At 45.0% G+C, this 72,089-nt stretch overlaps 1 long non-coding RNA gene across 1 annotated transcript; it reads left to right on the forward strand.

Annotated features, from left to right (window-relative positions):
• Positions 1–3,016: 3,016 nt before the first annotated feature.
• LOC144608805 (uncharacterized) lies at positions 3,017–56,904 on the forward strand. The gene is made up of 3 exons (XR_013549238.1): positions 3,017–3,132; positions 4,370–4,567; positions 56,792–56,904. It is a non-coding gene; the product is annotated as an uncharacterized LOC144608805 (long non-coding RNA).
• The last annotated feature ends 15,185 nt before the right edge of the window (positions 56,905–72,089 follow it).

A 72,089-nucleotide genomic window follows, 5' to 3' on the forward strand; every position in this document is an offset into this window, starting at 1 on the left:
ACAGGATGCTCTCTACAGCCCCAGAGTAGAAGCAATGAAGGATCCTCAGAGACACTCTGAATTTCCTCAGTTGTCTAAGGTGGTAAAGGCGCTGCTTAGCCTTACCCACCAGTGCGGCAATGTGCGTTGCCCACGTCAGATCCTCTGCGATGCGGACTCCCAAGTATTTAAAACTGCTCACCCTATCCACAATAGACCCATTTATCTCCAGTGGCGTGTACGTCCTTGGATGTTTAGCCCTTCTGAAGTCCACAATCAGCTCCTTTGTTTTAGTGACATTCAAGAGGAGGTTATTGTCCTGACACCAGAGTGCCAGATCAGCCACCTCCTCCCGGTAGGCCTTCTCATCGTTGTTGGAGATCCGGCCCACCACCACAGTGTCATCAGCAAACTTGATGATGGAGTTTGAGCTGAACCTGGCCCCACAGGTACATGGATAGGAAAGGTTTGGAATGATATGGGCCAAATGTGGGACTAGTTTAGATGTGGCATCTTGCACAGCATGGATGAGATGGGCCAAAGGGCCTGTTTCCATGCTGTGTGACTCTATGACTTTATCCAAAGTGATTTGAAACAACATTAACAGGATGTAAGCAATAGCTAACATTGTAAAGAATGAATACGTGTTATTATGCCAGAAAAATCAATGGAAAAAGTGATCCAAACCGAACAAACAAGACAGGTTAATGACAATATTAGATCAGCAAACGATATACATGTTGCCAAAGAAAACAGTGAGCTTGTGAAATGGGAAATAAAAATCATCTTTCAGCAGGAGGACCAAAGCATTACTTCGGAAAAGGGAGGTAAAATATGAGGAAACAGAGAAACCAGGAACTGGTTTATAAAAAAAGACACAAAGTGCGTCAGTAACTCAGTGGGTCTGAATAAAAGGACATATTGGCTGCCTTTTTGAGGCAGGGCCTCTTGTAGATCCCATAGATCTCTTTGATGGCGAGGAAGTCAGTGTCTTGACAGAGTGAGCTTAGACTACTACTTTCTGCAGGGTCCTTTGTTTCGAGCTACCGAACCAGGTCATGAAGCAACCGGTCAGCTTGCTGTCTACCATACAAATTAAGTGATGCCCGGTTAGTGTATGAGAGTGACATTAGGATAAAAGATCAGCAATTATTTTATTACAATGGTGGAAGAGAACAAAGGTTGAAAGACCTACTTTGGTTTCTATGTCTTGTGTTCCTGTTATGATGGAAAATGCTGGAGTAACTCAACAAGTAAGGCAGTATCCCTGGGGAACATGGACAGGTAGCTTTTTAGGTCGGGGCCCTTCGCCAGACAAAACATCGTCCGTCCATTTCCTCCACGGATACCTCTTGACCCGCTGAGTCCCAGCAGTAATTTGTGTTTCATCAGCAAAGGGAGCTTTTCAGTCCAATGAGCATTAATACAGCAGTGACTGCTGTGACTGCTTGCAGTGGGGCAGTGAGGAAAGCTGGAAGGTTATGATCATAATTTAAAAGGAACGTGTAAACCATGTGGTCATGAATCTTTCCTTTCAACGTATAAGCCTTCGAGTAACAGTAATATGGTTTTCACAATTCCACCATTATGTGCTGATAATCCCAGCAAATTGTTTTTCTCCATTTGACTGAGTTTCATCTTATCAAAGTTCATGTGTTGAAATATCTTTTATCCATGCCTCTTTTATCAACCTTGCATTGTCCTCCAGATCAGCAGGGCTCTGTCTCAGTGTTAAGAACGGGGGCATTTGCCCAGATGGCCTCACGCCAGATTGTTGCTGAGGACACTCAACGGTACGGACTTTCATCCCAGGGTCCAATCAAGTTTTCTACCCTCCCTTCACTGGAAATTAGAGCGGTCTGTCAACGCATTAGAGCATTTTGTCTGCAGAAGAACACTGCTGCCTCCTGTCATATAAGAGTGAACTGGCTTCAGCACTCTCCCTCCTTCACACAGAAACGTCAGAGCACCAACGGAGACCATTCTGTCCATTGAATCCATGGCAGCTCTCTGAAAGGACAATGTACCCACGGTCATCCCCCTCTCCTTTCACAGCCTGCCATTTATTTCCCTTCATGTAACAAGAATGCAAGATCCCCTGTTGAATTGTTATTGTTTCTGGCACCATAACTCCTGCTAGACCCTCACCTGATTTTCCTCATGCCAGTCTTGTTCTCTCCTTCATTCTGTCTTCTCCGCTTTTGATCCTGACACTAAGAGGAACAGTTTCCCTCTACTTTCAACACTCTTCATGATTTTAAACCGGTCCATCAGATCTTGTCCCAACCTCCATTGCCCCTTCTCTAAGCTGTCTGTGCAAGTAACTGTGCATAGATGTCTGAAGAAGGGTCCCAACCTGAAATGATGCCTGTCTATTCCTTCCAGATGCTACCTGACCTGCTGAGTTCCTCCAACACTTTTGCATTTTGCTCAAGATGCCAGCATCTGCAGTTCCTTGTGTCTGCAACTAAAGTCCCTCATCCCTGGGTCGTTCTAGTACAACCCAGAAAAGCAGTCCAGAATCTTTTGTTATCACTTGCTAACCTCCAATTGGGCAAGAGATAGCAAGTATGCGGGAGACTCTAGGTCTCCCATCAACTCTGGGCAAGCTGACTAGAAGCAATGACTGGTGAGTGTAGTTGTACTTGACTGTGTGGGGATTGATGGACGCAGGCTGGCATGTAGTTGACAGCACGTCAGTACCTGTGAGGCAGAACACCACCACCCTGATTCACAAGCAGGCGCGGGAGAGGAAGGGGATCAGAAATTTGAAGGCTCTAAATGAGATATATTGCCAGTTGGGCCACACCTGCTCTGGGGGCTGGTGACTGCCCTGAGCAGCCGTACCTGGCAACAAGGTCTGTGATGGCCTTGAGCTACCCAGGCTACAACTGCCTGCGATTGTGTCCAGGGACCGGACACTTGCCTGGTTAGCCCACACCAGGAGATCTGTGACGGAATATCGCCCATACTACCCAACATGGCCTCTGGGGACAGAACAGAACCCATATCTGAACGTGACTGCTCCACACAGGCACCAGTGGCAACCATGTGAGTCAGACAGCATCTATGGAGGAAAATGGACAGACGATTTGGCCCAGCACCCTTCTCCTAATGTGAATTGTTCCCATTTTGTTGCAGAGAATACAAATGGTAAGGAAGACGGAGTTTATTTATTAGCTGTTTTATATTTAAACTCGTTTGTGGCTGTAAATATCTCCATGATAATATGGGGTGTGATTTTTGCCGCAATTGCAATGGACTTCTGGTCGGGTGCACTTGGCCGAAGGCAGCAGATTAATTATTTCCTTCCCTCAGATGTACCGACAGATTCTTCAAGCCAGGGCAGGCTGGTGTAGGATCAGAATCTGTGCGTGGCTGGTCTGCAGAGAGGAGATTATTGTACGGGTCTGGTGCAACTCCTGACTAACCCAAAGGCACTTTCTTTATGTATTTTCCTGATAAAGAAAGATGTAAAGAAAGGCTCCTTTATTATTTTGAGGTGGAGGCAATAAAAGGATTTTGTAAGAAAGGTCATTGCACAGATTTGAACGTGAAAGTTTTGACAATATCGAGGAATCAAACGCAAATGGACATGTTATACTGTGAGGATATAATTAGTCTGCAGTGTATCCCATCAGAATGTATTCACCTGACTGACAAATATCCCTCTGTTATTTGTGAGATTCAATCTGCCTCCTGTTGCCTCTAAAATTGCTCCATGTCTTTGAACTGCACAGTAGCCTGGTGTTAGCTCACTGGCACATCGGCAGTGGCTGGCAGCTTATGTTCCCAGAGTTAAGCTGCCAGCCACTGCCTCTGTGCCAGTGAGCCAACACCAGGTTACTGTGCCACACCTGCCCTCTCGCAACTGGCTTCTCAGAAATCTTCCTTTCTGTGCCCATCTCTTTTCCAGCTGTCACCACCTCTACTCCAATCAGTTCTAACCCAAAACTTTGTCTGTCGAGTTCTGTCTGGCTTTACATTGCACTCCTCCTCTTTTCTTCGTATCTGACACCCTTTTGTCTCCTCTCGCCTTTGTCCCGTACTCCATCCATCTGTAAATCAAGCCCCCTCCTCACCTGTATCCACCTATCACTCGCCAGGCTTTGCCCTGCCCCCACATCTCTTCTCCAGCTCTCTCCCTCCCTACTCCCGCCTACTGAAGAAGGAACCTGACCCAAGACATTGTCTGTCCATTTTCCTCCACGGATGCTGCCTGACCCTCCATGTTCCTCCAGCACTTTGTGTTTTGCTCGAGATTCCAGCATTTGAAGGTGACTTGGACATTGTGCAGCAATGAGACTCGACCCGTCCTCCACAACCAGAGGGAGAAGGTGATCCTCAGCAGGTAGTGACACTGGTGTTTGCAATATTTTGTTTTTTTCAGATAGCTTGATGTAGCCATACACGCAGGAGGCCAACAGGAGGAGGGCAATGTTGGGTACACTTTTCCCTTTGACATGAGGGACTTGTTCACCGTGGCCTGTTGTCAGCACCCCATCCTGGATCAACAGATGAAGCAGCTCGAGTGGGCGGCACAATGCCAGAGGGGTTGACTTGTTGCCTTGCAATGGCAGAGACCCAGGTTTGATCCTAACTGTGGGTGCTATCTGTACAGAATTTGTCTATTCTAGGTGTGATCGCGTGGGCTTTCTGCAGGTGCTCTCATTTCCTCCCAAGATGTGCCGGTTTGTAGGTTAATTGGCTTCTGTAAATTGGCCCGAGCGTGTCGGATAGAACCAGTGTACGGGTGATCGTTGGTGGGCATGGACTTGATGGGCCGGAGGGCCTGTTTTCATGAAGATGGACTTGAGATGATGCCGCAGGGAGTGAGGTTTGACAATAGACAATAGACAATAGGTGCAGGAGTAGGCCATTCGGCCCTTCGAGCCAGCACCGCCATTCAATGCGATCATGGCTGATCACTCTTAATCAGTACCCCGTTCCTGCCTTCTCCCCATACCCCCTCACTCCGCTATCCTTAAGAACTCTATCCAGCTCTCTCTTGAAAGCATCCAACGAACTGGCCTCCACTGCCTTCTGAGGCACAGAATTCCACACCTTCACCACTCTCTGACTGAAAAAGTTCTTCCTCATCTCTGTTCTAAATGGCCTACCCCTTATTCTTAAACTGTGCCCCCTTGTTTGGGCCACACTTGCGTCTGTACAGCAACACCAAGCGCACCTTGCACTTGATGACCGGGTTCTTGCCTACCATCCAGAGGGAGCGCCGCTCGCCAGGCCCAGCTTCAGGCTAACCTTGGCCCTCTCTCCAGTTCATTACAGTTACATGCCTCTGCCCCTCCCAGCCAGATGCCCAGCACCTGCAGACTATCGGACGGGTCTGGCTAATTGCTGAAGACCATGGCCTGGCTATTCCTGTGTTTGACTCCATCTCCTGATGCCAACGCAAACTGGTCGCAGATACTGACCAAGCTGCAGGCTGACCTGGATCCAAGGTAGACAGTGACATCGTCCATGTACAGGGTGCCTTGCATTGGACATTCCATAATGTTTACCAACTTATTGGAAGGATGAGTTGAAGGTTCCCAGGCCCAGGCTCTAACATCCTCTTTAAGTGGTTGGGAAGTTAAGGCCCTGTCCCAGTTCGGCGATTTTTTACACGACTACAGGCGACTAGGCTGTCGCCGCACGGTCACCGGGGTGTCCCGAGCATGGTCGTGAGTCGTCTCCAAAGAGTCGTAGCGTTATTCTGGTCGTCGCTGGATTTTGTGAAGGCTTGAAATTTTTCGCCGACTGTTGGTTTGACGCAAATGAGCGTAGCTTGATGTCTCCTGACGTGGGCGCTGTCGTAGGTTGTCGCCAGGTTGTCGCCTGGTGAAGTAGGTTCTCGCCAGGTTGTTGCCAGGTGATTAAGGTTGTCGCCGGTGCTGACTTTGGCGAATTCCAACTGTGGACTTGATCTGATCATCCATCAGTGCAATATAAGAAAATAACTGCAGATGCTGGTACAAATCGAAGGTATTTATTCACAAAATGCTGGAGTAACTCAGCAGGTCAGGCAGCATCTCAGGAGAGAAGGAATGGGTGACGTTTCGGGTTGAGACCCTTCTTCAGACTGATGTCAGGGGGGTGGGACAAAGCAAGGATATAGGTGGAGACAGGAAGATAGAGGGAAAACTGGGAAGGGGGAGGGGAAGAGAGGGACAGAGGAACTAGGCCAAGTGGACCCATTGGGCCCAAACCTCTCCTGGATTGGTGCAGCACCCTCCCCTCCCCCCCCCCGCTCCCCTCCCCACCCCACCCGCCCTTCCCCTCCCTCCCTTCCCCTCCCTCCCTTCCCCACCCCCCCTCCCCCTTCCCAGTTCTCCCTCTATCTTCCTGTCTCCACCTATATCCTTCCTTTGTCCTGCCCCCCTGACAGCAGTCTGAAGAAGGGTCTCGACCCGAAACGTCGCCCATTCCTTCTCTCCCGAGATGCTGCCTGACCTGCTGAGTTACTCCAGCATTTTGTGAATAAATCCATCAGTGTAATGTGTCCATAAATGATGTTAGGTTTTGCATGTTTTTGCACTTGTATTCTGTTTAATGTTTTGAATTTTAAAGTTTGAAGTTTATTGAAATTTATTGACGTTTATTACAATATTTTTTGTATGCACTGTTGTATGTTCTTATCAACCTCTTTAAAAATGTTGTTTGTATATCAATAAAGGAAATTCTTGACATTTTGACGGAAAATTGATGTATGAAGTTATGGTATTTCAGAGTAGTTTCTCATGGCATCACTTTCAAATAGTCATGATGCAGAATGATTGGAAACCCGAACCGTACACACACTTTTATGGGGAAAGTGGGTGAAACGTGAATTGTCTTCAGTTGTCTTCAGTCTTCAGGGTCATTGCTTGTCGCGGGTGGACATAGGTTGACTTCGGTTGTCGTAGGTTATCGCCTCTGTGGTGGTAGGTTGACGTAGGTGCGGTCGTAAGTGGACCTTCTACTTGCGACGATTGGGTCGCTGGTTGTCGGTAGCTTGACGTCGACTAGGTGGTAGGTTGTTGTAGCTTGTCGTAGACATTGTCGTAGGGGGGGGTCCAGTCACCGGTTTTTCGGCGACCTGCTATGACAGTCGCCGGCAGTCGCCTTAAAAAATGCCTAACTGGGACAGGGCCTTTAATTGTCTTGAGTAAGTGCTCCTGCATCAGCAATAACTAATTGGGAAAGTGAAGTGAATCTTAATGGCTGCTGGCACCAATTTGTTCTGGTCCTGCCCCAAAATGGCTCCAGATATGGAAGGTTACCATAGTGACGTGCAGTTGAACCCATCCTTTCCATGTTCTAATTGGTGGGTCTGACAAGGGGCCAGTGTCTGTGGTTTGACCTGTTGGGGGAAGCCAGAGTGATGCATTTTTTGCGTCACTCTCTGTCGGCCGAGCTTCCCACAAAGAGATCACAAGTCTGAAGCTCTCAGGTTTTCCGGGGTTTGCCAAAAGACACGAGAATTCCACGTATTGGCACTTCAATGAACTCGAGAGAATCTGAGATGAAACATTGCTGCCTCAGTGATCGTGATTTTCATGCAGTCAGGTAACTCCTGGTGCTTAAAGGGTCTATTAAGGCACAACAAATGTGTAGTAACAAGTATTACTGGTTTCTAACCAGATGCCACTCAAGCTGCTTAATAATCAGGTGTGACACATTCTCTCCGTGTATAAATATTGATAATTTCCATGTAGTTTCAATTTTAAATTCAACATTTTTGCAATGCGGGTCTATAATTTGTGGATTTCAGTTTTTTTTCTCTTTGAATCTGTGCCAGGAATATTGAAATGTAGTCGTGCTGGGGATGATATAGCACAGGCAGATCAAATTGCTCCCAAGTGAGTTTGCATTGACTCATGTCGAACAAGTAACTAAATCAAACTTTATTTAGTTTTCCCATGTGGGATTCCACACACACACATATACACATACATTCATGCGCATACACGCACGCACACATATATCTACACACACACACACACACACACACACACACACACACACACACACACACACACACACACACACACACACACACACACACACACACACACACACACACACACACACACACATCTACACACACACACACACACACACACACACACACACACACACACACACACACACACACACACACACACACACACACACACATATCTACACACACACACACACACACATATATATAAATACACACATTTGAGTGTATATATATATATGTGTGTAAGATTACACACACATGCATGCACACACACACAAACATATATGTACACACACATAAGTGTGTGTGTATATATATATGTGTGTATATATACATATATACATATATATGTGTGTATATATATATGTGTGTATATATACATATATACATATATATATGTATGTGTGTGTGTGTGTGTGGAATCTCATATATATATATGTGTGTGTGCATGTGTGTGTGTGGAATCTCATATATATATATATATATATATATATATACACAAAATGCTGGAGTAACTCAGCAGGTCAGGCAGCATCTCGGGAGAGAAGGAATGGGTGACGTTTCGGGTCACCCATGGGTGACGTGACGACCCGAAACGTCACCCATTCCTTCTCTCCCGAGATGCTGTCTGACCTGCTGAGTTACTCCAGCATTTTGTGAATAAATCGATTTGTACCAGCATCTGCAGTTATTTTCTTATATATATATATATATATATATATATATATATATACACACACACTAATACATGCGCAGACATGTGCATAAAAGAACACACGCATGAATACATGTGTGCACTAAAGTATGGGCGGCACTGTGGTGCTGCGATAGAGTTGCTGCCTTACAGAGCTTACAACACCATTGACCCGGGTTCGATCCTGGCTACGGGTGCGTGACTGTACGAAGTTTGCACGTTCTCCCTGTGATCGTGTGGGTTTTATCCACGAACTTCGGTTTCCTCCCACACTCCAAAGACATACAGGTTTGTAGGTTAATTGGCTTGGTATAAATTGTCCCCAGTGTTAATGTGCGGGGACCGCTGGTCGGTGCGGTCTTGGTGTGCCGAAGGGCCTGATCCGTGTTGTATATTTAAGCCTCTAAACCGAAATCAACATAATAATGCAGACACACAGAGAAGTGTGTACTCATACTCTGCATAAACAAGCCCAAACATAGGTGTGCATATATACAACAGTGTAAATAAATGCACACTCATAAATGCAAGTACATTCCATCCTTTGATCTACCTCTGCTATTCACGCACACACATACTAACATGCACACACCTACACTTACACATACATGCATATAATTGTTTCTGAGTTTTCTAAACTTTCTGTACAAATTTGCATACTTTGCTGTCCTGCTAATTTGCAATAGATTGCAAGAGATTACTTGCTTGCAATGCCACCACATCTTCGCCTTTTAGATAAAAAGTTTTTTTTTTATTGTGTAACCAGATAATTAGCGCTTTTGACGAGCTTCAGGTGGAGGATGTATTGAAGGGATATCTGTCAGCCCGTGTATGCAGATGGCATTATCAGAGCAATCTCAGAAAACTCTGAACTCATGTAGCTGTGATATTTACACTACAGATCTTCAGAAAAGAATCTGCCAGAAAATATGTCAATCCTGGACTGTTCAGAGGGAGCTTTTCCCTTCCATCTCTGGGTGGATATCTGCCTATCCAAAAGTCTTACAGAGACCATCATTAAAACGATAAAAAGTGAAGGCACCCTGTCAAATGTTTCATTTCAACAGAATGAAGAAAGGCGAACATCCCTCTTACAACCTCTGGAAGCCCTTGGCAGTGTTTGAAATACTTTTAAAGTGTTTGGTGTTGTCAGGAACATGGCAAACAGTGTGTGCGTAGGCCCTCAATCACCAACAAGATGGTGACCTGATCATCTGTTCTGCTGATGTAGGAATAAATATTGGACCCTGCGGAAAGATCGTAACATCAGATACTGTGCTATAAACAGCATTTAAAAGACACTTGGACAGGTATATGGATCGGAAAGGTTTAGAGGGATATGGGCCAAACATGGGCAAATGGATATAGCTGAGATGGAGCATCTTGGATAGTACAAATGAGTTGGGCTGAAACAAAGATACTAGAGGAACAAGATGAACCACTCCGCTGAAATTGCGTATACTGAAATGTAGTACGCAAAGGAGCGGAACGTCCGCCATTTTAGTAAGCAAAACCTGCCGTACGCTCTGCCTCTCGTAGTTTAATCAGTGTTTTGGGGGAACAATATGTGTGATGATACCATAAACATGTAGAAAATATCTCATCTATCAATTCTCAGATTTAAAAAAAAATGTTTCTGCAAGTTACTGCCTACTAAAATGGTGCCATGACATACTACGGTTTTTAGGGTCGAGTGGTCTATCTTGCTCTGCTCTATTATCTTTGGGCTGAAGGGCTTGTTCCTGTGCCGTGTGATTCATGACTCTATCACTCCTGGAGATGTTCCCTGCTGTTCTTTGAAACTATGCCATGAGATCTATCATAAGAAAGCAGAGAATACCTCAACCTGTTGACTCAGCGAAAGTTGGGGCTTGTTGGCACAGAGTGGCGAGGGGGAGAAGGGAGTGTGGCATAAATATTTACCCAGAAGGGACCGCCTATCACATAATTCAGGATGTATTTCAGGACCTGCAGATCAGGCAGGCGTTTTTATTTCAAAAGAAATTTAAAGGACAAAAACATGCAAATGCTCTCATTATAGTTTCCCTTTTATTTGTTGAGATGATATGTCAGATTGGCTACAATCGTACTTTTGGATCTGACTGGACATATACGAGAGCCAGCCGCAAGTGACGTTCATCACTCAATGGCCTCTGTGCGAATGTTATACATTCTCCATTAGTCTGTGACAGGCATCATCTTTGTAACATTGGAAATGTGGTGACCACTTTGCACACTGCAAGCTGCCACAGGTTGCAAGGTGATAATTCCAGTCAAAGCCTGAGGGATAAATGTTGATTTTGAGACCAAGGACTACTTTGGAAAATGCCATTGGATCACTGGGTCATTTCCACCATCTTGAAAGAGCAGTCTTACATCTGATTTCACAGGTGGCACGTCCAATGGTGCCATTGGATTGCCCCTCAGCACTGCCTGGTGGAACAGAGTCCAGTGCTGTTTGACCTTCCCTTCCTGGACAGTTCACATCACTGCTACCTGCTGCCCAGAGGCATCACTGTGGAGATTCACAACTGGACAGCCAGGGGCTACCTCCGTGCTGTTCTACAAGGAAATATTTTTAGTTTAGTTTATTGTCACGTGTACCGAGGTACAGTGAAAAGCTTTTGTTGCGTGCTAACCAGTCAGCGGAAAGACAATACATAATTGCAATCGAGCCGTCCCCAGTGTTCAGTGGGGCAAATATTTTCAGTCATGCCCAGCTCGAGGTGTAAAGCTTTTTGTTCTAACTTTTCTATCTGTCTTCCAATCAATTTTTCGATGTCTGCTTCTTTTGATTTGATTTGTATTTCTACGAAAATAATGTGAAGTTTGGGCTCTTTCTCTCTTGATACATGTTTATATCAATTGGGGAGACCGGTTCTTAAAAGGGAAAGGTTCAGCCGTTAACCTGGTTTTGTAATCTGAGAACATTGTCCGTTCCAACAAACGCAATGAAATCAGACAAGACCACATCTGTGGAGCCACATCTAATATCCCACACTGTTGGTGCTAAAGCCACTCTCCCACTTTAACCCAAGGGACCACAAAGCTGCCGATTACATTTATTTCGCAGGTATGTGTTCGCTCAAAAAACAACAACACAACCCATAAAACAAGCCCATCTGCAGGAATGAAGCTGAAATTAGATCGGCTTAAATTTGTCGAAGTTTTTCCTCAATCCAATTTTCTGTTTCTACCAATAATGGAAAATCCTAATCTGTTTATGTGTGAGCATGTCAGAACATGGCTTTTTCACTGCTGTTCGTCCATGGCTAATGAATGCTCTTTCTGTAAGGTTGTTGCTGTTAAGTCTGTATTACAGAGGAATGTTTCTTGTCCACCTTATTTTCTCTTCTCTCGGATGTCTCCTCCAAAGCTTTGGCTTGGGACTTGCTTTAAACTAAAAACAAGTAACACATACGACCCGTATTAGTCACACTGACAGTTACCAATTACTCACTTTGCTGGCTTTGAAATCTCTTTGGTAGCGAAACCAATAGAGTATTAAATGATTTTCCTTTGGCAGTTTCTGGTTTTTTTTGTTATTTTTTCCCCAAAGTCTCAGAATCCCAACAACGCTCCCACCTGCAAGAACAGAGCATCAGTGCATGGCTCATCACCAATCACAGTCTCATCTACCTGTCACACAGTAGATACACTCTTCACTGATTATTTTTTCAGGAAAGCACCAAGGTGAGAGGGGGAAAGTTTCATGGAGACGTGCACTGGAATTTAGAAAGATCAGAGGGGATCTTATCGAAACATGTAAGATTATCAAGGGGTTGGACACGTTAGAGGCAGGAAACATGTTCCCAATGTTGGGGGAGTCCAGAACCAGGGGCCACAGTTTAAGAATAAGGGGTAGGTCATTTAGAACGGAGATAAGGAAAAGCTTTTTCAGTCAGAGAGTTGTAAATCTGTGGAATTCTCTGCCTCAGAGGGCAGTGGAGGCCAATTCTCTGAATGCATTCACGAGAGAGCTAGATAGAGCTCTTTAAGGATAGCGGAGTCAGGGGGTATGCGGAGAAGGCAGGAACAGGGTACTGATTGAGAATGATCAGCCATGATCACATTGAATGGTGGTGCTGGCTCAAAGGGCCGAATGGCCTACTCCTGCACCTATTGTCTATTGTCTATTGTCTATTGCGGGGCAATTTATTTACACAGAGAGTAGTGGGGGCCTGGAATGCATTGGCAGAGGTGGTGGTGGAGGCGGATATGATAGCGGTGCTTTTAGATAGGCACGTGGAAGTGCAGGGAATAGAAGGATATGGATCATCTTCAGGTTGATGAGATCAGGTTGGACACAAACATTGTGGGCCAAAGGGCCTCTTCCTGTGCCACACTGTTCTATGTTCTTCCCAGTAGCGCAAAGTGGGGCCAACCCCATTCTACCGCCTTCTCCCCATAAATAACCCCTGAAACCTGCACTAATCAAGAATCTATCAATCTCAGTCATAAAAATATCCATTGACTTGGCCTCCACAGCCTTCTGTGGCAATAAATTCCACAAACTCACCACCTTCTGTCTAAAGAAATTCCTCCTCATCTCCTTTCTAAATAGACAATAGACAATAGGTGCAGGAGAAAGCCATTCGGCCCTTCGAGCCAGCACCGCCATTCAATGTGATCATGGCTGACCATTCTCAATCAGTACCCCGTTCCTGCCTTCTCCCCATACCCCCTGACTCCGCTATCCACAGGCACACTCCCACCTGCACCCTCCGCTCTGCCGCTGCCAATCTCCTATCCCCCCACATCCGGACCAAACTCAGATCCTCGGGGGACAGGGCTTTCTCCATCGCTGCTCCCACCCTATGGAACTCACTACCCCAAAACGTTAGAGACTCCTCCACACTCACCATATTCAAAACATTACTGAAGTCTCACCTGTTCAGTACTGCCTTCAACCACTGAAGGTCACCTCACCTTCTGTCTCCTTTCTCTGTTCATTTATTTATTTACTTATTTATCTATTTATTAATTTCCCTATGTTCTCAAAATCTCTGTAAAGCGTCTTTGAGTATATGAAAAGCGCTATATAAATAAAATGCATTATTATTATTATTATTATTCATAAGAGCTCTATCTAGCTCTCTCTTGAATGCATTCAGAGAATTGGCCTCCACTGCCTTCTGAGGCAGAGAATAAAGGTACGTTCTTTTATCCTGAGGCTGTGGCCTCTGGTTCTCAACTCTCCCACTAGTGGAAACATGCTCTCCACTCTACTCTACCCAGGTCTTTCACGACAAGTTCTCATTAAATTAACTCTCTGTGAGATAAAACGTGATTTAAAACACAAGCATTGGATTTCATCTGATTGGTGCCATGTTGAGCATTTCCAAAATGTTCTGTTTTTGGTTTGTATATCCAGTTGAATAAAGAAGAATATAAGAAAATAACTGCAGATGCTGGTACAAATCGATTTATTCACAAAATGCTGGAGTAACTCAGCAGGTCAGGCAGCATCTTGGGAGAGAAGGAATGGGTGACGTTTCGGGTCGAGACCCTTCTTCAGACTGATGTCGGGGGTGGGACAAAGGAAGGATATAGGTGGAGACAGGAAGATAGAGGGAGATCTGGGAAGGAGGAGGGGAAGGGAGGGACAGAGGAACTATCTAAAGTTGGAGAAGTCGACGTTCATACCACTGGGCTGCAAACTGCCCAGGCGAAATATGAGGTGCTGTTCCTCCAATTTCTGGCGGGCCTCACTATGGCACTGGAGGAGGCCCATGACAGAGAGGTCAGACTGGGAATGGGAGGGGGAGTTAAAGTGCTGGGCCACCGGGAGATCAGTTGCGTTAATGCGGACCGAGCGCAGGTGTTCAGCGAAGCGATCGCCGAGCCTGCGCTTGGTTTCGCCGATATAAATAAGTTGACATCTAGAGCAGCGGATGCAATAGATGAGGTTGGAGGAGGTGCAGGTGACCCTCTGTCTCACCTGGAAAGACTGTTTGGGTCCTTTGATGGAGTTGAGGGGGGAGGTAAAGGGACAGGTGTTGCATCTCGTGCGGTTGCAAGGGAAAGTGCCCGGGGTTGGGGTGGTTTGGGTAGGAAGGGACGAGTGGACCAGGGAGTTGCGGAGGGAACGGTCTCTGCGGAACGCAGAGAGGGGAGGGGATGGGAAGATATGGCTAGTGGTGGGGTCCCGTTGTAGGTGACGGAAATGTTGGTGGATGATATGTTGGATCCGCTGGCTGGTGGGGTGGAAGGTGAGAATGAGGGGGATCCTGTCCTTGTTGCGAGTGTGGGGAGGGGGAGCAAGAGCGGAGCTGCGGGATGTAGAAGAGACCCTAGTGAGAGCCTCATCTATAATGGAGGAGGAGAAGCCCCGTTTTCTGAAGAACGAGGACATCTCGGAAGCCCTAGTCTGAAACACCTCATCCCGGGCGCAGATGCGGCGTAGACGGAGGAATTGGGAGTAGGGGATAGACTTTTTGCAGAGGACCGGGTGGGAAGAAGTGTAGTCCAGATAGCTGTGCGAGTCGGTGGGCTTGTAGTAAATGTCCGTCACTAGTCTGTCTCCTGTGATGGAGATGGTGAGCTCCAGAAACGGGAGGGAGATGTCAGAGATAGTCCAGGTATATTTAAGGGCAGGATGGAAATTGGAGGTGAAGTGTATGAAGTCAGTGAGTTCTGCATGGGTGCAAGAGGTGGCACCAATGCAGTCGTCGATGTAGCGGAGGTAGAGTTCGGGGATGGGGCCAGTGTACGTCTGGAACAGGGATTGTTCGACGTACCCGACAAAGAGACAGGCGTAGCTAGGGCCCATGCGAGTGCCCATAGCTACGCCTCTGGTTTGGAGGAAGTGGGAGGAGTCAAAGGAGAAGTTGTTGAGGGTAAGAACCAGCTCTGCTAGGCGGAGGAGAGTGTTGGTCGATGGGGATTGGCTGGTTCTACGGTCGAGGAAGAATACCAGTGTAGAATATAGTGTTACAACGCTGTAGAGTCAGAGAGCGTCTGCAATGAGGTAGGTTGGAAGATTGGGACTGTACCCCAGCATGTGGGAGGAGCGTTCAGCAGTCTGATAACAGTGGGGAAGAAGCTGTTTTTGAATCTGATGTCAATGGCTTTCAAGCTTTTCTATCTTTTGCCCAACGGGAAAGAGTGGGGGGAGAAGGAATGACTGGGGTGCAAAAAGGTCTTTGATTAGGTTGGCTGCTTTCCTGAGGTAGGAAAGTGAAGTGCAAATGGAGTCAATGGTGGGGAGTCACGTCTGTGTGATGGACTGGGCTGAATCCACAATTCTCTGCAATTTCTTGTGGTCTTGGGCAGAGCTATTCCCAAACCAAGCAATGATGCAACCCCATGGTCTACTTTCTCTGGTGCATCTGCAGAGGTTTGTAAGAGTCATTGGAGACATGCTGAACTTCCTTAGTCTCCTGGGGAAGTTATTTTTTCCGTGTTGTGCATTTTCTATTAAGGTCCAACAATAATTACACATTAGCAACCCTCATCATTATCCTTGTATTTTAGTGCAGAAGGGTCTCGACCCAAAATATCGCCCATTCCTTCTCTCCAGAGATGCTGCCTATCCCGCTGAGTTACTCCAGCATTTTGTGCCTATCTTCCATTTAAACCAGCATCTGAAGTTCCTTCCCAAACAATCATTATGTTTTGCACCATAGTATGGTGCTGGAGAAATTCAGCGGCACAGGTGGTATCTGCGGGGGGGGGGGGGGGGGGGGAATGGACAGGCAATGTTTCGGGTTGGGACCCTTCTCCAGTGGGGAGAATGTGGGTGGAAAGAGGCAAGGCGAAGGGGCGAGGCAAGACCTGGCAGGTGGTAGGCGGATCCGGGTAAGTAGAGGTTGCTTGAGAGATGAGGCTGAGAAGGGTGGAGATGGTAACCAAGGCCGGAGGTGATGTGGAAATTATAGAATATGATAAGGAAGGAAAGTGGGGAGAGAAACATAGAATCAGATGATGGGGAGAAGGGAATAGAAATGCAGAGGAAAAATAGGGGGCTCGGGTAGGAGGGGTGGGGGGGGGGGGTCTGTGGACGGAGGAGTTGGGGATATATTTTGTATATTTTTTAGCGACCACACAGACTGAGCTGAATGGATTTGCAATCGGGACAGCATTGCCGATTTGAGGCGCATGGATTTTCAGCATTGACATCTGTTTCCAGAGTCACATCCATTTGTAGTGAAGTCATTTCTTCAATGTTACTGTAATATAATTTACGCCCTTCCTGTCATTTTGAGCGCGAGCAGTGATGTTTTATTCTCTCGCAGCCGCCCAGGATTGCCATCTGTTGATAGGTGGTGACAGTAAAGATTACATCATTCCCATCCCCACTGACAATCCCCTGCATGGGGGGGACGACGGGGGGGACGGACGACGATGTTTAATAACTAGGAGCTGCTCGCGTGAAGTGAGGCGGAGTAATCAAACTGAAAATACTGGGTGGTTCTGAAGCTTCCATTTACTTTGTGTGCATGACACAGCGAACAACAGAGGGAGAGAAACAGACACAATACTGAGATTACGCAGGAGTAATTGCCTTGAGCTGAATGATAACTTGTAGAATGCTGTTCTATAACATTCATTGTCAGTCCTCATTGGATTTTGGTGGTTGCACATTAGATATTAAATTACTCAAGTTCTCACTTCTATTTATTGTCATCCATACATTGACAATTGCTCCCTGTATGAAATTTGAAAGCGTATTATGCTTCTCTCTTTACTCAATCATTTTAGCTACTCATTTGATGGAAGTCACCAGTGTCATTGCAAAGTTCAGCGTTCCTTTGCGATTCCTGGTCCCCTGACTGTAGCATCTCCTATGTGACAATGCCAGGCTGGATGTGAAAGATATCCTCCACTTCTCATAGATAGTTTTGATCATCTGAGAGTGGGAAGCCTGCTCTTTCCCTTTTAACAAGACAAGCACCAGACGTATGTCTGCCTTGGGGCTGTTGACCTTCTGGGCGTCTTGGTTCATTAGTATTTGCAGAGTCCCAAGAAAAATTGGTGAGGAAATTTGCCTTTGACTGCTGGCCCTGAATGCAAGTAAGATGCATAGGACATGGATAGGACAGATTTGGAGGGTTATGGACCAAGCACAGGCAAGTGGGACTAGGGTAGCTGGGACATTGTTGGCCGGTGTGGGTGAGTTGGGCCGAAGGGTCTGTTTCCACACTGTATCAATCTATGACTCTCTCTACGTCATAGTGCCATAGAGTCATACAGTACAAAACAGCCCAACTTATCCATGCCACCAAGGTGCCCCATCTATGGTAGTTGGGTTTGCCTGCGTTTGTCCCATATCCCATGAAACCTTTCCCATCCATGTACCTGCCCAAGTGTCTTTTAAATGTTGTTACTGTACTTGCCTCTGGCAAACTCCTGTCTGCCCATCCCAGTACATTGGAAGAATGAATGTGTGGATGTCAGTGGATGTCATATACATGCAGCACACACAACCAAAGAATGCTTTTTTCCCCCCATTCCTTCAACATAATCGTTGGGGAAAATAAAAGAATTGAGTACAACCTGAAACAACTTGGGTGTGCATATGATCACAGACATTCCCACTATTCCCCCCATCTCCTCCTCTCTTCAAAACATACTTGCCTTCTCACTTTTGTCTTCATCACAGTTTTGATGAAGTATCCTCAATTCTGGCCCGCAGATGCTGCCTGACAAGCTGACTGCTTCAGGTGAATGGATAGATCGTTTCACTAGGAAAATTACCTGTTGAGAACATAAGAATTAGCAGCAGTGGTGGTGGTGCCTTTGGCCCTCTAACCCTGCTCGATTAGTCATTAAAATCATGATTGTCCACATACAGCCTGTCAATATCCCCTTGAAGCTTTTTTTATATCTCCATATTTTAATGCTCAGAAATATATCAATTCCTATGTCAGATGAACATAAAGGAATATGCCTCAGAAGGCAGTGGAGGCCAATTCTCTGAATGCATTCAAGAGAGAGCAAGATAGTGCTCTTAAGGATAGCAGAGTCAGGGGGTATGGGGAGAAGGCAGGAACGGGGTACTGATTGAGAATGATCAGCCATGATCAGATTGAATGGTGGAGCTGGCTCGAAGGGCCGAATGGCCTACTCCTGCACCAATTGTCCATTGTCTATAATAGAGTAGACAATTGCAAAGCAAAAAAAACAAAGTGCTGGAGAAGCTCAATGGGTCAGGCAGCATCTGTGGAGGGAATGAACAGACAACATTTCAGAGCAGTCTGAAAGAAGGGTCCAGACCTGAAACAGCACCTATCTATTCCCTCCACAGATGCTGCCGGACAGGAGAGTTCATCCAGCACTTTATTTTCTTGCTCAAGATTCCAGCATTTGCCACCTCTAGCCTCTAGACAATTGCAAAGTTTCACTGCTCTTTGAGTGAAGAAATTTCCCATCTCTGTCCTTAAAATGCCTAAATCTTGAACTGTCCTCCCTGACAAAGACGGCTCAGTTAAGGCCGACATCCTCCCACTGAGCCAGCCAAGCCCATCAAGGATTGCATGAATTCTGATGAGATGTCCTCCTATTCTTCGAAATGCTGGAGAATACAGTTCCGGTCTATTTCAAGCCAGTGAATCTTTGTAGCAGTCCCTTAATGGTACATACATTATATGGATCTCATTGATATGGAGACTAAAACTCTCCCTGTCCAAATGTCTTTTAAATATTGTTATTGTACATGCCTAAACTACATCCTCAGGCAGCTCGTTCCATCGACCCATCACCCTCTGAATGAAAAAGCTGTTTATCAGGTTCCTATTCAATCTTTATCTTCTCTGCCCTTGGTCTTTGATTCCCCTACCCTGGGCAAAATACTCTGTGCATTCCCCACCTGCTTAAACTGAGGCTACTTTCCTTTTTAGTTTGATGATTATTGTGATTAAGAAACTCCTGCCGTTTCTGTAACACAGAACACAAATGCTTCACCACTAAATCAATGCTCAGAACAAGCACTGAATTGCTTATCAAAATGTGCCAGTGAATGTATTGTTTGACGAAGGGAGCTCAAACGATAAAGGATGGTGTCTAGGAAAATAACTGCAGATGCTGGTTCAAATCGAAGGTAGACACAAAATGCTGAAGTAACTTAGCGGGTCAGGCAGCATCTCAGGAGAGAAGGAATGGGTGACATTTCGGGTCGAGACCCTTCTTCAGACTGATGTCAGGGGAGGGGGCGGGACAAAGATAGGATGTAGTAGGAGACAGGAAGGCAGTGGGAGAACTGGGAAGGGGGAGGGGAAAGAGAGGGACAGAGGAAGTATCTGAAGTTAGGAAGTCAATGTTCATACCGGCGTGTAAACTGCCCAAGCGAAATATGAGATGCTGCTCCTCCAATTTGCGCTGGGCCTCAATCTTGTGCTTTGTCGGGCAATGAATTCATGAAAATAAACCATGCTCACCAATAGTTTCACAGTTAGGAAATGTTTTGATGTTTTTGCAGTAATGAGAGCATAGACTTGACAGCAATAAGATTTAGATTATTGACATGATTAGTGGAATTAAAAATCTTCTTTAAGGGTATTGAAATCTTTTACTTGGTCTTTGCTTTCAAAATGTATTTAATCTCTCTTAACTACAATGCAACTCGTCCAATTACTTGTGTCTATCAGTCCATACAGAATGAATCCTCCCCTTTCCTGTGTCCCAATTGTATTCTCACCTATTTCTCCCCTCCCCTTCCTCCTACACTCTTTCCTCTGGCTTCACAATTTGCAACTCTTCCACCCGTCTGTCTCACACCTACTGCTTTTATCTCTGGCCTTTGTTCCAACAATCTACCTTGCCTGTGTCCACCTATTAGCTGCCACTTTGTCCTGTTTCTTCTCTCTCCCAGGTTTATTACTCCCTCCCCACCCCTCCTACCCACCCCCCCTCCCAATCAGTCTGAAGAAGAGTCCCAACATAAAACCCCAAAACGTCACCTATCTATTCTCCAGAGATGCTGCCTGACCCGCTGAGTCATTCCAGCACTCAGTTCTTTTCAAAATAAATCCATTATTGTCATTCTGGTGTAAGCAGATGAGTCTTCCTTTATATGGTGTACGCGCAGTTTCTGCATGTCCCTGAATGTGTGTGTGACTGAGAACAGCTTGTTTCATTTATGCGATTTAGTTAATTGGGAACAAAATCCTAAATTATTTCTTTTGTTCCTCGTGATTTCCTTCATTGAATTTCTGGTAATATGTTTCTTCAATCTGAAATCAAATTAAAGAAGAGTACACTGTCTCCCTGTCTGCAAAGGTCTTTACAATTAGTTTCCCCACTTCAACACTTTCCCCATGGCCCTGCAATTGCAAAAATATATACGATATATATCCAACCTAAAATCTTCAGTGAGGTTTGTTGGCAATCACAAAACGCACAACCTAAACACACAAAATACTGGAGTAACTCAGGCAACATCTGTGGAGCGGATGGATACCTGTCAGTTTTTAGTTTAGTTTAGAGATACAGCATGGAAACAAGCCCTTCGGCCCACTGAGTCCACGCTGAACATCGAGCACCCATTCATACTAGTTCTTATCCCATTTTTGCAACCACTCCCTACACACTTAGGGCAATTTGCAGGGGCCAATGAACCTACAAATTCGCACATCTTTGGGATGTTGGAAGAAACACGAGCACCCGGAGGAAGCCCATGCGGTCAGAGGGAGAATGTGCAAACTCCGCACAGATAGCACCTGAGGTCAGGATGGAACCCGGGTTTCTGGCCATGTGAGGCAGCAGGTCTACCAACATCAGGGCGTGCATGCATGCTGCGAGCTCCTTCCTCTTCATTGAGCACATTCCACAGCATTGTTCTTATTTAATATGGGAATGCATCTGAGACAATCCATTTACTCAAATTTATTAAATAAAATGACAAATAGATGGGATTTGAGGTAATATACTGGCAGTGTTTGTGGATTAGACAACAAATGATCATGATGAAGACCATGGATAAAGTGAAGGCTCACAGTATTAATCCTACCAGCAGACTCTCCGAATCTACCGCCCTTTCAAGCATTAAGTACCGGCCTCCCACCACCCACAGGGGGAAAAAATGTTTTATCTTCCCTCTAATGGTTTTCTCAATTAATATCGATATTCTCCAATGTTTGATATCTCTGTTCATGGACAATGACCATTCAGCTCACCCTCTCTTCATTTACGTTTCTAAACTTGAACTCCCCACAGTTTCCATTATCCCACAGGAAGAAATAACTCCAATCCGCCAGCTTCTCCTCATAACTCTAATCCTTCAGCCCTGGTGGTATCCATGTAATTGTCCCTTGCGAACTATCTAGTCTGATCATCTCTTTCCTCAGCCTGTTGACCAAAATTGCTCAACTGTGGCCAACCATTACAAACCTAGCAATACCTTCCTATTCATGTGGCCGACACCTTGGTCAAAAAGGCTTGTAATAAGGCTAGAATGTTGGAGACACAAGGAACTGCAGGTGTTGGAATCTAGAGCAAATCACAAAGTGCTGGAAGAGCTAAATGGGTCAGGCAGCATCTGTGGAGGAAATACACAGCCGATGTTTTAGGCCGGAAACAATTTGTGCCCGTCGCTTGCTGCAATGTATCTGTTGGGATAGCAAACTGCGAGTGAAGGCAATTGAGAACCGCGATGGGGAACAAAAATAAATCTGCCAGGCAGCTGACGCGCTACCATTTCATGGAGGTTTGCGGTAGTTAAACTGTAAAACTGCCTGCTTTAACTGTCACAGTGATGGTGCGTACCGTTACTGAAATCTCCACCCAAGGGTGAATGAGAACATTCACTTCCAACTTAGGAAGCAGCACCTGGGGAGGCATTTGCTACTCGATAGAATCTCGCATAGATGTAAAGTGGCTCAGTGGTGTTTGATTTTTTCCATCTCCCAACGTATTCTGTTCTTCGAAGGTAGACACAAAATGCTGGAGTAACTCAGTGGGATGGGCAGCATCTCTGGAGAGAAGGAATGGGTGACGTTTCGGGTCGAGACCCTTCTTCAGCCTAAATGGGTGACGTTTCGGGTCAAGACCCTTCTTCAGCCTAAATGGGTGATGTTTCGGGTCAAGACCCTTCTTCAGCCAGCCAGCATCTGCGGAGGGAATGGAACACACTCTCATCATTTTATATGCTTCTATCAGGTCTCCCTTGAAACTCCAGGATTCCAGAGCAAACACTCCAAGTTTGTCCAACCTCTCCTTCTAGCTAATACCCTCCTCTCTTCCTGTGCAAATGTTACCCCTTAGGTTCCTAGTAAATCCTTCTCCTCATTCCCTCTGGTTCTTGATCCCCCCTATCCTGGGGAAAAGACTTTGTGCATTACTCTATCTATTCCCCTAATAACTTTATACATCTCTATAGGATAACCCCTCATCTTTCTGCACTCCAAGGAATAAAGTCCGAGCCTGCCCGAACCTCTCCCTCTAGCTCAGGCCCTCAAGTCCTGGTGACCTCCTCATAAATTCTTTCTGCACTCTTTCCAGCTTAATGGCATCTTCCCTGCAGTGGGATGACCAAAGCTGAACACACTATTTCAAGAGCAGCCTCATCAACATCTTGTATAACTGATAAAAGAAAATTAGGTAAGAAAGCAAGTTGTAAAGTGAACTAGTGCTAGTGTTTAAAAATAAGTGGTCGCCCATGAACATGAACCCTTGGTCACCCACGGCAGTAATGAACACCCAGGAACGAAGAAGGTTACACAAAGTGGTGAACACTTATTTTCTTCAGAGGGTCATGATGATTTGGAACTCTCTTCGTCAGAGACCAGTGGGATCAGAGTCTTTAAATATTTATAAGGGAGAAGATGATAGGTTTTGCAAAGAGGGCGGTGATCTTATTGAACAGGATAGCAGCTTGTGGAGCCACGTGGCCTACCCTTGCCCTTCCTTTCCTTATTTATATGATGCCGCACATAATCATGAATACCAGTGCAAGGCACTACAAGAGAGTTGAGAGTGTTTAATTGTCATAAGCACCGGCAACAGAACAATGGAATTCTTACGCAGCAGCTTAACTGGCCCATAAATACAATGCACACAGATCAAATATAATAATCCAAAAAATCAATGAACTAATAACTGTAATATTAATCAGCCATAATAGTGCATAAACCAAAATCTGTAATGCAATCACAGACTGTACAGAGATCCATTGGAGAGCAGCAGGATGAGGGGTGATCTTATAGAGTAAGAAAATAACTGCAGATGCTGGTACAAATCGAAGGTATTTATTCACAAAATGCTAGAGTAACTCAGCAGGTCAGGCAGCATCTCAGGAGAGAAGGAATGGGTGACGTTTCGGGTAGACTTCAGTCTGAAGAAGGGTCTCGACCCGAAACGTCACCCATTCCTTCTCTCCTGAGATACTGCCTGACCTGCTGAGTTACTCCAGCATTTTGTGAATAAATACCTGGTGATCTTATAGAGGTGTATAAAATCATGCGGGGAATATATAGGGTAGATGCACAGAGTCTTTTACCCAGAGCAGTGGTATCAGGAACCATAGGTTTAAGGTTAGGGGGGAAAGATTTAATAGGAACCTGAGCTGCAATTTTACACAAAGGGTGGTAGGTATAAGGAACGAGCTGCCAGAGGAGGTTGTTGAGGCTGGTATCATCACAATGTTTAAAAAAACATTTGGACAGGACAGCTTTAGAGGGATATGGGCCAAAGGCAGGCAGGTGGGACTAGTGTAGACGGGGCATGTTGGTCAGTAAGGACAAGTTGGCCTGAAGGACCTGTTTGCACGCTGTTTGACTCCATGACTCAAAAAGTTCATGGTTTAATTTTAACCGGCTGCCATTGTGTTCAAAGATTTAACATTGCTTATGATAATTTTAATCATGCAGAAAATTAATGATTAATTACACAGTTCATAAAGTGTTGCCATTTATTTATGCATGCCCGTTTTATACCAGTGGCTCTTCAGAAGGTTTTCGACCCGAAACGTCATCTGTTCATTCCCTCCGCAGATGCTGCCTGATCCACTGAGTCACTCCAGCACTTTGTGTTTTGCTAAATTAATCGAGTAGTTGTTACAGAGTTTGAATTCAGTAGTGCATGCTTGCTTTATACCAGTGGTTGTTAAGGCATCTCCCCATTGATTCCCACTTTCTGCTCATCCTTTTGTGACAGGCAAAAATTAAAAGCAATGTGCAGGCGAGAAGATTAAATAACTAATGTATTTCTTCACTTATAATGGTAATGACATTCTGAGCTTCTGGCTGAATTTCCATTACAGCACCCCATGAAGAAATGATAATGGGCTCCAGTACACAGACAAGTAAATGAAATGAAAAGTGTATTGTGTTCCATGTTAGATGGATTTGTCAGCTTTGAAATCAATCTGACATTATCAGTGCTATTCTCTTCTATTTCTGTCATATCTTAGGATAAATTATTCACAGCATGGCAGGTTTATAATAAATATTAAAATGTTTTAGTTGTGACAAATATTGAGGAGAGACTCTCATTGAGTCTCATCTGCGCTGGGTGCCAGGGTTGTTCATGTTGGCTATGTCCTGTGGAACAGCCTACAACTGACAACAGAACAGAATCCAGGGTACTTCTGTGTTGCATTTTCTCTTCAACATCCGAGCTTTCGGGCTTTCCCTCTGGGCATCAATTTTTAAACATTTTTCTTAGAATAAAACATCTACCATTCATGTAAAGGGAAGGAAAAACCCCCTATAATGAGGGATATTACACATAGATACCCAGGGAACGGAGGGATATGGATCATGTGCAGGCAGATGACATTAGCATCATGTACAGCACAGACATTGTGGGCTGAAGGGCCTGATCCTGTTCTGCACTGTCTCATTTAGCAGGATTGCCTTATGGTGGTGTTCGTGATTGATGTTATCTTAAACATATCTCTCACTCTCTCTCTCTCTCTCTCACGCACATGCAGAGAGTTACAGGAACACTGTTAGTGCTTTATTGAGGCATCGTATTAGCAATTCCCGTGTTAGGACAGTTATAATGAATTGTACTCTAGTTTCTCGACGACTTTTCTTTTTGAAATATTGTAAATCAGAAATACATTAAATTGGCAACAAAATAACAAAACACAAATTCAATAATCATTTTTTCTAATTTCTCTTAATTGTTTAATCACATTGGTTATAGTGCGTCTTAGCTAACCCATGTCTAATCGTGTCTGGAGAAACAAGGAACAACAGAGATGCCTGTTTACAAAGAAAGACACAGAGGAAGTGGAGGGTTGTGGATCACGTGTGCAGGCAGAGATGACTTTAACTTGGCATCATGTTTGGCATGGACATCGTGGGCCAAAGGGCCTATTCCCACGATGTACTGTTCTATGTTCTATGGTGAGATGAGCTAATGATTGCGCAATGTTCAATTGCATTCTCGACTCTTCAGCAACTGAAGCTGCCCTTGGCTGCGTGTAGCAAGACCAAGACAACGTTCAGGCAGGGCTGATAAAAGTGAGGGGCATTCATGTCACAGAAGTCCCAGGAAATGACCAGCTGGAATTTGGCCACCGATCCTTGATATTTCATAGCATTACTAAAAACCTGACACGGCCATTGACCAGAAACTCTACCAGCTGCCTCACAGCGACCCAGAGACCCGGGTTTCATCCTGACCTCAGACACTGTCTGTGTGGAGTTTGCAGGTTCTCCTTGTGACCGTGATGGTTTCCTCCGGGTGCTCCAGATTCTTCCCACATCCCAAAGATGTGCAGCTGTGTTGCTGCCCCGGTGTGTTCTAACGTAGAACAACACAGTGTTCCATGTTATCCCACTTTTGTAAATGCGAAAGTGGGATAACATAGAACCAGTGTAAATGAGGATTAGATTTAGATTTAGAGATACAGCGCGGAAACAGGCCCTTCGGCCCACCGGGTCCGCACCGCCCAGCGATCCCCGCACATTAACACTACCTATACACACTAGGGACAATTTTTACATTTACCCTGTCAATTAACCTACATACCTGTATGTCTTTGGAGTGTGGGAGAAAACCGAAGATCTCGGAGAAAACCCACGCAGGTCACGGGGAGAACGTACAAACTCCGTACAGATGGCGCCCGTAGTCAGGATCGAACCTGAGTCTCCGGCGCTGCATTCGCTGTAAGGCAGCAACTCTACCGCTGCGCCACCGTGCCGCCCACGGATTGAAGGTTGGCGTGGTCTCTGTGGGGCGAAGGCCTGTTTCCATGCTGTATCGTTCAATCAATTAGTCAACCTTCAGCACTGGGCCTACATCCTCAGACTCCCTGGCACCAGCCACATAGGTTCAAGATGGTGGATCACCCTGGCCTTCTCCAGGGTAATAAATGCTGACCTTTCCAATGATGCCCAGATCACAAAATATAACTGAACTAAAGTTCCCACTATGTGCCACTTTTTGCCCCTACTTTGTATTCCCCAGCTTGGTCCACAGTGCTGCCTGTTCTCAGACTCCATATGGTCTGCCTGTTACTCAACATGATTTATATCATGAAGCATGATTAATGTGTATAATAAAACTTTACTTGGTAATCTGTATTATCAATAGATACATAATACTGTATGTGCCTGAGATAAAGAGCAATCTTATTTTGTTTATTGATTCATATTTCATTTTGTGAAGGACTTGTCGGTAAACTCAATTACCTGTGTAGTTTTTCTCTCCAAGTCAAATAACCATATGCTTGTAAATTTATCCCAGGTGACGCGTAACTCTGAGGCCAGGCTGATCCTGATATATTTAAAGTGGTCGGGAATCATTTTGACCTTGGATGATCACGTGAAGTGACAATATAGTATAAGACAATAACTGCAGATGCTGGTACAAATCAAAGGTATTTATTCACAAAATGCTGGAGTAACTCAGCAGGTCAGGCAGCATCACAGGAGAGAAGGAATGGGTGACGTTTCGGGTCGAGACCCTTCTTCAGATGTGAAGTGACAATATCGACTTGACCTCCCATGGCAAACAAGCTCCAAGTGTTTGTGGCCGGAATAGTGAAGATGAGTTCACCAGATTGTCCAAACCCCAGTTGGTGCACCATTGATCTTCAGGGGAGCGAATAGAGTCATAATCAGGACTCGAGGGCCTGAGCTGTAGGGAGAGGTTGGGCAGACTAGGAGTTTAGTTTAGTTTAGTTTATTGTCACATGCACCAAGCTACAGTGAAAAGCTTTTTTTGTTGCGTGCTATCCAGTCAGTGGAAAGACTATACATGATTACAATCAAGCCGTCCACAGTGTACAGATACAGAATAAAGGGAATAACGTTTATTGCAAGATAAAGTCCAATAACGTCTGATTAAAGGTAGGCCGAGGGTCTCTAATGAGATAGATGACAGGTCAGGACCACTCTTTAGTTGGTGATAGGATGGTTCCTTATTTCTTGGAGTGCAGGAGGATGAGAGAACATCTGATAGAGGTGTTTATGACCACAAGGAGAATAGATAGTGTAGATGCACAGCGTCTTTTATCCAGAGTAGAGAAATCAAGAACCAGAGGACATAGGTTTAAGGTGAGAGGGGAAAGATTTAATAGGAAACTAAGGGGCAACCTTTTCACACGGAGGGAGGTGAGTATATGGAATGTGCTGCCATTGGAGATAGTTGAGGCAGAAACTGTAACAACATTTAAAAGGCATTTGGACAGGTTCGTGGATAGGAATGGTTGAGAAGGATATGAGCCAAACGAGGGCAGGCGGAACTAGTGTAGTTGGGGCACCTAGGTCAAGCTGGGCTGAAGGACCTGTATCCGTGCTGTATGACTCTATGACTCTATGGGAGCGGATTTGCCAACTATGCCACGTCTGCCAGTCTGTTTGGACAGAACTACTCAGCTCCAGGCTCCAACTCAGTCTGTTACCAAAGATGAGAGTGGTTGACTCTTGATCACCCATTGAAATGGCCCAACCATATTGAAACATATAAGATAATTAGGGGATTGGACACATTAGAGGCAGGAAACATGTTCCCAATGTTGGGGGAGTCCAGAACAAGGGGCCACAGTTTAAGAATAAGGGGTAGGCCATTTAGAACGGAGATGAGGAAGAACTTTTTCAGTCAGAGAGTGGTGAAGGTGTGGAATTCTCTGCCTCAGAAGGCAGTGGAGGCCAGTTCGGTGGATGCTTTCAAGAGAGAGCTGGATAGAGCTCTTAAGGATAGCGGAGTGAGGGGGTATGGGGAGAAGGCAGGAACGGGGTACTGATTGAGAGTGATCAGCCATGATCGCATTGAATGGCGGTGCTGGCTCGAAGGGCTGAATGGCCTACTCCTGCACCTATTGTCTATTGTCTATTGTCTAACCATCTCACTGCCTACATTAGCCTCTTTTCTCTGAAATTGTCATGCTGCATCACTAAGAGGTACATTTTGCACTCTTGTATTTTTCTCTTCACTCTGCCTATTTTACTTGAGTTTGGCCTGATTGTATTAGTGTATAGGATTTATCTGATTTGACTGGGTAGCACGCAAACAATCTTTTCACCGTACCTCAGTACACGTGATAATAATAAACCTAAACCTAAACCAACTAATTCTGGGACCACAGACGACAAGTTTAATTCTTGTCCCCGGCAGTGATTTTGGTGAAGAATTTAAAAGATGCGTTCCGTTGAAGTCAGATTATGATCAATCCAACAGATCCACCTGCTGCCAACAAGCCACAGTTTGACCTCTCCAGACAAAGTATGTCCATGCCTATTCTATGCGCAGAATAGGCTCCTGTTTGAAGTTTATGGTACCAATTCTTTGTTCAGATGACAAGGGCCCACTGATTGTCACTGGAATTAATCTGGGAGAAAGAAGTACCAACTTGAATCTGACCACTAAAGCAGAGGCTTCCATCAATGTTCCCGAGTCATGCATTCAAGTCTCACTATGGCAATGGGGAATATAAATAGAGCCGGAATAAAGAAGGTCATTCTTCCAGGTCATTCCCTCTTCTCCCTTCTCTCGGTGGGAAGAACTTAAAAAAAGGTTGAAAGCACGTACCACCAGATTGGGGACCAGCTTCTGTCCCACTGAAATCAAACTATAGACAATAGACAATAGGTGCAGGAGTAGGCCATTCGGCCCTTCGAGCCAGCACCGTCATTCAATATGATCATGGCTGATCATTCTCAATCAGTACCCCGTTCCTGCTTTCTCCCCATACTCCCTGACTCCGCTATCCTTAAGAGCTCTATCTAGCTCTCTCTTGAATGTATTCAGAGAATTGGCCTCCACTGCCCTCTGAGGCAGAGAATTCCACAGATTCACAACTCTCTGACTGAAAAAGATTTTCCTCATCTCTGTTCTAAATGGCCTACCCCTTATTCTTAAACTGTGGCCCCTTGTTCAAACTACTGAACGGACCTCTCATAAACTAGGACATATTCCCGACCTTCCAACCTACCCCATTGTGGACTTTGAACTTTCTCTCTGTGATTGTAATGCTATAATGCTGCAACACTCTACTCTGCACTCTGGTATGTTTCTCGGCACTATCTGTTGTACGTGCATGGCTTAACTGTACTCATGTACAGGGTGATTTGGCAGGATGTCGTTCAAAACAAAAAATTTCAATGCTTCTTAGTAAATGTGACAATACTACTACCAAGATATACTACTGGTGACTTTAAACTACTGTATTTTCATTGTAAAAAGTTAACTGATTAATTCATGTCCTGAAGGGAAGAAAACGGTTGTGTTTTCCTGATCTGATCCATATGTAACTCTGGATCAATATCTGGATCATGGTTGAATTTTTAAACGAGCCTTTAATGTGATAGGGGCAGAAATGGAGCAAGAGGTCCCAAGAGATTCTCTTCCGTGAGGTCTCCGTTTCCAGACCGCCCAATTCGGACCCAACCCGGACTACCGTCTCCAACAGACCATCTGCCACTTCTCTGAAGCCTAACCTGCTGAGTTACTCCAGCATTTTGGGAACAAAAAGCTAACTGCTGGAGGAACTCAGTCGGTGGAGCAGCATCGAGGGGTGGGAATGAATAGTCGACTTCTTAGGTCTCAACTCGAAACGTCGGCAATTCCTTTCCCCCTCCACAGATGCTGCCTGACCCACTGAGTTCTTCCCACACCTTGCGATTTGCTCCAGAATCCAGCACCTGCAAGATCTTGTGCATCCGTGTCGATGTAGGAGTCTGTAACAGATGAAATTATGACTTAGTTTTAAAAACCTTTCCTTTTGTTGGGAAACTTTGGCGTCATTTGAAACGTAAGGAGAATACACGCTGGGAAATGATGAAAAGTGACCTTTAAGAACAATAGCAAGTATTATCTTTGTAACATTTAAGCACGGCTCTAAAATTCTTGTACTTTCTCACCAGATCGTGAAATGAGATCAAATGCCACTCTTTCATAGGTCATGACGACTGTTATATTTTTCCTTAGGATTAAAAATCACCTTAATGTCAACTCTTTTGTTGCAAGTGAAGCCTGTCCTGCATTTAGTTAACTGGGATGAGGCAGCACTGGGACAGGCCCTTCAGCCCACAATGTCTGTTCCGAACAAGATAAACTAATCTCCTCTGCCAGTATGTGATCCGTATGCCTCTAGTCCTTGCATATCCCTGTGCCCATTGAAAGGTTTTTATAAAAACCACTGTTGTATCTACTTTTGCCAGCAGTATGTTCTAGGCACTCACCACCCTATTTTAGTTTTGGTTTAGATACAGTGTGGAAACAGTGTGCTAACTTGCCCCGCACAGCTCCTTTAAACTTTCTGCCTCTCACCTTAAGCTATTGCCCTCTAGTTTTCAATGTTGAAAAAAAGTCCTGACTCTCTGCCGTATCTATGCTTCTCTTAATTTCCTACACTTCTAACAATCCCTGGCGCTGCAGAGAAAATAATCCAAATCTGTCCAACCTTTCCTTGTAGCCAGCATTCCGTAATCCAGGCAGCACTCTGCACCCTCTCCAAAGCGTCCACATTTTTTGTGTAATGGGGCAACGCCAACTCCACACCGCTACTCCCGATCCAGCAGAAACAATGTCTAGTGGAGCTGATTCACGAGTTCCTGAAATATGGTCACAGCTACAAATTATGGGGGAATTAGTGAAGGGTGGAGTATAATGTGTCAGCTATCGAGGGAGGCTCACTGCATGTAGCTCCCTTTATAATTAAGGCCCAAGACACTGGAATCTTGTGGAATGCTGTCATCTTGAGCAAAACACAAAGTGTTGTAGGCAAGTGCTCTTGCCTTTGTCACTATCTCCGTGCATCGATCAATCGCCACCCCTACATTTGTTTTCGCCTATTATTTGCCAGGCTTTGCCCAACCCCAACCACTCTGCACGCTTTTCACTGCATCTCAGTACACGAGAAAATAATAAGACAATATCAATAACAAGTGGCTGAAGTTCAACCCTTTGAAGTTAGACTGCTTTCAGTGCTGCAACATCACCACAGTTTGCAAAACTCCACCTAACGTACCTTTGGGAGCATGGTATGTGATGCGAAAGGCTATTATCGTTGCAAGAGAGGAACTTTCAGTTTTGGGGGAAAATCAATAGTTAAAGTAAAACAAGCCGAACAACCGCGCCGCCGACCTGAACGACGACCGGAACGCATCCCGGTCGGCCCGACTCGCCTCCCAGGGGACTGCGGTGAAGCCGGGCGGCGAAGCCTGTCTGGGCTGAAGGAGCCTCAGAGGTGGCGGCGATGTGAGTCTCGGCAGGGGCAGCGGGATTCTTGGCGGCAGCAGCGGGACCCTTGGCGGCAGTGGGGCCTCACCAGCAACGGTGGCAGTCGGGCCTTGCTGTCGATGAACGTGAGGGGTAGGGGAAGACAATGGAGACCCGGTGTGGGGGGGGGGGGGGACCGCTGTGAAGGGTGGTGGGAGAACAAAGGGGGACCCAGTGTGGGGGAGGGGGGGCACTATAGTTTTAGAATCCTCTGTCCAGGGGATGTCTGCGTTTGTTTGTTCGTTTGTTCCGGTGACGGTGTGAGCACACGCAGCCAGCCAACAGTCGCTTGTCTTTTTCTTTTTGTTTTCAGTTTTAATTTCAGGTTTTTGTGTACCTTGTGTGTTGTGACTGTCGGCAGACCAATTTCCCTCTGGGGATGAATAAAGTTTTATCGTATCGTATCGTACCAAATATTGAAGGTCACTGAATTCATCTTGTACTTCATTTACTCAGAGCCTTGAATGTTTTGGGAATTGATTTTCCGCACAGGGACAAAGAAACATTGGATCTTGCAGACACTACGCCTTTGATATTGTCCCACTATTCCGTAAGGTGACAGCCGAGATAACTTCATTTACTGAGGTTTTATTGTGGTTTGTTAATACTTTTAATATCAACATTTGTCAAATTTAAAATTGACAATTGTCCAGGAATAATCTGCTATTTGTGTCAAAATATTTCCTTGCTTCACTTCTGAAGAATTCGGTTCAGATTTTTTGAGTTTGCCTCAGTGGCGGAGATTCCTCACGAAAGACGAAGAAAGCTTATCAGCGCCCCTACATTCTGAGAAGATTCGGTATGTTGACAAATACTCTTATCAATCTTCTGCAAGTATAAGGTAGAGAGCTTGCCAACTGGCTACCATGGCCTGGTTCAGCAACTCGAGCGCCCAGGACCGAAGGAGATGACAGATAGTGTGGACATTGTATTCACTTCCCTATGTTCTTTAAATCCCTGTAAAGCGTCTTTGAGTGTATGAAAAGCGCTTATATAAATGTAATACATTATTATTATTATTGCTCAGCTCATCACAGGTACTGACCTCCACATTATCAAAGGGATCTACATGAAGCACGGCCTCAAAGAGACAGCCAATATCATTAAAGGCTCATGGCCATGCTCTCATTACTACCATCGGGAAGAAGGGATGGGAGCCTAAGAACTGTTCCTCCAGGTTCAAGAGCAGCATCTTCCCAACAACAATCAGGCTCTTGATCTCTAGTTCAATAACACTTGAAATGGCTGCTGTTGAATGCAGCAATCAAGGTGTTTTTTCACAATAGGTAAAATGTCCCCGTTTTTCAGTGGACCCCTTTGAGTCATGGAGTCACACTGAACGGAAACAGGCCCTTCAAGTTCAACTCATCCATGCCGACCAACATGCCTCACCTCAAGCAAGTCCCATTTGCCTGCGTTTGGCCCCCACCCCCCTAAAGCTTTCCAATCCGTGGAACCTCTCCAAGTGTCTTTTAAATGATGTTATAGGACCTGCCTCAACTAACTTCACTGCCCATTTTTCTCACAAAGAAGAATGAAATTCGATGTCGATGTTTACGCATTTTTTTTCAGACTAATGTTGTTTACAAGAATTGGCAAAGAGTACGGGATGGACATATTGAGCATTATGTAGTTATCAGAGCCAAATTGGAACTTCACCAGTACATTTTTCACAGCATTTCAAAAGATATTTGACAGAGTAGAGCAGTCAACTAATCCCCAGAGACTGGCAATAAAACCTTTCTTGGCAGTTTAAGGACCCATAGGCTTCAGAAGAGCATGATGCCCTCCTGTCCATAAAAGTTAATATTCCAAATGAATCTAGTTTGATTTTCACATGTCCATGTCAATATATATATGAAATAAAATCAGATCTTATTTCTGTTGAGGCATTGGGATAGATTTTATTTTGTCTTCTGGACATATAATTGGTGTTGTGGGTAAGTACCCATGATAGAAATGGATCGCAATGAAAATGAAAGTCATGTCATTTCCATAATGAGCACCTTTTTGTAAGATAGACACAAAAGGCCTCCTCCATTGTCAGAGTGAGGCTAAATGCAAATTGGAGGAACAGCATCTCATATTTTGCTTGGGCAGCTTTACAACCCAGTAGTATGAATATTGATTTCTGTAATTTCAAGTAACCCTTCCATTCCCTCTCTCTCCATCCCTCTCCCACCCAAGTCGTACCAGCTTCAAGGTCATCTTGTTGAGTCTCATTGTCTGTACTCGTTCTCCCCAACAAACAGCTAACAATGGCCTGTTTCCTTTATCATCGTTACTTTTTTTGCATATCTTTCATTCATCTGTTCTATAATCTCTCTACATCACCGTCTATATTTCTTGTTTCCCTTGTTTCTGACTCTCAGCCTGAAGAAGGGTCTCGACCCAAAATGTCACCTATTCCTTTTCTTCCGAGATGCTGTCTGACCCGCTGAGTTACTGCAGCTTTTTGGGCCTATCTTCGGATAAAACCAGCATCTGCACTTCCTTCCTACAACTTATCTGAAGTTATGTACCAGCCCGCGCCTGGAAAGCCCTACCAGGAACCACACATCACGGTGAAGGGGCAGAATCTACAGGCAGTCGACAGCTTTACCTATCTGGGTAGTACACTCTCGCGAGTGGTGAACATTGACGCTGAGGTCAACAACAGGTTTGCCAAGGCCATCGCTGCCTTTGGGCGACTCCGTGGGAATGTTTGGGAGCGGAGAGGACTCAGTCTTACCACCAAGCTGAAGGTCTACCGTGCAGTGGTACTCACCACTCTTCTCTATGCCAGTGAGACCTGGACTGTCTACAGCAGACATGCCAAACAGCTCAACCACTTTCACTTGAGCTGCCTACGCAGACTCCTTCACATCAGGTGGCAGGACAAAATTCCCGACACAGAGGTCTGGGAACGAGCCGGAATCCCCAGCGTCCACACCCTCCTACGGAAAGCCCAAGCCAGATGGGCAGGCCATGTCGTCAGAATGCCCGAGAGTCGACTGCCAAAACAGCTTCTGTATGGAGAACTGTGTCAGGGCAAGCGTTCAGTAGGAGGACAGAAGAAAGTGTTTAAGGACTGCCTCAAAGTGTCCCTCAAAGACTTGGACATCTACCTCAGCACTTGGGAGTCTCTTGCTCTGGACCGTCCAACCTGGCGTAGCAAGCACACCACAGGAGCCTGTGCAGCAGAGAACAGACGCACTGCAGAGGCCCAGAGGAAACGCACCGCGCGCAAGGCCCGGGCTACCTCCACTTCCATTGCAGCAGCCATCCACTTGTGTCCTATGTGTGGGCATGCCTTCCGGGCCCGGATTGGCCTCACCTGTCACTTCCGGACCCACAGTGAAGTCATGGTCATCTTCGAACCCGAAGGACGAACAACAACAACAAGGTCAGTTTTTGACAGCGTTGAATATCCAAATGCAATGACGATGACTTTTTCTGGTTAATGTAATCAGAACAACATTGCATATTCCAAATTTAATTCACTAATTTCATTCATAGACTTACAGCACGGAAACAAGCCCTTCTGCCCAACTCGTCCATGTTGTCCAGGATCTCCCAATCTAAGCTAGTTCCTTCTCGTTTCTGGCCTACATCCCTCTAAACCTTTCGTATGCATGTACTTGCCCTAATATCTTTTAAAATGTACATGCCTAAAGGGCCTGTTCCACTTAGGCGATTTTTTAGGTGACTGCCGGGGACTGTCAAAGTCGTAGCAGATCGCCAAAATTTTCTTTTATCCGATGACAATGACCACGACAATGCCAAGTCAGGTCGAGATTATACCGTCTTCGGAAACATCGCGAAATTCCCACGCTGTCAATGCTTCTCCGGCGCCCTAATTTTCACTGAAATTACTGACGTCGGTAAGTACTTGAGAGTTTTGAAATATAACATCTTGCCCGGGTTACTTGAAAACCAAGCTTCACGGTAACAAGGCATAAACTGGATTGACTAATAGCAATATTAAGAAATTTAATTTTAAAAGTGGTTAAATGGATTTTTGTGATGAGCGTGGGCATTCTTTGAAAATGTACGGGAGATGCATATCTGGTTTCTGGGTTGCATATCTGGGTTGGGATCCTACTTTAAATGTAATCGCTGATGTCCATAAACATCGCGAAAATTCCCACGCTTACCTGACCGTCAAACTGTCGCCTCCAATCTACCTGTCAAATATCCTGACAGTAAATAAATTGGTTAAACACAAGTGTTTTATGGTTTCTTCAAATGACTTTACTTAATTTAATATTATGTGCTTCTAAATGCATCTAAGAGAACCTAGCAAACCTGGGGACAGCAGGCGACAGCGCCCGCAATAAGCAACGATACCTGGCGACAAGCCAGCTGTCGCCGGGAAATTTCATACCGGTTGATTTCTCAGCGACGCGCCGAGATCCACTACGATTCTTTGAAGACTCCTCACGATCATGCCCGCGACACCCCGGCGAACTGTCGCCGGTCAGTCGCCTTAAAATCGCCTAAGTGGGACAGGCCCTTAACTATCTCCTCTGGCAGCTTGTTCTCTGTGTGACAAAGTTGACCCTCAGGTTCCTATTAAATCATTTCCTTCTCACCTTAAGCCCTTGTCCTCTGACTTTTGATTCCCCTCCCCTGGGTAAAAGACTGTGTGCATTGACCCAATCTATTTTTAAAATGTTTTTTCTTTATTTTATTTATTTTCCTTGCCCATCTCCTGCAGCTGCAGCTTTGCACATCAATGACCACTTTGGTTTCTGAGGGACCCTGTTCTTTCGCTAGTTACCTTTTTCCCTTTAATATTATACTTCTTAAATCTCTTTGTTCTCTCTGTAATCTTATCTGTCAGAGCTATCTCATGCGCTCCATTTGCCCTCCTGATTTCCTTCTTAAGTATACACCAATCAGCCAAAACATTATGACCACCTGCCTAATATGCTGTTGGTCCTCCATGTGCACCCCCTTACGCAGCAGGGTGTGATACACTGTGTATTGTGACACATTCCTCCCGTGACCACCATTAAGATTTTCTGTGACTTGTGCCACCGTAGACCTTCTGTCGGTTTGGACCAGACGGGATAGCCTTCGTTGCCTTCGCGCATCGATGAGCCTTGGGCGCCCAGCACTCTGTCGCCGGTTTGTTGTTTGTCCCTCCTCGGACCACTGTCGGTAGGTACTCACCACTGCTGACCGGGAGCACCCCACAAGCCTTGCCGTTTCAGAGATGCTCTGACCCAGTCGTCTGGCCATAACAATTTGGCCCTTGTCAAAGTCGCTCAGGGCTTTACTCCTGCCAATTTCCCCTGCATCCAACACATCAACTTCAAGAACTGACTGTTCACTTGCTGCCTAATATATCCCACCCCTTGACAGGTGCCATTGTAACAAGGTAACCAAGGTTATTCACTTCGCCTGTCAGTGGTCATAATGTTTTGGCTCATCGGTGTACTTCTCAATCCTCTAAATGTCTCCAGGGATACATTTGATCCCAGATGGCTTTCCCTGACCCACGCCTCCATCTTTTACATGACTAGAGCCTTAATTTCCCTTTTCAGCCTTATCCACCCCTTGCTACAGCCTTTAGTGTTTGGTTTTCTTTCTTCGTACTCCGCCTTACAGAATGGGTAGAATTTCAATAAACTATCAATTTTCACCATCAGCCTTTCTGATTTGTATTTTCATTGTACATGTTTCCTCACATTTTGCACACCAGATTAATGGTGCCGAATCCTATTTGCATTACTACTTGCCAATTCTTACCTTTAGGCATTCAGCCTTTTTTATTGTCACTTCTATTCTGCGCACTTTTGCATCTGCTGCAAATTTAAAAGTGCCCCGAATCTATTCATACTAATATGCATTGAGCAATGTTTTGAAACTGGTACATAAATCATATTTTGCAGATGTAACTCTTCAAATTCAATAAAAATGTGCATTTGTTCCCCAGATTCCCCAGTATTAGTTTGCATTTCAATAAAGCTAATTTATTTCAAAATCTATTATCTTTACTCAAGAGGTTTCTCATGTATATTTATATTTTTACACTATTTGGTACACTGTACTTTTATTAACAAAGTATATATGTGAAGTTGCATTTACCAATTCGTTTCCTTGAACTGTAGTTCTGTCACATCCCGAGAATACAAAACCTGTTTGCAAAAAACACAAAAATAATATTTAAGGCAGCATAATAAACATTTCTTCATGGAAGAGGACATTTTAAATAAAATCATCACACTTGTTAGCAGCACCTTATTGAAAACTGCACCTGGCATTTGATTGTGGGTTGAATAATCTACCACAATTAAAAGCAGTTAAGTGAATAGGCAGAATCAAGTATTCATTTCATCAAAGCAGTATGTGCCTGGAAGTTGGGGTGATGTGGTGGTTTTGCCGCCAGTGTTTTGTATTGGAGAGACGCAAGAGGCTGCAGATGCTGGAATCGTGAGCAAAACACGAAGTGCTGGAGTAACTCAGCACATCAGGCAATGTAAGTGGAGAAAATGGACAAATGATGTTTCAGGTTTGGACCCTTCTTCACACTGGGGTCTGGGGTATCTTGTGTCTCTAGTACTTGACTCTGAAGGAGGGTTGTGAAGGGTCTCGACCCAAAACATTGCGTGTCTATTCCCTCCACGAAGCCGCTGATTTACTCCAGCACTTTGTACTTTGTATTGTATTGTATACGTGTTGCATATTGTATAAGTTGCTAAACCAAAGCTCAATGTACATGGTGCGAAAAGGAATCACGGCTCCAGCATAGACCATTATCAATAAAGGACTCTGATGTTGGCTGACCTCAATAGTTGCAGTTCCCCAAAAATGCTGCAACCTTTTCCAATAGCTGTTACTGTCAGACATTAGTTCATGTGCTTTCCCCCATCAATTCCGAGCTGGGACCTCATCACACTGATTGCCCGGCAAATCAGTGAAAAGAATTCTTCAAAATAACAAACCTGACACCAAACTACACAATTGCAGGTATGTTAGAAACTCATATCACAGGGCTTGCGTGCACTTGAAGAATTCCCAATGTGATGTATTTGTGGGTGAGGTATTTTGTTAATAGTTAGTTTACTGCTGCGTGAAGTGCCAAATGTGAGTAGATTATTGTGAAGGAATTATCATAACTCAGATAATCTTAATAATAGCTCACCTTCATTGGCCTTTCTGCACCTCTTTCAAACACTCCCTGTAATAGTTCCACTCACTGGAGTGTGATGAACTATTTTTGCCGATATATGTGGGCCTCTGTATTACCGATGGATGGTTGGACATAACTCTCATCTGTTTCAGAATAGAACCCAAGTTGATTATGGAGCAGGATGTCTGGCTTTTAATACACAATTTCTGAAATTACAAAGACGTAATGATTCTAGACAGGCAGATCCTTTCTCTCAGGGTGGAAATGTCAAAGATGAGAGAGGGCATAGCCTCAAAGTGAGAGGGGAAAACTTTAAAGGAGATGTGTGGAGCGAGATTTTGTACACAGAAGGGTGGTGGGTGATGTCGGGGGCACTGGTGGAGGCAGATAGGATAGGGACATTTAAGTAGTTTTTGGAAAGGCACTTGTAGATATAGGGAGATATGGGGAATGGATGGATATGGATCTCTGCAGACACAGGAGATGAGTTAAATTGGCATAATGTTCGGTATGGACTTGTGAGCCAGTTCCTGTGCTGTACTGTTCTATGTTCCAGAGTTATGTGACACATAACAGCTGTGGTTATACAATACAATACAATACAATACATCTTTATTGTCATTGTACAGGGGTACAACGAGATTGGGAATGCACCTCCCATATGATGCAATAATTTAATTAGCTAGTCAGTATTCATTTAAACAACAACAACCCAACGAAACAAATTGTAACAGTTTTAAGACAGAATAAAGTGCAAGTAGATCTGTGCCGGATCACTGTGCGTTTTGACCATCCGGCTCAGCAGGACCAGTTCATAGCAGCTATGGCCCTGGGGAACCCACATGTGATCATCTTTTTATTCAATTAAACCATTAGTAACTTTGGGGTTATCATTTAGGTGTAGTTCAACACAATCCTTATACTGTTGCCAGTGATCCTGAAAATGTCCATTGCATTTGCTTGCAGTTCAGAGAAATCACCGATCTGAACCAGGCATTTATGAAGGAGTCTCACGACAAAATACATGATTTCATCGGGCATTAATGTATTATAAAATATAATTTACTGCACAACTAGTTATCCGAAGCTGACCAGTGAATTTTGTCTGCATTGTCTTCCGGCACGGTGGCGCAGCGGTAGAGTTGCTGCCTTACAGCGAATGCAGCGCCGGAGACTCAGGTTCGATCCTGACCACGGGCGCCGTCTGTACGGAGTTTGTTTGTTCTCCCCGTGACCTGCGTGGGTTTTCTCCGAGATCTTCGGTTTCCTCCCACACTCCGAAGACGTACAGGTATGTAGGTTAATTGGCTGGGTAAATGTAAAATGTAAAAATTGTCCCTAGTGGGTGTAGGATAGTGTTAATGTACGGGGATCACTGGGCGGCACGGACTTGGAGGGCCGAAAAGGCCTGTTTCCGGCTGTATATATATGATATGATAATATTTTACGAACATTGGCAGGTCCTTGAGGCTCGGGCTGGTACTTGGCAGGGGATTCGTTTGACAGTGGCCATTGGGAAATGTCATTGGATTGTTGAGGTCAGCTGTCAACCAAAATCTGACGTTTTGAAAAATCAAACTACAAATGCTGGAAATCTGAACTAAAACCCAGAAAAGGCTTTCTTTCCACAGAAGCTGCCTGTTTGTTCTTTTTCCATCATGTTCTGTTTGTCTTGGAGTCCTTGCTTGAAAATAGCTTTTCACTGGGGTTGTGATTTCTTGCTGAAGAAAACCATCCTGTACATGTGCATTAGGGTTAGAGACCCATTAAGTATCTCTCCTGACCTCGTCTCCTGCATTCGGTGCTATCGATGTGGCTTCCCCTGCATCGCCAAGCCCGAGCATCGACTAGGCAACCATTTTGCCGACGCGAGCACTCTGTCTCCAATAGCAATCTCGAGGTTCCAGTTACACCTCATTTTAACCTCCTTCCCTTTCCTTCCAAGACCTGACGCCTCGGCATTCCCCACTGTCACTGTGAGACCAACTGTTCTGTTGACACGTTTATTGTCACGTGTGCTGAGGTACAGCGAAAAGCTTTTGTTGCGTGCTGACCAGTCAGTGGATAGACGATGCAGACTACAATCGAGCCATTTACAATGCATAGATACATGATAAGGGAATTACGTTTAGTATAAGGTAAAGCCAGCAAAGTCCGATTAAGGATAGTCCGAGGGTCACCAAAGAGATAGATGGTAGTTCAGCACTGCTCCCTGCAAACTAGAAGAACAGCACCTTACCGTTCAATTGGGCAGTCTACAACCCAATAGCATGAACATTGAATTTCCAACTTTAAGGTAACCCCACCTCCATATCCTATCCAAATCCTATCTATGGTTCATATGGTTCTTGCTTTCTTTGTTCACCTTTTTCATTCCCCCCTTAACATTACCTAAAAATGTTACCTGGTTCCATCAGTCTATCACCAACTGGATATCCACCTGGATTTCTTCTCCCATTGTTCACCATTCCTATCCTCCCCACTATCTAGTTCCATCTGCCCATCATCCCCTATTTACCTGTTTCCACCAGCCCCTTCCACCTACATTCCTACCTCTACCTTTACAATTCACACTCTTCAATCCTTTTGTCTCACACCTCTGTCTTTCCATCTCTGCCATTGGTCCAGCATGTCTATCAAAACAAGCCCCTCGCTGATATCAACCTATTAACTGCTCGGCTTTGTCCTGCCCCACCCCTCTTCTAGCTTTCTCCCCCCCTATATCAGTGTGAAGGGTCCCAACCCAAAATGCCATCTATCCATGTTCTCCAGAGATGTTGCCTGATCCGCTGAGTTACCCCAACACTTTGTGCCTTAGTCTGTCTCTAAACTTCTCCCTCCCCCTCCCCCTCCTCCACCTGTCACCATCTTCCCATCGACCCCCACCTGTTTCCACCTATCATCCATCAGCCCCAGCCTCACCCCTCCCTCTCATTTCCTTATACCTGCCATCTTCCATCAGCACTCTCAGTCCTGATGCAGGGACTCAAACTGAAACGTGGACACTCTCTTTGCTACCCCAAATGCTGCTTAACCTGCTGAGTACTTCCAGCCGTTGGATTTGTGCTCCAGATTCCAGCATCTGCAGTCCCTTGTGTCTCCATGCATCTTTATTTTGGTTGTTTTGTACAGAGTTTAATTTGATTTTTGCAGATTATTGATTCAAAGAGTAACTTTATACCCAATGATGAAGAACAATTCTGATATAGGTTTCATGCAACTTTAGTTTAGTTCAGAGGTACAGGGCGGAAACAGACCTTTCGACCCACCTAGTCCGCGTCGACCAGCGATTCCTGTACACACTAGGGACAATTTACATTTTTTATTGAAGCTAAATTAACCTACAAATGTGTTCGTTTGTGGTGTGAGAAGAAACAGGAGCACCCTGGGAAAGTCCATGTGGCCGTGGAGAGAATGTGCAAACTCCGTACAGACAGCAGCCATGGTCAAGTTCGAACCCGGGTCTCTGGCGCTGTAAGGCAGCATCTCTATCACTGCACCACCTCTAAAGTACTTTGATGGTTCCAACAACAATTGATAACTGTGGACTGTTTGATTGACACTGCTGCACCTATGATACAATGCCCTTTCTTGAAACTTAATTTTGCATTGCCTTCTCAGGATGAGATTAATGAACTAATGCCAATTAGTGCCAAAGTATGGATATATTCCCGCGGTGAACATTATGATTTATTTAGCTGCACCCAAGAGCAGCCAGCTGAGAGCCCTATTGTTATTTTCCCTTCAGTGGCAATAATTCAAATCTAGTCTCAAGAGCTGAAAAAGCCTGTGTTCCTTCATGCTGCCACTCAGCACAGGCTGGAAGCATCTGCAATTAAAGGTCAATTGAAAAGGCTGAGAGTTTTGAATGATTAGTAAGACCAATAAAAATTAAATCTGCATTCTCGCCAACCTTCAGCTGAGTGGCACCTGAAGGGTTGTCGTGTTTTCTTGAGAGGGAGCCGGCCGGTGCCTGGTGTAGCCTTCCTTTGTTGACCATCCACTCTCCAGCTTGCTGTCGTTTAGCAGAGGCTGCACACACATTCAAATAAATCTCCAGCTGTTTCCCAGTTGCCGACTGCTGTGTATTTGCGACAAAATGAGGTCAGACTGCAGGTCCTCCGCCCTTCCCCAGACATCAGCGAGCAGGCTGACTCATGTCACCTTGTCACTTGCCTGGTGTCACCAAGGAGATGTGGGGGGGGGGGCATCAAAGTGACTGATGGTTTACCCTTCTGTATGTGTAATGAATTGCTGTTAAAATAAGCACCAACAACTAATCATTAGTTATTCCTTGTGATAAAATGATATAACAATAATAATAATGCATTACATTTATATAGCGCTTTTCAAACACTCAAAGACAAGGGATTACTAGAACATAAAGAAGAAAATAAATAGATAAATAAGTAAACGAACAGAAAAAGGAGACAGAAGGTGAGGTGACGGTCAGTGGTTGAAGGCAGTGCTGAACAGGTGAGACTTCAGTGATGTTTTGAATGTGGTGAGTGAGGAGGAGTCTCTGACGGTTTGGGGTAGTGAGTTCCAGTGGGTGGGAGCAGCGATGGAGAAAGCCCTGTCCCCCCAGGATCTGAGTTTGGTCCAGATGGGGGGGGGGGACAGGAGGTTGGCAGCAGCAGAGCGGAGGATGGAGGTGGGAGTGTGTCTGTGGAGGAGGTCAGTCAGGTAGGATGGGGCCAGGTTATGGAGGGCTTTGTAGGTCATGAGGAGGATTTTGTACTGGATTCTCTGGGGGATGGGGAGCCAGTGGAGCTTGTAAAGGACAGGGGTGATATGGTCACGGATCGGGGAGTGGGTGAGTAGACGGGCAGCGGAGTTTTGAATGTATTGAAGTTTACTGATGATTTTTGAGGGTGAGCCATAGAGGAGGCTGTTGCAGTAGTCCAGACGGGAGGTGATGAAGGCATGGATGAGGGTTTCTGCAGCTGTGGAGGAGAGGGATGGACGGAGACGGGCTATGTTTTTGAGGTGGAAGAAGGCTGTCTTGGTGATGTGTTTGATATTCCATTGATCAAAGTGAAGCTTTGCTTTGAAGATGTTTCTTGTTACATTTCTTGTCTTGATCAAAGGGTAGAAACAAGAAACTGCAGATGCTGGACCACCTAGGAAAGACACAACATGCTGGATTAACTCAAGGGTGTCAGGCAGCGTCCCTGGAGAACATGAATAGGTGATGTTTTGGGTCGGGACCCATCTTCAGACTTCTTGCATGGGTGGGAGAAAGGGTAATTGTGGAGGGGGTGTTTCTCTTGCTGGGGGTCTCTGTGACCAGAGGTGTTCCACAAGGATTGTGCCAGGATATCTGTTGCTTAAAATATATATTAATGATTAATGATTCTGATGAAAATGTAGATGATTTGATGAGTAGGTTTGCAGAAGACGCAAAATTTGGTAGAGCGGTGGATAGTGAGGAAGATTGTCAAAGGATACAGCAATTGGAAATTTGGGCAGAAGAATGGCAGATGGAGTTTAATCCAAACAAATGTGATTTTTTTTCACTTTGGGCGGTCAAATGTTGGAGGAAAGTATACAGTAAGTGGCAGAACCCCACAGAAAATTAATATACAGAGGATTCTTGGGGAGAAGATAGAAACGAAAAGCTGGAGTAACTCAGCGGGACAGGCAGCATCTCTGGAGAGAAGGAATGGGTGACGTTTTGGGTCGAGACCTTTCGTTCACTTGTGTGGACACTTTCAGAGAGTTGTAGACTTTTGGGGAGAATATCCTTAACTCTCTGAAAGTGTCCACACTTGAAAGTGGACAGGGTGGTGTAGAAGGCAGATACTGTTTTTATCTTTGTGGAGTGGAGCATTGAGTATAAAGTTGGCAAATTAGGTTGCAACGTTATAAAAGTATGTTTGGGCCCCATTTAGATTATTGTTGGCAGTTCCGTTTGGTCCTCCCCAGGAAGGATGTGGAGTCTTTGGAGAGGAACAGAAGAGGTTCACCAGAAGGTTTTTTGAACTGGAGTTTATTAGCTGTAAGGAAAGGTTGGATAAACTTGGATTGTTTACTTTGGAGGTTGAGGGAAGACCTGATCCAAGTCTTTGCATAGATAGCAAATCAGAATCTTTCTCCCAGAGGGCATAGCTTTAAAGTAATCCTTTGAGGGGGGAAAGAGTAAAGGAAATTTGTGAGACACGTTTCTTTTACAAGATGGAAGGTGCCTGGAACATGTTGCAAGGGGCAGTGGTGAAAGCAAATATGTCAGCAATGTTTAAGAGACATTTAAACACAAACAGGCAGGAAATAGAGGAATGCAAACCCTGAAGAAGGATCCTGACCCAAAATGTTGCCTGTCCATTCCCACTACAGATGCTGCGTAATCCGCTGAGCTACTCCAACACTTTGCATTTCACACAAGATTCCAGCATCTGCAGAGTGTGCAAGTTGATGGGATTAGATTAGTCTGGCATCATGGTCGGCGCAGATAATGGGTTGAAGTGCCTGTTCTTAAACTGATCTTCTCTACGTTTGATATCCCATAGCTAACACAATTGATATTAATTGCTGAATGCTTTGGGTGCTCTTGAAGCTCCTGTGCTTTCACATTCATTCTGCTTATTGCATTGAGTTGCCAGAGAGTTGTGAATCTGTGGAATTCTCAGCCTCAGAAGGCAGTGGAGGCCAATTCTCTGAATGCATTCAAGAGAGAGCTAGATAGAGCTCTTAAGGATAGCGGAGTCAGGGGGTATGGGGAGAAGGCAGGAACGGGGTACTGATTGAGAATGATCAGCCATGATCACATTGAATGGCGGTGCTGTCTCGAAGGGCCGAATGGCCTACTTCTGCACCTATTGTCTGTTGTCTATTGTCTATTGAAACCAGAAACATTCACACCAGTCTTGACAAGGTGGATATTGGGAGGATATTGCACCTGGCTTGAGAATCAAGAATTCATGTGCACGGTATTAGTATTGGTTTATTATTGTCACTTGTACCGAGGTACAGTGAAAAGCAAATCAGATAATACTATACATGAATGCAATCAAGCCTAACACAAGTACAACAGAGAAAAATACGAGAGCGCAGAATATAGTTTCTCAACCTTGTAACATTACAGCTCCAGAGAAAATGTCCAATGTACAGAATGAGGTTGGTTGGATAATCAGGACTATACCTAACTTATGGAAGGACCATTCAGAAGTTAACAGTGGCGAAGAAGCTGTCCCTGAGAATGTTAGTGCGCACTTTCAGGCTTTTGTATCTTCTGCATGACGGGAGAGGGGAGAAAGGAAATGACCGGGGTGAAAAAAGTCCTTGATTATGTTGACTGCTTTCCCAAGACAACGTGAAGTGTAGATGGAGTCAACAGTGGGGAGTCTGATCTGTGTGATGGGCTGGGCCACATCCACAACTCTCTGCAATTTCAGGTAAGCCATTTAAGATCAGATTGAGGAGAATTATCTTCACTCAGTCGTGAATATTTGGAATTCTTATCCTCAAGAGCGCTGTGTATACTCAGTCTCTGAATATATTTAAGACTGTGATCAAACAAAAATGATGCTCTAAGAGAATGAGAAAGGTCTGCCATGGGACTGAATGTGGGGAGACTCAAGAGACAAAATGTCACACTCCTGCCTCTCTTTCTTCTTTGTTCATAGTTTAAAGCTTTGACAGTGATAATATTTGTGGAGAACATATCAGGAGAAATCAAACATCTTGGCTTCAGAACTGGCTGCCCATCAACTAGAGCTTTGGTTAGATATGTACAGTAATCTGCAGAACTGTGGGGTAAGAGCAGAGGGAAGGGACCAATATGATGGCTCTTCAACGAGATGGGCTAGACTGGATGGACTGAAAGGCTTCCTTTCAGGTTTCTATTCTCTTTTGCGTCCATTTATTTCAGAGGAACCTGCTCCAGCATTCAATGAGATTGTGGCTGAGAAGTGACCCAGCTCCTTAGACCTGTTTTTGGTCCATGTCCCTCAACGCATTTCGTTGACAAGCCAGTGAACATAGCTTCCAAATTAACTATGTACCTGTCGTTATTGTAATTTATGGAAGTAAGTTCCAAACTCCTACCTCCCTCTGTGTGTAAATGTATTTCCTCACTCGAGTCTGAAGAAGGATTCCCATTCAAAATATTAGCTGCCCATTGGCTCCACAGATACTATCTGACCAGCTGAGTTACTGTAACACTTTGTGTTTCCCTCCTGAAAGACTGTTTCTAATCTCTAATTAAAGCCTCGGCTCTAGACTTCTTGAACCTTCGATACTTGTTTCTCTTGTTTCTGAAATTGAATGTGAAAGAAAACTGACTAGTAATATTACAACAAAGAGCAAGGCAACTAATCATAGATGAATAGGAAGAAGGGGTCTAGGTTAAGTGTGTGCACTTTGGAGGGTACGGCTGTTCGTAACAGGAAAGAAGGAAAATGGTGGATAATTTACCTCAAGACTTTGCATCAGTCTTCACAGTGCAGACACTGCAAATATCTCAAAGATATGTGTAGGGCAAGTTTCAAACAATGCGGAGGAACTTGGAATAAGGTACAAGATATTGGAAGGACTAAAGGACTAAGGGCAGACAACCAAAGGGGCAACTTTTTTGCACAAAGGGTGGTAGGTATATGGAACGAGCTGCTGGAGGAGGTTGTTCATAACATGACAGTTACCATAACAACGTCTGAAAAACATTTGGACAGGTGCATGGTTAAGTTAGGTTTAGAGGGATATGAACCAAATGCAGGCAGGCGGGACTAGTGTAGATGGGACATGTTGGTCGGCGTGAGCAAGTTGGGCCGATGGACATGTTTCCACGCTGCATGCGTCTATGACATCACCAGGACCTGATAGGTAGTTCTGAAGAGGCCCAATGGATGTGGCTACAAAGATTGTAGTGAAGCCACAGGTTGAATGTTATCAATACTCAGAGCCCAGAAAGTTGCAGTAGACCACAAGTATGTCTTCATGAAGGCAGAAAGGCAAAGAGAAGCACAGTTAATATCTGTTATTGGCAAGATGATGGATTTTATAATTAAGGAAGCAACAGTTCATCATTTGGCGAAGCATAATGTACTCAAACCAAGTAAACATGGTTTTCTGAAAAGTAAATCATGTTTGACAAATTTGCAAGAGTTTGTCAAGCTTGTAACAGGCAGGGTTAATAGAGGGAAAACTGTACAAATATTTGGATTTCTGGAAGGCATTTGACAAGATGCAATGAAGGTTGGTGCATAAAGAGAGAGCTCTTGGCAATGGGAGTATTGTGTAGATCTAAGACTGCAGATGAGGGAGTTGGAATAAATGGGTTTTCTCAAAATCAAAGGATATGGAGTGCTCCAAAGAACAGGTCATAGAGCCATACAATCACAGTCACAATCACAATAATACTTTATTAGCCAAGCATGTTTTGCAACATACGAGGAACTTCATTTGCCATACAGTCATAACAATAAAAAACAACAGGACACACAAAATACATTTTAACATGAACATCCACCACAGTGACTCCTCCACATTCCTCACTATGAAGGAAGGCGAAAAAACAGCACGGAAACAGGACTTGTCAGGATTCTAAGACTATCAGTCTTAGGTTCAACTCAAGTGACAGGAGTAAGCATCAGACGCAGGAAGCAGGGACACCTTCAGGCTCTGCAAAGAAGCAAGGCAACTTCCTCTGCCAGAGAACTCCCACCCCTCCCACAATCTGACCTCCAAACCCCTGGCCTAAATGTAAACTGACAGCTACCCACTGCCTCTTAAAGACCCAGGCCCAACTGTGTGTTACAATGTTGGCTTTTATAACTGGATGGTTGGTAAGTAAAAGGGAAGGCATTTTTTTTGCCGCCAATCACACAACACTCTAGAGTACTGAGGGGTTTTAGTTTTAGAGATAAAGCGCAGTAACCGGCCCTTTGGCCCATCGAGTCTGTGCCAGCCAGCGACACCTGCATTTAAAAAAACCCCATTATAAGTAGATGGTGTCAGTTTAATGATGGAGGCCAGTACAACAACAACATTAAAAAAGACATTTGGACAGGTACATGGATAGGAAAGGTTTAGAGGGACATGGGCCAGGCAAGTGGGACTAGTTAATTTGGGAACCTGGTCGGCATGGAAGAGTTGGGCCGAAGAGCCTGTTTCCATGCTGTAAAGCTCTGTGGGCTCTCAGTAGAGTGTGCTAGTTGAAGATAAGCTGAAAAGCAAAATGCAAAAAGCTGGTGGATCCCCGCCCAAGGAACAGCCAAAGGGAAGGTATATATCCAGAGGATCCATTTCATTTATTAACATAGAAACATAGAAACATAGGTGGAGGATGAGGCCATTCGGCCCTTCGAGCCAGCACCGCCATTCATTGTGATCATGGCTGATCGTCCCCAATCAATACCCCATGCCTGCCTTCTCCCCATATCCCTTGATTCCGCTAGCCCCTACTCTATCTAACTCTCTCTTAAATCCATCCAGTGATTTGGCTTCCACTGCCCTCTGTGGCAGAGAATTCCACAAATTCACAACTCTCTGGGTGAAAAAGTTTTTTCTCACCTCAGTTTTAAATGGCCTCCCCTTTATTCTGTGGCCCCTGGTTCTGGACTCACCCAACATTGGGAACATTTTTCCTGCATCTAGCTTGTCCAGTCCTTTTATAATTTTATACGTCTCTATAAGATCCCCTCTCATCCTTCTAAACTCCAATGAATACAAGCCCAGTCTTTCCTCATATGACAGTTCCGCCATCCCGGGGATTAACCTCGTGAACCAGTCATACCAAAAAAGCAACAAGACACACAACTACATAAAAATTTGACATAAACATCCACCACAGCGGCTCCCCCACATTCTCCACTGTGATGGAAGGCGATAAAGTCTTATCTTCTTTCCTCCTTTCCACCCGCGGATGGTAAATCGCATATTGGCCATCACAGCAGGAGGATTGGAGTTTAAAAATGGGGACATATTGCTGTAACAGTGCACCGTGTTGACGAGACTGCATGTGGAGTTAGTCTCCTGACTTAAGAAAGATCTACTGCCATTAAAGGCACTCAAAAAGAGCTTCACTTGGCTAATTTTTGCAACAAGTGTGTTTTTCCTTCATGAGCAGCGAAAGAAATAATATCTATATTATCAGTAGTTCAGAAGAATGAGGGGTGATCTTATTGAAGTGTGTAGGATCCTGAGGGAACTTGACAGGTAGATGTGAAGATATTTCCACTGGCAGAATCTTGAACAAGGCACATAGTTAAAGATCAGGGTTGGTCATTAAATCTGAAGTGCACACGGACAACTTGCCGGAGCTGTTGAATTTCTGGAACTTGTTTCCCCAGGGGGCCTCTCATAACTTTCTAATCTTCTCTCAGATCCCCTCTAAAAAAACGTTGACTTTCCTGAGAAAACAATACAACTTTGTCCAACCTCTCCTTTTAGTTAATGCTCTCTAATCCAGGCAGCTTTCTGGCAACCTCTTCTGCACCTTCTCCAAACCTCCACATCCTTCCTGCAATGGGGCAACCAGTTCTACACACAATAGCTAAGTGGTCTGATAACAGTAGGGAAGAAGCTATTCCTGAATCTGGTAGTACGTGCTTTCAAGCTCTTGCATCTTTTGATGGGAGAGGTGATAAGAGTGAATGACCAGGGTGAAAAGTGGTCCTTGATTATGTTGACTTCTTTTCCAAGGCAAGGGGGTGTAGATCGAGTCTATGGGTGGTTTATGGTGCAGGAACTTTGTGGTCTGAGCTTATGGCTTTCTACTGTAGCTCCCGAACTTTCATTCTTACATTTGGCCAACGCACTGTGCGAATTAGCCTCTGGGGTATCAAACAGAAGAGAGGGAAAAAATGAACATGTAATAGGAAGAGAGCCTTAATCTGATCAGCAATTATAATCAAGGTACAATTGTTCTATTACAGGGAAAATGAAAACAGGGCATGGAGTTATTTCAGCAGAACATCTGCCACTCGTCAAACCGATGTTGCTTTAATTGATACTAGACGTAGCTCAATGCTTGCGCTTTCTTTGATTTTGAAGAGCGAGATTACGCATTTAAATCAGTTCCATTTTGCCAGGATTTAATACAACATGTAGACTTTTTTTTTAAAACTTTGAGGGAAAGTGCTGGATGCAAGCAATCAGGCCTTCTCTCAAGGACAGGTGCAATTGCTTTGTGACAGTAATGTCCTGCTGTGGCTGCTAAGATATAATATAATTTCTTTCAACCTGTCAGACTCGGAAGAGAGGGAAACACAGGCTTGAATTGCGAACTGGAATAATGTAATTTAGCCGGCCTTGATTTTTAGCTGATTGTTCGTATTAAACAAAAAAAAATTCTGCCGCTAATAAATGACAAAGTGAGTTCTTCATTATTCCCATTATATTACAAAAAAAGATTAAAGCATCATCAAGCATAATGATTGTAAAAGGTCTCCACTAAACCAGAGAAATGAGCTTGGTCAGACTCAGATGGGAATTCCAGTTTGTGGCTGATGTGTTAGAGTCACACCCACACAGGAGGTTTGGGTAGTGGGACATGGGGAAAGACATTGTCCTACAACCCAAGAGCCCACCTCAGAAGACTTGCTGCCTCTGGATGCGGAGGGGTGAATAGATTGCATTCTGCACTGTGAAGGGGAGGAGGCTGAGAATCAGGCAGTGGCTACTGAGACCCTGACTCCTGCAGGTCCTGTTGATTGATTAGAATTTTGCCAGGACTCGAGGGCCTGAATTTTCGGGAGAGGTTGGGCAGGCTAGGACTTTATTCTCTCGTGTGTAGGAGACCGAGGGTGATTTTATAGAGGTGTATAAAGTCATGAGGGGAACACATAGCATACTCTTTATCCAGAGTAGGGGAACCATGAACCAGAGGACATAGGCTTAAGGTGACAGGGGAAAGATTTAATGGGAACACGAGGGGCAACTTTTTGGAATACGGAACGGAATACCAGAGGAGGTAGTTGAGGCAGGTACTATAACAGCATTTAAAAGACACTTGGATAGATACATGGATAGGAATGTTTAGAGGGATGTGGGCCAGGTGTGTGCAGGTGGGACTAGCTTAGATGGGGCATCTAATTTGGCATGGGAAAGTGAGGTCAAAGGGTCTGTTTCCATGCTGTATGACTCTGACTCAATGGTGCCTTGCACAGCAGACCAAAGGCTTTTCCAAAATTTTTTTGTGATGTCACGAATGGTCCAACGTTTAAATGCAATACATCTGAATAAGGAAGAAGCAATAAAAAAGATTTAAAATATTATAAAAGTTAAATTAAAATGTCAAGGCTTCAAAATAGCAATGGTGGGGCAACACAGTGGCGCAGCGGTAGAGTTGCTGCCTTACAGTGCCAGAGACCTGGGTTCGATTCTGACTAAGGGGATCTTTATCGAAACATATAAGATTACTAAGGGGTTGGATACGTTAGAGGCAGGAAACATGTTCCCAATGTTGGGGGAGTCCAGAACCAGGGGCCACAGTTTAAGAATAAGGGGTAGGCCATTTAGAACGGAGATGAGGAAAAACTTTTTCAGTCAGAGAGTTGTAAATCTGTGGAATTCTCTGCCTCAGAAGGCAGTGGAGGCCAATTCTCTGAATGCATTCAAGAGAGAGCTAGATAGGATAGCGGAGTCAGAGGGTATGGGAAGAAGGCAGGAACAGGGTACTGATTGAGTATGATCAGCCATGATCACATTGAATAGTGATGCTGGCTCGAAGGGCTGAATGGCCTACTCCTGCACCTATTGTCTATTGTCTACAGTTGCTGTCTGTACGGAGTTTGCACGTTCTCCCCGTGACCGCGTGGGTTTTCTCCGAGTGCTCCTGTTCCCTCCCACATTCCAAAGATGTGCAGGTTTGCAGGTTAATTGGCTTCTGTAAATTGTCCCTAGAGTGTAGGATAAAACTAGTGTATGGGGTGGTCGCTGGTTGGTGCGGACTCGGTGGTGGAAAGGCCTGTTTCCACGCTGTATCTCTAAACTCCAAACTAAACTCAAAATAAAGCAAGGCGAAGGGCCTGTTTCTGCATTGCATCTCTAAAGTCTAAAGTAAAAGTCATTGCTTTAAAAACATGGTGAAGAATCCTCGGTTGCAACAAGAACTTTTACGCTGGATATATATCCCTTGGAGTCCACAGCAACCATTATTTGTTCTACACTCTTGAGAACTCTTCAAATGTCAAAAACAGGGAAGTCTGTTCCAAAGCATTTTATTCTTAGAATCAAAGCCTTTGTGTGCAATGCAGAATTATAATTATCATAATTGTAATCAATTCACCAAATCATTTCAAGCTGCATCATTAACCTTATGACAACTACTTTCATTAAATGTTCTTTGTTTTCTCTACGTTTCTTTCCAAACTGAAGCAGCAGTCTAGAAATGGAATTCACACAGTTCCTAAAGGTCACCTATTGTTATGGTAATGTTCTTCCAGGGGTAACTGAGGAGGTTGATGATGGATGATGTACGCAGTCTGCATTTTTCCGCTATCGTTGAAGGTAACAAATGCTGGTAAAGGTGAGGCTGGGATGGGAGCAGGGGCTGGGCTGGCTGGAGGGTGGGGTGACAACGAGGGTTAGCTATGGGGCACCATAGGTTTGCCATGTGTTCTGTGAGATTTGCTTCTGAACCTGTGGCTGAGATTGTGAATAACACCGAATCCTTTTTTAATTTAAATGAGCAAAAAAAAACACCCGCTGATAATGAAATACCAACATGTCAAGTGTAACAAAAAATGCTGGAGTAACTCAGCGGGACAGGCATCATCTCTGGAGAGCAGAGAAGGGTGATGTTTCGGGTCGAGATGCTTCTTCAGACGTCTCGACCCGAAACGTCAACCCATCCCTCCTCTCCAGAGATGCTGCCTGTCCCGCTGAGTTACTCCAGCTTTTTGTGTCTATCTTTGGTTTAAACCGGCATCTGGTCATGTCAAGTTCAAGTTCCCATTGTGTTCACTCAGCTCATGGTCTATCTGCGGCAGGTCAAGAAGATGATACGGGTGTTCAATGCACTGTCTCCATGCTTGATATGCTGTTGGGCAGCGCAATAACTTGGCTGGAGCACAGATTAAGGGAGTAGTCATTCTATTCATCAGCAAATACCTAGACCACCCTGGGCATGCTCTCATCTTGCTGCTATCATCGGAAAACCCTGGCCTCTACGTTCAAGAACAATTATTTTCCAGCAACCATCAGGCTCTTGAACACTGCACAACAGATTGTCTTTAATCAGACTTTGCTGGACTTTATATTGCACTGACCATTATACCCTTTATCCTGTATCTATATACTGTGGATGCTTGATTGTAATCACATACAGTCTTTCCGCTGACTGGATAACACGCAACAAAAAAGATTTTTCGCTGTACCTCGATGCAAATGACAACAAACTAAACTAAACTAATTGGCCTCTGTAAATTGTCCTTGCGTGGATGAGAAAGTTAGGTAATATAGAATTCATGTGGATGGATGATCGATGGTTGGCATGGGCCGAAGGGCCTGTTTCCAGGCTGTTTTTCTGAACTCGAGTATACAACATATAAATGCATCACAAAATATAAGACTTCTCAACTCCTGCATTCAAATTTGCATTCAATTATGGTAAACATATTTGTTTATAATTCCTCAGCCATTTCCTTATTCCCATCATATGTAAAACACACTTGGTGAGTTACTCCATTACATTGTGTTTTTGGTAAACCAGCATCTGCAGTTCTTAAAGTCTATGATTTGTCCTGTTGCTGTCTGTTCAGGCCCCTTTTGTTAAACACTTTACAAAAATCTGTACTATCTGTATGTTAGGATTCTCCACACAAAAGAAAACCCACCAATTCTTGAATAGCCTACCTGGGGATGTGTGTAGGTGGAGTACACATCCCCACGGTGGCACAGCGGAAGAGTTGCTGCCTTACAGCGCCAGAGACCCGGGTTCAATCCTGACTATGTGCACGATCTGTACGGAGTTTTTAACGTTGTCCCCTTGACTGCGTGGGTGCTCCGGTTTCCCCCCACACACACCAAAGACGCACGTGTTTGGAGGTTAATTGGTTTCGGTGAAAATTGTAAATTGTCCTTAGTGTGTAGGATAGCGTTAGTGTGCGGGGGTCGATGGCCGGCGTGGACTCAGTGGGCCGACAGGCCTGTTTCTGCGCTGTATCTCTAAACCAAACTAAACTACACTAAAAGAAGCAAGAAGCAATTGTTTCTCTTCCTGCACCACCAGCCACCACCAATGTTCCACAAGCCGTAGAACACAAGAACAATGCGCGCTGCTTTCTGTGAGGAAACTAAGGGTTTGTTGCCTGACAGCCAGCGCTATGTTGCTGCTATTGTGTAAACCTTGACCCCTGTCTAAACTTAAAAAAAGCAAATGGGTGAGTTTGCCTCCTGTTATTGAAGGAAACCTGCTCCTTTATTCTGGCTTGCTCATTTGATGTCAGTGAGACTTACATGAAGTAAATGCTTGACTGCAAGCAAGCTTTCAATCTTTGGCTGCAGCCTGGCTTATGTTTAAATTAATTTTACCTTTCTGGTAGGCCACCTCCACCAGTCCAGAGCATTAAACGTATTAATAATGATCTGAAAATGATAAAAGAGAACAATGATTTCTGCCAATGTGCATTCCAAAGCTCTCCAATATGACTCAGTGAGATTTGACAAGCTTGCCGCCCACTAACAAGAACATATTGTAGCGCTGCTTCAGTTCTGTAATACACACACTGTGAGCACAATTACATAAAAGCATTCGCATCTGCTTTTTTTTTTCCTCCATTAAGATCCGGTGAACTGACAATGGTGAACCATTAATGAAAGCAAATGACGAACAGCTAGAAAAATGGAGCTGTTCTCCCTCTGAGGATGTTGCAATGTTCCCAGATTTCACTGCGAGTGGAAAATGAGAATTTTGAGTTGAGAGGGGAAAGATTAATAAGAACCTGAAGGGCAACTTTTTTTTCACACAGAGGGTGATGGATATATGGAACGAGCTGCCAAAATGAGGGAGATGAGTCAGGTATGGTAACATGTTCATATGTTATTGGAGTAGAATTAGGCCATTCGGCCCATCAGGTCTACTCCGCCATTCGATCATGGCTGATCTATCTTTCCCTCTCAACCCCACTTTCCTGCCTTCTCCCCATAACCCTTGACACACTTACAAATCAACATTTAAAAGACAGTTGGACAGGTACATGAATAGGAAAGCTTTTGAGGGATGTGGGCCAAATGCAAGCAAGTGGTACTTACTTAGTTGGAGCATCTTGGTCGGCATAGTCAAGTTGGGCCGAAGGGCCTGTTTCCCCGCTGTATGACTATGACTGTGTTTTAGGTGTGGGTGGTGTGAGGAAGATGTTTTTTTCAATCTTTTTGGGGGAATTCTTTTCCTTGCTCAGAGAGCTGACCTGTTGCATTACTTTTCAAACAAAAATGAAATATGTGTGATTATTTTTAGAGCATGTGGACCAGTTTTACAGCTGAAACAAACAACACAAAGTCACTCAGAGGGGAGTCCTTATCTGGAATGAGCTGCCAGAGGAAGGTACAGAAGCGGATACAATTCTACGGTAACTTTTAAATGATACTCGACCAAGTGGACCCGTTGGGCCCAAACCTCTCCTGCATTGGTGCAGCACCCTGTCCTCCCCCACTCCCCTCTCTCCTCAACCCCCCCTCCCCTCTCCCTTCTCCCCCACTCCCCCCTTCCCTCCCTCCTCCCCCCTCCCCTCCCCCTCCCCTCCTTTTAAACTTTAAAATGTGAATAACTTTAAAAATATAAGACCGATTTCAATAAAACTACTTGCATTATCACTAAAGTGACAATAGACAATAGACAATAGAAAATAGGTGCAGGAGAAGGCCATTCGGCCCTTCGAGCCAGCACCGCCATTCAATGTGATCATGGCTGATCATTCTCAATCAGTACCCCGTTCCTGCCTTCTCCCCATACCCTCTGACTCCGCTATCCTTAAGAGCTCTATCTAGCTCTCTCTTGAATGTATTCAGAGAATTGGCCTCCACTACCCTCTGAGGCAGAGAATTCCACAGATTCAACAACTCTCTGACTAAAAAAGTTTTTCCTCATCTCTGTTCTAAATGGCCTACCCCTTATTCTTAAACTGGCGAGTAATGGTGAGTAAGGCGGGCCTAAAATTGTCACGCTATCGTGTACCGTTTTGGCTAAAGTTCAGTCACAAACAAGATAACAAACGAGAGTTTTAGTATATAGATTTAGATAGTTACATGGATAGAAAGTGTGTCGAGGGACATGGCTGGGCCAAATGCATATCAATGGAACTAGCGCAGCCAATTAACCTACAAAACCACACATCTTTGGGATGTGGGAGGAAACAGGAGCAACCGGAGGAAACCTATGCGGTCACAGGGAAAACGTGCAAACTCCACACAGGCAGCAGCACCCGAGGTCAGGATCAAACCGGGGTCTCTGGTTGAAGGATGAGAGGAGATCTTATCGAAACGTATAAGATTATTAAGGGGTTGGACACGTTAGAGGCAGGAAACATGTTCCCAATGTTGGGGGGAGTCCAGAACAAGGGGCCACAGTTTAAGAATAAGGGGTAGGCCATTTAGAACTGAGATGAGGAAAAAAAGGGGTAGGCCATTTAGAAAATAAGGGGTAGGCCATTTAGAACTGAGATGAGGACAAACTTTTTCAGTCAGAGAGTTGTGAATCTGTGGAATTCTCTGCCTCAGAAGGCAGTGGAGGCCAATTCTCTGAATGCATTCAAGAGAGAGCTAGATAGAGCTCTTAAGGATAGCGGAGTCAGGGGGTATGGGGAGAAGGCAGGAACGGGGTACTGATTGAGAATGATCAGCCATGATCACATTGAATAGCGGTGCTGGCACGAAGTGCTGAATGGCCTCCTCCTGCACCTATTGTCTATTGTCTTTTGTCTATTGTCTACCTGCTGTGCTCGCATTTTCTCTGTACCTTCAAGTTGCTATTTAAATGCAGAGTTTTGGTGGCCATGGAACATGTCCTCCTCTGAGTCTTTGCATCAGGCAAATTTCCCTGGCACTATCATGGGAGTGAACAAATAAATAAAACATTATCAACTTTCGCAAGCAGTTGGCTCGGCTAAAATTCAGTCCCATGGAATGTTAATTTACTGGGGCAATTTAACGGAGCCCACTTTTCAGTACTTTCGTGCTTCTGAAAGCTCCAAAGTGCTTTCAATCACACTTCTCAACAGGAGATATTTCACTTGATTTTCTTTCAAACAAATTACTAATTATTTTTAATAGAGCCTTTTATCCAGAGGATTAAAGGTTAATTAGCAGATGCCTGATTATTTCAGTTTTAAATAACAAATTATAATCCATATTATTCTGCAGGAGAAAAAAAACAATCATGATAGTGGTCCATAAATTACCACTATGAATAAAGGAAGTTAAAACTACTTTGAAATCTTACTCCTGTGATCTTTGGTCAAATTACCCTAGTCCAAAAGTGAGTGCTAAAACTGGATTTTCCCACACGATCCACCAAATGTTAAAAAGAAGACTTGTGTGTTATGTTCCCAGATGATTTGTTGTGAGGGTTCCACCATGTTGAAGGCAAACAGGACAATTTAAAATTATTGAATTGGAACTGCAGAGAAGGAGATAATGTGGCCAGCCACCTTGGATGCCAGCATTTAATCACATCAGTCCCATTCTCCAACCAGTCTGCCACAGCAAATTGTTTCCTTTCAGCTGCCTGTACAAAATCTCTCTTGGTGGATTCTCTTTCTGCTACCCTTATACCTGGTGAATATCTACTCTCTGTGTTATAAAAAAAAAAGATATTCCTCACTTTCCCCTCGTTATCTTTTGCCTCCAGTTTTAAAACACCGTTCCCGGATTCCTTGCATCACCCACTGACAGGAAAGGTTCCCCCCTCGTTACTGCCCAAAACCAATCGTGATCTTGTCCGCTTCCATCACATCTCCTCTCAACCTTCTCGGTTCAAGGGGAATGTCACCACTCCAACTCCACAGCAGCTGAAAGCTTTCCGGCAAATCTGATTAAAGAGAAAAGAAGATCAAAAGTCCTTCAAAGTTCCTTTGTTAGTTGCACTTAGCTGACAACTTGCCACAAAAGACTTGCTGCGGATCTTTCTTGCTAACCTTGTGAAGATCAGTGGGAGCTGGGCCCTGTCACAGCGTTCCATCTGTTTCGCCTGCTGATGAATCCTAGCCAGTCATGCGTGGCTAATCAGTGCCGTTCTCCATGAGAGATGTAGGCCAGTGGATTCACTTCAAAGAGGAAAGCCAATCTCACTCGAACTGGGGCTTGCAACATGCGAAGGTGTAAGATTCAACCAGGAAAATGAAGCTCTCCTTCGTGGTACGTCCCGATCATCGCCTTCCTAGGATGTCCCGTTGTAGGAGTTCCCTGAGTTAACATCGCGGACTCCTTTTGCAGGTCATTAAATTTAGATGGTCCTTGCCCCGGTTACCACGGCAAGGACTATCACCTGCAAAGAGAGCAGATAAATATCTCCACCGGAGATTACAAGAAAAACTATAAATGCTGGGAAGCTGAAATGCAAACAGAAACCTCCAGGACAGCACAGCAGGTCAGGCACATCTTGAAAAGAGAAAATAGGTTACTAACTCAGATGAACTTTTCAGCCTGGAGAAAAAACAGATGTGAGAGCAGTATTGAAGAAATATATATGAGGACAAAGTGAGGTAGATGTTTTACAGGGGCCAATTAACCTACAAGACCGCACGCCTTTGGGATGTGGGAGGAACCCGGAGCACCTGAAGGAAACCCATGTGGTCACAGGGAGAACGTACGACCTCCACATGGACATCATCCCTTGTGTTACTCCAGCTTTTTGTGTCCTTTCGTGTATTAACAAGCATCTGCAGTTCTTTGTTCTGTGATGGTAATGGCAACCAGTGGCCAGAGTACTTCACTCTAGGGACACCTATAATAAGTAGACAACAGAAAGGGGGTTGCCTGCACTCACTGCAATCAGGGGCTGAGGGTGAGTTGCTCATTGCAGCACTTGCACCTGGTTCGAGGGATTTTGAATTTAACCTCTTCATATTTTATTCCCACGAGTTAATGTGAATGGCAGATGAGAGAATCTGCACTGCCCCAGCTAATGTCACCAGATGTAGTAACCATCCCATTTAGTTTAGTTTAGGTTACAGCATGAAAACAGGCCCTTCTGCCCATCGAGTCCACACCAACCATCGATAACCCATTCACACTAGTTCTATGTTATCTCACTTTTACATCCACTCCCTACTATACGAGGAACAATAGACAATAGGTGCAGGAGGAGGCCATTTGGCCCGTCGAGCCAGCAACGCCATTCAATGTGATCATGGCTGATCATTCTCAATCAGTACCCCGTTCCTGCCTTCTCCCCATACCCCCTGACTCCGCTATCCTTAAGAGCTCTATCTAGCTCTCTCTTGAATGCATTCAGAGAATTCGCCTCCACTGCCTTCTGAGGCAGAGAATTCCACAGATTCACAACTCTCTGACTGAAAAAGTTTTTCCTCATCTCAGTTCTAAATGGCCTACCCCTTATTCTTAAACTGTGGCCCCTTGTTCTGGACTCCCTCAACATTGGGAACATGTTTCCTGGTTCTAACGTGTCCAACCCCTTAATAATCTTATATGTTTCGATAAGATCCCCTGTTTCGATAAGATCCCCAATTCACAGTGAATAACAATTCACAGTCAACCAACAAACCCACATGCCTTTGGGATGTGGTAGGAATCGAGAAGGTGAGCAAACCCACGTAGTCACGGGGAGATGGTGCAAACATCACACATTCAGCACTCAAAAAGTTAGGATTGAACCCGGGTCTCTGGTGCTGTGAGGCAACAACTCTACCAATTTGCCACTTAATTAATTTTAATTCATTGACCTTTATTCCAAGCTCCAGAACAAAAGCTCAGGTTCATAGGTTGGATCAGCACACCAGTGATGTCCGAACTGGTCTACCAAGATCTTCCAATCCACCCAACAACGAGCCAATTCTCCACCACCTTGCTTTCTCCATGGGACATCCAGGGCCCTCTTTAACCTTCAGCCTCATAAAGTTGCCCGAATCTTTGTTAACAGTCGCGAACGTGCTCTTGGGTTCCATCGGAGTAGTTCAGCTCCCCGCTTCTAATTCTCCTCGTCGCAGTAGAAATCTGCAGCCAGGAGACTAGCTAACAACAAAAAAAAATATGATCGCAAATGGAAAAAGTAAGTGTGGTTGAAGATCAATGATGCTCAGATGAATGAATTACATCTTGAAGAGGTTTAAATCCTCAGAATAAACTGCAATACCTTGGCTTGCTCGGGAGGTTAATCCACTGTTGCCAGCTTCATTGCTACGACAGCTGTGGAGACAGTGTGTGGAATTGGAAATGATGTGCCATCCTCTGCAGCAGAAGCTCTTCAACGATGCTGCCGCACAACCCACCCTCTCCAGTTACCGGTGGTTTAGTAAAGCAACTCAAGAATCTAACATTAATCAGAAACAAAAAATAATTGGTGAGGCTTGGAAAATTCCTGGCATAAATGAGATATATGTAATAACATATTTAAGAATGTTTTCTCCAGGTGATGGATTGTGCATTGAGGGTTACAGGGTAGTAATCGATTTAAGTGGTGTAAACCATGGCAGCAAGCATTTGCATAGTGCATCAATCCTGCAGACTGAGAATTCAAGCTTTCACAGCTTGCAATTTCGGCTGCCGTAGCTGGGTGAAAATGAATTATGCGTGGATGTGAAAACGGGGGCACAGGGAACTGCAGATGCTGGTTCACAAAGAAAGATACAAAGTGCTGGAGGAACGTGGCAGGTCAGGGAGCAGGCACAAGGAGATGAGAGGGAGGGGTGAGACCAGGTCTGTTTGATTTATAGGTGGAAGCAGGTGTGGGACGATGGTGACAGGTGGAGGAGTGGGAGGGAGGACTTTGGAGACCGGCTAAAACACAAAGTGTTGGGGTAACTCAGCGGGTCACACAGCATCTCTGGACAATGTAGATAGGTGATGTTTCGGGTCGAGACCCTTCCTCGGTCCCCCTCCCCCCAGACGGAAGAAAGGTCAAGTTCCCCTGGTCCTCACCCAACACCCCACCTGCCTCTGCATCCAGCACATCATTCTTTTAGCTCCCCTTCCCATTGCCATACTGACCTTTCTGTCCCACTGACCTGGATCCATTGTCAGAGTGAGGCCATGCAAACTGGAGGAACAGCACCTCATATTCTGCCTGGGTAGCTCACAACCCAATGCTATGAACATTGAATTATTCAATTTTAGTTAACTAACTGGAGGAACAGCACCTCATATTTCGCCTGGGCAGTTTGCAGCCCAGTGGTATGGACATCGACTTCTCCAACTTTAGATAGTTCCTCTGTCCCTCCCGTCCCCTCCTCCTTCCCAGATCTCCCTCTATCTTCCTGTCTCCACCTATATCCTTCCTTTGTCCCGCCCCCCTGACATCAGTCTGAAGAAGGGTCTCGACCCGAAACGTCACCCATTCCTTCTCTCCCGAGATGCTGCCTGACCTGCTAAGTTACTCCAGCATTTTGTGAATAAATACCCCCTCTTACCTGGATTGGCATCCATTTCTCCCCTCTCCTCTTCCCACGGTCCCCTCCACCTATATTCCTTCCTCTGGCTTCACAATTCATACGTCTTATATCCTCAACTCACAATTTTTGTCTTTTCATTTTTCTTTCATTATTTTTTTGTTTTTTTGTCTATGGCCTTTTCCCAAACATCTGCCAATCACCCCACCCCTCACCTGTATCCACCTATCACTTGCCAGGCATTGCCTCGCCCCCACCCCCCACTCTTCCAGCTTCCCCCCCCTCCCCATTGTAATCAGACTGAAGAAGGGTACCAACCCAAAACATCCCCCTCTCCATGGCTCTCCAAAGATGCTGCCTGACCCGCAGATTCACTCCAATACTTTGTGCCTTTTGACATGAAAAACCATGTGATTCGTACTCTCATATTTCAATGGGGTGTACTTATGCAAACACGCCTCCTCCCCATCAACCCCATCTATACTTCACGCTGCCTTGGAAAAACAGCCAACACAATCAAGGACATTTTTCACCCGTTCATTCCCTCGTCCCCTCTACACTGTCGGGCAGAAGATACAAAAGCTTGAAGGCACATACCACCAGATGCAGGAACATCTTTTCTCCCGTTGTTATCAGACTACTGAATGATCCGCCCAAAAGCACGGGAGCAGTCCCATTCTCCCAACATACATCATCGTGTGGACCTTGCGCTATAAAACAAAATCTGCACTTTCTCTGCAACTAACATATATTCTGCACTCTGGTATTTTTCTCTTTGCACTACCTGTTAAACTTGTGCATGGCTTGATTGTATTCACGTATAGTTTAATTTGACTGGATAGCACATAAACAAAGTTTTTCAATATCTTGGCACACGTGACAATAATAAGCCAATACCAATACCAAAAGACTAACAATTCCCAAGGTCTCCTTTGAAATAAGAAAATCTCCCTTATTAACAATTGAGCCATTATTGCCAAACAACGTGGGCCCCATCTTTTGCCTTCTTCAGCTGTGTTTCCAATGCATCACAATCCATTGTAACACTGGTTGTATAGCCAGTTTAAGAATGGTGGCTAATTGCTCACTGTATTTAGATGCCCATGCTTTGCTGCAGAGCTGATTTGCCATTGTGGGAGTAAGGCGTAGAAATTGTGTTCGCTGCTCTGTAAATCTTTGTGTTTAACAGAGCACGTTTAAATTACCAACTTTGCTTCAGCACCTTACTGAAGAAACGGAGGCATTTTCTGAACAGCCACAATTTAAATAACAAACACTGTGCAAAGTTTGTACTTAATCATTAGTTTTAGCCTCTTAATGTCAGCTCGCAAAGTAAGTCTGAACATGGCAAAGAAGGAGGTACCAACATTTCTGGATGCAAAAGGCTTCAAGTGATATGGAGAGAGTGGGAATATAGCATTGTGATAATGGCGCGGTCTGATAGTATTGAATGGCAGTTCCAAAGGGCTGAATGGCCTACTTCCACTGTTCTCTCCGTTTCACAATTTTGTGTACTTGAAGTTCAAGATCCAGCTGGAATTCAATATTAGTCTCTCAATGTTACATTCCACAGCTGTAGCTCCTTTCTGATTTTCCATGTTGTTTTTATTATATTTGCATTATACTAGATGCAAAGTGAACATTAATGTCATGGTCAGTGCAGACATGGAGGGCCAAAGGGCCTGTTCCTGTGTTGGACTGGACCATGTCTTATGCAGATCCATTCCTCATTCTATTATTTGTTGGTTTTGCCTAATTCCTGGTGGGGTAGAAAGGTTCTCATGCGTGTCTCAGCCTAGACCCTCTGTACATGCACCGATAGTACGTGGCTACCTTAAGCCATGGGAAGTCCAGCAAGTGTGGAGTCTCCTTGGCTTGTTACCGCGGCACGGTGGTGCAGCGGTAGAGTTGCTGCCTTACAGCGAATGCAATGCCGGAGACTCAGGTTCGATCCTGACTACGGGCGCCATCTGTACGGAGTTTGTACGTTCTCCCCGTGACCTGCGTGGGTTTTCTCCGAGATCTTCGGTTTCCTCCCGCACTCCAAAGATGTACAGGTATGTAGGTTAATTGGCTGGGCAAATGTAAAAATTGTCCCTAGTGGGTGTAGGATAGTGTTAGTGTGCGGGGATCGCTGGGCGGCGTGGACCCGGTGGGCCGATGGGCCTGTTTCTGCGCTGTATCTCTAAATCTAAATCTAAATCTAAATCTACATTCTTAGAACAAAGAACTGTACAACACAGGAACAGGCCTTTCAGCCCCCAATGTCCATGCTGAACATGATAGAAACATAGAAAAATAGGTGCAGGAGTAGGTCATTCGGCCCTTCAATATGATCATGGCTGATCATCAAAAATCAGTATCGAGTTCCTGCTTTTTCCCCATATCCCTTAATTCCGTTAGCCCTAAGAGCTCTCTCTAACTCTCTCTTGAAAACATCCAGTGAATTGGCCTCCACTGCCTTCTGTGGCAGATAATTCCACAGAATCACAACTCCCTGGGTTAAGAAGTTTTTCCTCATCTCAGTCCTAAATGGCCTACCCCATATTCTTGAACTGTGACCCCCTGGTTCTGGACTCCCCCAACATCGGGAGCATTTTTCCAAGAAAAGATGCCAAGATAATCTCATTTCTGCTTGCATATGTGATCCATTCCTCCGTATCTGTATTCCTATCTAAAAGCCTCCAATGCCACGATCATATCTGCCTCTATCACCACTCTTGGCAGCACGTTCCAAGCACCCGCCAGCCTCTGTGTTAAAAAAACTGCCCTGCACATCTCTTTTAAAGATTGCCCCCTCAAATTATGCCCTCTCGTCTTTAACATTTCCACCAAGGGAAAAATGTTCTGACTGTCTACTCTTTCTATGGCTCTCATGAAATCATATATATATTTTTTATATTTTATATGAAAACCGCTTCAGTCAAAGGATAAAGATTGTTTAGAAATGTCTGATTGAAATATCTCATTGACTTGGCTCTCGTCAATGCAGGCTACACAACCAGTAACCCAGAGATTAGACTAATGATTAGAGAACAAACCTGATCATAGCATGTCCACAAATTAAATAAACTCCTTTAAAACTCAGTGTCATTGCCCAAGCGTCTACATGATTGAAGCACAATGCGTTTCACCGTCCGGACTTTTCACCGTCTGGCGCGGCCTGAAATAGGCCACCGGATTTTCTCTGCCCGGCGGGGGCTTCAATGTCGGGAGCCCCGACCGCCCCGACGCGCAGCGGCAGCGTCTTCGCTTGCCCCGGATCGCGGGGCTTGGGTCGACCCGCTGCGGACCTTTCACCGTCCGCGCGCGGCCTGGAACGTGGCAACTTCAGCAGCCTGACCGCGGGAGAAGACGGCAGGGGAAGAGAAAATACATTCTGGCCTTCCATCACAGTGAGGAGGTGACTGGAGGAGACTCACTGTGATGGATGTTTCTTTTTTTTGTTTTGTGTTGGTTTGTGATTGTGTGTGTTATTGCTTATTTTTATTGTTGGACTGTGGGTAACGGAATTTCGTCCAAAAGACTTGTTTTTTTGGATGACAATAAAGGCTATTCTGATTCTGATTGAAGGAACTCAGCAGGTTAGGCGACATCTATGGACAGACAACGTTACGGGTCTGGACCTTCTCTCCAGAGATGTTACCTGTCAACGCATTCCTTCTCTCCAAAGATGCAGTTGTCACCCATTCCTTATTTCCCTCTCTCCAGAGATGCTGCCTGTCCCGCTGAGTTACTCCAGCTTTTTGTGTCTATCTTCCCTTTTTCAAACCGATTGGTTTAGGGGGCAGAAAGGTGGAAAAGAGTGGTGGGGCCGGGACAAGGCTTGACGGGTGATAGGTGGTTACAGGCGGGGGGGGGGGGGCTTCGATTGGCAGATGGGTGGAGTACGTGACCAAGGCTAGAGTTGAAAAGAAGCCACAAGGGTGTCAGATAAGAAGAGAAGAGGAGAATGTAAAGCTGGAGAGTTGTTGCAAAAACCCATCATGAATGTCCTTTTGGGGTAATATCTAGTTTGGTTCATGTGTGGTGTTGGGTCCATCGTGCTGAGGCTGCCTCTAGGCTGTAGTTGGAAGTGGCTCAGAAGGCCGCCCAGTGACGTGGCACTGGGGAATGGGCAGTCGATGCTGGGTTTGTCAGTGCAACAGCATGCCAGTGAAGGAAAAAGTAAACAGTTTTGATCCCCTTGTTCCCATGAAATAATTGCTGATGTTGCAGTAATTCGGTTCTTTTCCAATGTTGCGTCTGCGGTCTCAGGGCCTTGGCGAGGCGCTAATGACTGCTCTGATTTTGAGCCCCCTGCGTGGGCTGCTGGAATGGAATTGTTAACCTGATCTGCTGACATTAATTCCATCGCTCTCTCTGGAGCTGCTGGCCTGGCTGCTGAATGCCTTCCATCATTTCCTGTGTTGAACCAGGTTTCCAAATGCTCGTTGAAATTAGAAAAAAATGTTCTCAGTCAATATCGTGGCATGGAAAATTAAGCTTGCAATGTTTTCCTAAACAAATTATTCCATGACTGTGTGGAAACTGATCAAGTCCTGGCAATAGTCCCGCATTGGCCGGCCAACATCGCTCCTACATCAATCAGAGCTTTTCACAATATCACAATGCATTCCATACCATGCTGGTAAAGGGTATTTCAGTTTGCACAGAACGAGATTCAAAGTCAGGAAACCAAGGAATTTAATGCTGGAATTTGACGGAGGAGTATAGAATATTGAACATTCCCTGCAATTCTTCCAATGTCGCCACGTAATCTCGGTTAGTTCGGCCCTCTGGTTCGGACTGCATACAATGTGAAGTATAAGAAAATAACTGCAGATGCTGGTACAAATCAAAGGTATTTATTCACAAAATGCTGGAGTAACTCAGCAGGTCAGGCAGCATCTTGGGAGAGAAGGAATGGGTGACGTTTCGGTTCACTGTGATGGAAGGCCAGAATGTCATTTCTCTTCACCTGCCGTCTTCTGCAGATCCCTTCGATGGCAGGGAGGTCAGTCCCTACTGTACGATGTTCGTTCAAGATGAATATTGTGCGGCACGGTGGCGCAGTGGTAGAGTTGCTGCTTCACAGTGCCAGGATCGATCCTGACTCCAGGCGCTGTCTGTGACCTGGTGGCTGTTCTCCGGGTGCTCCGGTTTCCCCCCATCCCAAAGACGTGCAGGTTTTGTAGGTTAATTGGCTTCTGTAAGTTGCCCCTAGTATGCAGAATGCAAGATTGAAATAGCGGGTGATCATTGGTCTGTGCAGACTTGATGGGCTGAGTGGTCTGTTTCCACACTATCTCTAAACTAAAGTAAATAACATGCCAACCTTGTTCCCAATGGAAGACAGAATATTTGTGATCTGTTGTTCCCAGACTCCTGTGGATGTTAGGGAATGGGAGTTTGGTTTCCACTGACATTGGGTGTGGGCTTGTTGGCACAGAGCCACGTTGCTGGGATTAGGAATGCACTGTACTCCACTTCCCAGGCAGGAATGAGTGAACATCACGAAAATTTGCTCGTTGAAGATTCTGATGTGTTGCTTTTTAACTGTGTTTAGTAAGTTTGATCATCCATTCCATTATAGTCCTCTGTGGGTGAATTTGACAATAAAAGGCTCCACTTATCTCAAGTGACTAGAGCCAGTTTCCAAGGCAGTAAAGAATTGTTCTTTCACCTTCCCCGTCAACTGTTCAGATAAAGGAAGCCATTAAGAAGCAAAGAGTAGCATGCCGGGGTGGTTTTGATCCAGGGTCGACAACTTACTCAGATGATCTATCTCTCCCCAAATCAGTCAAGCTGTCCATCGGCAGTGTCAAAGGCACTTACATCTTGTTATTTGCTCAACATCTATATATTAAAACTCCCGTTTGTTTGTTTGTTTGTTTGTTCCTGAACTACAGCCAAAACGGAACATGATAGCGCGACAATTTCAGGCCCACCTTACTCACCGTCGTCCTTTTGGTGCTAATGGAAGAAGTCTCATTGAAATCGGTGTTATATTTTTGAAGTTATTCACATTTTAAAGTTTAAATCTATCTCATTGGGAGAAGGGGGAGGGAGGGGGGAGGAGGAGGGAGGATAAGGGGGAGTTGAGGGGGACGGAGTGGGGGGGAGGGGAAGGGGGGGAGGGGAAGGGGGAGGGGAGGGGGAAGGGGAGGGGAGGAGGGTGGAGGGGGAGGGGATGGGGAGGGGGGGTGAGGGGAGGGGGGGAGGGTGGAGGGGGAGGGGATGGGGAGGGGGGGTGAGGGGAGGGGGGGGGTAGGAGAGGGTGCTGCACCAATGCAGGAGAGGTTTGGGCCCAACGAGTCCACTTGATCTAGTTTGGAAATAATATAGGAATGGTGTCCCTGCCAAGTGGGTTAATCAGAGGCACCAAGTGCAACTAGCTGGCCACACTTTAAACTGAAGTTACCGTTCTGGAGTCAAGGGTGTTTAATTGTCATATGTACTGGCAACACAGCAATGACATTCTTACTTCTGCAGTTTTGGGGGCCAATCACACAATACCACAATCATAATATAATAGGCAGGTGGAAGGATGTTTGTGGTGGAAGGATAATAGCCTGGCTGGAGATCTGTGACCAGTGGCTTCTGCAGGGATCTGTGCTGGGACCTCTGCCGTTTGTGATATATATATATAAATGACCTAGACGTAAATGTAGATCATAAGGTCATAAGTGATAAGAGTAGAGTTAAGCCATTCGGCCCATCAAGTCTACTTCCGCCCTTCTTGGATGATCTATCTCTCCCTCCTAACCCCATTCTCCTGCCTTCTCCCCATAACCTCTGACACCCGTACTAAACAAGAATCTATTTATCTCTGCCTTAAAAATATCCACAGCCTTCTGCGGCAAAGAATTCCACAGATTCACCACCCTCTGACTAAATAAATTTCTCCCTTTAATTCTGAGGCTGTGACCGCTAGTCCTAGACTCTCTCACTCGTGGAAACATCCTTTCCACATCCTCTCCCCCCACTCCCCTCACCCCCTCCTCCCCATTCCCCCTCCCCCTCCCCCCTCCCCCCTCCTCCCCTCCCTCCTCCCTCCACTCCCCATCCCCTCCCCCTCCCCTCCCCCCTTCCACATCCACTCTATCCAAGCCTTTCACTATTCTGTACGTTTCAATAAGGTCCCCCCTCATTCTTCTAAACTCCAGCGAGTACAGGCCTGGTTGTTCCTCCAATAATTCTCCACTTTAATCCTCCTTCCCATTCCTGGACAGACCTTTCTGTCCTCGGTCTCCTCCATTGCCAGAGTGAGGCTAAACGCAAACTGGAGGAACATATTTCGCTTGGGCATCTTGGAGCCCAGTGGTATGAATATTGATCCCTCCCACTTCCGGTAACCCCGGCATTCCCTCTCTCTCTATCCCACCCCCACCCACCCTCACCCTACAAACAGCTGACAATGAGCCTGTTCCCCTTATCATTATTACTTTTTTGCATATCTTTCATTCATTGTTCTTTATCTCTCCACATTGCCGTCTATATCTCTCGTTTCCCTTGTCCCTAACCAGTCTGAAGAAGGGTCTTGACCCTAAACGTCACCCATTCCTTCCCTCCAGAGATGCTGCCTGTCCCGCTGAGTTACTCCAGCTTTTTGTGTCTACCTCTCCCATGTAATGTTCTGCTGACATTATCCTGAAAGTAAACAGGAATAAAATGTCCGACAAGAAGGAAGCTCTGGTGGAAATTTCACGTTGAAGTCAATCAGATTCAATTTAAAACGGGTGATGATTGGGTTTGGTCCTCTTATTCTTTGAGGACTTTTTTCTTATTGATCACGGCTGAGGGATGAAGGTCATTTCAAACAGGGACAAAATTATTGCCAAGCTGAGTCTCCAGCTAAAGATCGGCAAATGTGTCCATGACAGTCTCAATTAAGTCAAATGGTGTTTACCTGCCAGAAGCATTTGGGAATGATTGTCAGTTTAAAAGGCTGCCCGCTTTGGACAAAAGTGATTTTGTTCTCAAAATCAGAGAGATTTATTTTTTTTGTGTCAGCTAGCACAGGCAGTTAGGGTCAATCTATGAGGTGACCACAATGTGGAGCTTTTACTTTGTCAAGGAGTCGTTATGATAGCTAAGCTGTCATGAACAGAGGGGCCAGCCACTTGTTCTGTTAGTCACCTTTCCACATGCCTATCAGAATAACATTTTGCTGTCACCTTTTCACCAATGTGTATTTTATTTTGGAGTGGCAGTCAGCTTTTATCCTTCTTGACAACCCAATTATGTGCAGCATACCTCTGAGCTGCGAGGGAAGTCCACAAAGCTCACAAGGAGGGATATCTGTCGTTCAGCTGATGGGTTCCTAAGCTTGAAGTCAATGGAACTCAATTTCAGAAAGAGGCAACTGCTCAGAAAAGTGCCTTTACAGCAGGACGTAGAACATATCATATATATATATATCATATCATATATATACAGCCGGAAACAGGCCTTTTCGGCCCTCCAAGTCCGTGCCGCCCAGCGATCCCCGCACATTAACACTATCCTACACCCACTAGGGACAATTTTTACATTTACCCAGCCAATTAACCTACATACCTGTACGTCTTTGGAGTGTGGGAGGAAACCAAAGATCTCGGAGAAAACCCGCGCAGGTCACGGGGAGAACGTACAAACTCCTTACAGTGCAGCACCCGTAGTCAGGATCGAACCTGAGTCTCCGGCGCTGCATTCGATGTAAAGCAGCAACTCTACTGCTGCGCTACCGTGCTTAGGACAGCACAGCACAGGAAAAGGCCCTTCGGCCCACAATGTTTAGTTTAATTCAGCTTTGTGTAGCTTATTGTCACATGTACCGAGGTACAGTGAAAATGCTTTTGTTGCATGCCGACCAGTCAGCGGAAAGACAATACATGATTACAATCGAGCCATTCGCAGTGTAGAGATACATGATAAAGGGAATAACATGAAATGTTGCTGTCGGAGTAGAGATTTAAAAGAGTGGAGCAATAATAATGCATGATTGCAGATCCACTTCTGTGACTGTTGCACATTCGACTGGGTTTGGCCGCTGAACATAATGTCAAGTTAAACTAATCTCCTCTGCCTGCACGTAATCTATATCCCTCCATTCCATGCATATCCACGTGCCTATCTAAAAGCATCAATAATGCCACTGTTGCCTCAGCCACCACCCCAGGCAGCATGTTCCAGGCACCCACCATCCTCTGTGTAAAAACACTTGCTCCGCTC

Source organism: Rhinoraja longicauda, chromosome 32, assembly GCF_053455715.1.
Source record: "Rhinoraja longicauda isolate Sanriku21f chromosome 32, sRhiLon1.1, whole genome shotgun sequence".
Classification (NCBI taxonomy): domain Eukaryota; kingdom Metazoa; phylum Chordata; class Chondrichthyes; order Rajiformes; family Arhynchobatidae; genus Rhinoraja; species Rhinoraja longicauda.